Raw genomic sequence first — 72089 nt, forward strand, 5'->3', positions numbered from 1 at the left:
ACCACAGTATTGTCTTAAAAATCAAATATTATTTTAAAGATGTATTGCTGTTTTTTGTTTTTACATCATTTTCATTTCCAAATATATTTCTGGCCTGCCCCTCCCCAGAGAGATTTTCCTTTTAAGAAAGGATAAAAAGAAAGTGCAGAAAAGCAGTTAACCAAAAATAATTACACATTTCAGTCGGATATATTTAGTGTTTTACCTGAATAGTCCTCCATCTTGGCAAAGAAGAGACAGAGGTACATTTCCTCCTCCCTTCTTATGGGTTAAACTTGGTCATCATAATTATAAAGTTGTTGAGTTTTATTTTGTTTTGTTCTCATGGTGTATATTGCTTTTGGCATTAAAAATGTTTCTGTTCACTTCTTTTCTCATAAGTTCAAATGAAAGACACTTTTTGAAGGTCTTTTATTTTTTCCAAAATATATTTTGATGGGAATGTAAGTGTCCTTTTATAGACCATGAATTCATTTTGTTTTTGTGGGGCAATGAGGGTTGCCCAGGGTCACACAGCTAGTAAGTGTCAAGTGTCTGAGGTCAGATTTGAACTCAGGTCCTCCTGAATCCAGGGCTGGTGCTTTATCCACTTCACCACCTAGCTGCCCCCATTCATTTTTTAACAATAAAGTTTGAAAGTTAATTATTCAAGTGTTCATATAAATGTAAAGTAAGTTTTTTCTTTTAAACTACTATTGTTGTTTGTTGTTCTTCATTCTCAAAGAGGACCAATGACATCATCAAGGTGATGTCTTGACTCATGAGTGAATTGGATTTAAGTGAGGCATATATAAGAGTAATAAATCTGTAGACTGATTACATATTACATACATATTAGAATGTCAAGGGATTTTGTCTAAATTTTAAATGACAATTACAAGTCAAATTGTTAATTTGTTGTTTTATTTTTGTTTTTTGAATCAGGTTGTACTGGCATTGCCCTTTAATAGCTTTGCTGCAGTGAGTAATTTGGTAGAGTATGGAATGATTCTTCCGTTCCCCTTTAAAAAATTAATTTGTGAGAGTACTGGGATTTTCTCCCATGACAAGAAAAAAACAAAAACCAGCTAACCAACACAGCATGATGCCCTTCACAATCATGGGCACAGGAATACCCAGGGCATCCCTTCCAAGTGTCTCCTATTGGAGAAAGATAAGACTTTCCCAAGAGAGGAGGGAAAGTCTGGAGACTGAGAGTGTAGCCCACCTTGAGATTTCCTACTCACTCTGGAATAGTAATGTAAAGACCATGTATTCTTTTTTTTTTTTAGTGAGGCAATTGGGGTTAAGTGACTTGCCCAGGGTCACACAGCTATTAAGTGTGTGTTAAGTGTCTGAGGCTGGATTTGAACTCAGGTACTCCTGACTCCAGGGCCGGTGCTCTATCCACTGCACCACCTAGCTGCCCCTGAGACCATGTATTCTTTTTTTTTTTAATGAGATATTTTATTTTTTCCATTACATGTAAAGATAGTTCTCAACTTTTGTTTATACATGCTTTACAATTTCAGATTTTTCTCCCTCCCTCCCCTCCCTCCCCCCTCCCCTAGACAGCAGGTAATCTGGTATAGGTTATATCTATATATCTCTATACGTATACATATAGATATATATATATACACACACATATATATACACATAATAACATTAATCCTATTTCTGCATTAATCCTGTTACAAGAGAAAAAATCAGAGCAGTGATGCAAAACCTCAAAATAGAAAAAAAAAAACAACAGCACCCAAAACAAAAGAAATAATATGGTGCAATCAGCATCTATACTCCACAGTTCTTTCTTTCTTTTTTTTTTTTTCTTGGATTTGGAGATCCTCTTCTATCATGAGTTCCCTGGAACTCTTCTGTACCATTGCATTGGTGAGAAGAATATAGTCCATCACAGTAGGTCAACACTCAATGTTGATGATACTGTGTATAATGTTCTTCTGGTTCTGCTCATGAGACCATGTATTCTTAATGGTGGGGGTGGGGTGAGGTGGAGGTGGAAGGTGTCCATAAACTTGATTAAAAATAATTTGATAGCTATATTTCAACATAATTGGTTTATTTTAGAATCCCATGCATTTTATTTTATATTTTAAAACCTTATTCGGAGAAGGAATCCACAAACTTCACCAGACTGGCAAATATGTCCACGGTACAAAAAAAGGGAATAAAGAACCCCTGACTGAGGCTGTACTTGAAGTAAGAGTTGACTAAAAAGTGGAAGTAGCAGGAGCTTCTGTTGTGGGCATAAAGAAATAAAAGCAAAGATTAGAGAGCAGTTAAAATTAAGAAATGATCAAATGGCATAGAACTCTCTGGGGTTTTTTTACATGCCTTTATGTGCATTGATTTGCATTAGTATTTAATTTTGTAAGCTGGAGCAAGCAATATGGAATGAAGAGAAAAGGCCAGACTGGGAACTTGAAAAAACAAGTCCTGCCTTTGACTTCTGTCATGACTATGACATACAGGACTGTATAATTATGGATAAGTCATTTAATCTGACCCAGTCACCCAGGAAATTCTCTAAGACTATAAATTAAAGGCCATTGTCTAGGTCTCATTAGTGGAGTTTCCCTACCAGAACTTCCCCACACTGACCAAATTGCTCTTCCAGACAAAAACATCATAAACACCTGGAGCTAATGATAGTGTCAACTTCACAGGGTTGCTATGAGGACCAAATGAGATTAGCAGGTAAAGAGTTTATAAATTTAAAGCTCTAGATAAATGCTATTATTATTACAGATATTAATTCAACAAGAATTTATTAAATAAATGAAAGGCACTGTGTTAGGCATTGGAGGATTAAAGATTCATTCAGTCAGTCAATAAACATTTAGTAAGTACCTATTATATGCCATGCTCTGGGCTAATCCATGGAGTTGCAAAGAGAGGCAAAAGAGCCTCCTAATCTCAAGGAACTCTCAATCTAATGAGGGAAGACAACATGTAAACAACTATGTATAAACAAGATATGTACAGGATAAATTGTAGATAATCAACCCAGGGAAGGTGCTAGCATCAAAAGGGATTGGGAAAGACTTCTTGTAGAAGGTGAGATTTTAGCTGGGACTTGGCATCTCTGCCAAGCGAAAAAATCCAGGCATGGTAAACAATCAAGTGAACATGCCTGGAATTTGGAGATGGAGTGTCTTGTGGAAGGAACAGCAAAGGGGGACAGTGTCAGTAGATCAAAGAGTGCCTAGTTGCCGTTTGTCCTCCCTTTTCGCAGAGGATCGATGACATCAGAAGGTGATGTCTTGACTTGTTTGTGAATTAGATTTGTGAGACAAAGTTGCACAAAGTTATCAGTCTCCCTCTCTCTCCTAGAGTCATTGAAGTTCAATGGCAAGACAAAAGTCAGGATGATTGTTGATGGCCTAAGATACAGTGGATAACCTTGGCATCTTCCACATCTGATCAAGCTGTAAATGCTTCACACACAGTGCCTGCTTTGGCTATCTTTATGGCTATCAAATCGAATTTTTCTCATGTGCCCATCTTGCTAGGGGCAATCTTCACATGCTTGGGATAGACATCCCCTAATTTACCCACAGGTTTGAGTAATATGTCAGAAGACTGGAAAGGTAGAAGGGCTCAAGTTATGAAGGGCTTTGAATGCCAAAAAGAGGATCGAATATTTGATCCTGGAGGTCATAAGAAGTCTCTAGAATTTAACAAATGGCTGGGGATTACATGGACATAGCTGCACCTTAGGAAAACCAGTCTGACAGCTAAGAGTATAAACTGGAGTGAGAGAGATTTGAGGTTGAGCCTCAAACTAGCAGGTTATTTCAGGTTAGTCCCTATACTGTGGTGGTGGCAGCATCAGAGGAGAGGAGGCATATATGAGAGATGTTAGAAAGGAAGAAATGCTAGAACTTGGCAACAGATTAGGTATGGGAGGTGAGAGAGAGTGAAGAGTCCAGAATGATGCCTAGGTTTCAAACCTGAGTGACTGGGAGGATAAAAGTGCCCCCTTAACAGTATTGGAGTGGGGGCAACTAAGTGACGCAGTGGATAAAACACCAGCCCTGGATTCAGGAGGACCTGAGTTCAAATGTGACCTCAGACACTTGACACTTACTAGCTGTGTGACCCTGGGCAAGTCACTTAACCCCCACTGCCGAAGAAGAAGAAGAAGAAGAAGAAGAAGAAGAAGAAGTAGTAGTAGTAGTAGTAGTAGTAGTAGTAGTAGTAGTAGTAGTAGTAGTAGTAGTAGTAGTAGTAGTAGTAGTAGTAGTAGTAAATGAAACAATAGCAGAGGAATTAGGAAGATGGGAGGGAGGGTTTTGGGGAAAGATAATGAGTTAAGTTTGGGGCATGTTGAGTTTAGGATGTCTTTGGGACATCCAGTTCAGGATAGAGATATGAACCTAGAGGTCAGGAGACAGGCTTAGGCTAAGTAAGTAGATTTGGGAATTATTAGCATAAAGATGATAATTGAACCACAGGAGCTGATGAGATAATCAAGGGAAATAGCATAGAGGGAGAGAGGCCAGGACAGAGCTTTGGGGAATCCCCACAGTTAGTGAAGATCCAATAAAGGAAATCAAGGAGTGGTCACATAGGGAGTAGGAGAACCAGAACAGAGTACACTCATAGAAACTTAGAAAGGAGAGTGTCAAAGAGAAAGGGGATGATCCAGTGTCAAAAGACTTCAGAGAAGTCAACAAGGATGAAGATTGAAAAAAAAAGCCCTTAGATTCAGCAATTAAGAGATCATTGGGGGCAGCTAGGTGGCTCAGTGGATAGAGCACTGGCCCTGGATTCAGGAGTACCTGAGTTCAAATCCGGACTCAGGCACTTGACACTTACTAGCTGTGTGACCCTGGCAAGTCACTTAACCCCAATTGCCTCACCAAAAAAAAAAAAAAAAGGTGTATTTTTTTTTAAAAAGAGAGATCATTGGTAACTTTGGAGAGAGCAGTTTCAGATGAATGAAGATGTCAGGAGCTGCTTCTGTTGTGGATAGCCTTCTCAAGGAGCTTAACTACAGAGGGAAAGAGAAATATGGATTATTGGGGATGAATGTATTAAGTGAGGGTTCTTCTTTGTCCAGTGATTGTGCCACCCAAGTAAATCAGGTAAGAAATAACAGGTGTGGAGTTGGAGTGCTATGGGTAAAAGGTTATTTTATGTAGTCCACTTAATTTTCCCCATTTATTTACTGTTGCTTATCTTTCCATCCACTTTACCATATGGCTGTCTTTGGAGAAGACTTTGAACGTATGTGGTCTTGAAAAAGGTTTGGAAGAGGTGTCCAAAAACAAAGATTCTGGTTCTTTATAGGCCAGGAGTAAGAGTAAATATAAACAAACAAATAAACAAATAAATGGATGAATAAAAAATAAATAAATGGATAGATAAATAGATTGATTGATAGATAGGTAGATAGATAGATGATAGATAAATTCAAATTCCAGATCTTTGAAAGCCAGATTAATGTATCCCACTATAAAAGCTACTTTTAAATTAAATGACTGCCTGAGATTATTTAGGGAAATGTGCTTATTTTGGCTTGCACTAGAGTCATGATAATACAAGTGAAATTCTTCATAGTTAGGCATTGCTTTGGGCAACCAGGTGAACCCTGCTGCTGACACCCGGACCAGACTTGGATCTCCATAGTCTTGGGCACTTCTGATAAACAGCCCTACCTTCAACTGGAAGGAAGCCATTGTCCTCTTCTTCCTGGCCTCACAAGTCTGACTTTGACCTTCCATGTCTGCAGCCATCTCTTCTCAATTTTTCTTTTTCTTTTTTTGTGAGGCAATTGGGGTTAAGTGACTTGCCCAGGGTCACACAACCAGTAAGTATTAAGTGTCTGAGGCCGGATTTGAACTCAGGTCCTCCTGAATCCAGGGCTGGTGCTCTATCCACTGCGCCACCTAGCTGCCCCTCAATTTTTCTTAATACTCTAACTTTGAGTTCACCTCCAGCAGTTCCTGGAGCCTTAACTCTTTGTACAAGTAAGCTGGTGATTAATTGTTGCTGTTTTTTTTTTTAAGTTTTACAGCCCACTAGAAACAATGATAACCTTTCCTGAGCTCTACAGCTTCCTGTGTCTTGGAACAGTTCTAAAGAAAAGGGCAATAGGAAAAGCATTTAAATAAACATGCAATTTAGGCAACTCTTTCCTGCTCAAAAGAGAGCCAAACAGTGCTGAAAGCTGATTACTAAAAAGATATATTATTACAACTCATCCAGCAATAATTCAGAAATCAACACTAGCAATCAGGGAATCCCATCATCTTTATTTCCTATGAAGCTCCATAAATCACTTAAGAGATTTAGGAATTGGGACTATGATTTTATTGGTATTGGTAGCTCTGGTGGGCTAATTTCCAGTGCAGATCTGTATATCCTTTTAAACAGTCTTTCCCCCACTTTTCTTTTTGAATTAAAAAAATTTTAATAATATTTTATTTTTTCCAAGTACATGGGAAGACAATTTTTAACATTCATTTTATAATTTTTTTGAGTTCCAAAATTTTCTTCCTCCTTCCCTCACTACTCCATCTCTGAGACAGTAAATAACTTGATGTGTTATATATCTACAGAAAGTCTTATAGAGTTACCTAGAGCATTGTCAATGTAGGGAATGGGAACAACAGATTGGCGGAGAAGCGTAATATGGACCAACTAGGGTTTATTGAACTGGCCAGCAGGGGAATCTCACCTGATGAGGCAAAGACTCTGCAAATGAACAGCTCATAGCAGGTTTAAATGAACAGCTCATAGCAGGTTTTAGGGAGTAAGAAACCTGATGGGAAATAGGGTAAGAGTTGATTGGTCAAGGTCCCTGTTCCTAGGGCTGGAGGCTGATCTGGGACAATAACCCTTTTACTCTTCAAACCAGTTTCAGGGCAGTTGTTTTGCATAACAGGATAGGGAGGGGCTAAGGTTGCACAACAGGTTCCCATGGCACATTCTATTTTGTGGTGCTTGCATTGCAAGCGCAAATGGGAGAGTTCAGACATATACGTGTGAACAAAATGTACTAATTCTATAAATGGAGCAGCTCTGGGTCCACAGCACTGAGAGTTTGAGTGGCTCGCCCTGTGTCACACAGAAGATATTCATTCCAGGTATAGTCAGTCAGTATCAATGCGTGGGGATGATGAAAATGGCCCTCCAAAAAGCACACTACCAATATTACTTGTTGGCATACACCAGTAATTTTTCTTTCTTTCTTTCTTTCTTTCTTTCTTTCTTTCTTTCTTTCTTTCTTTCTTTCTTTCTTTCTTTCTTTCTTTCTTTCTTTCTTTCTTTCTTTCTTTCGCAGGGCAATGAGGGTTAAGTGACTTGCCCAAGGTCACACAGCTAATAAGTGTCAAGTGTCTGAGGCTGGATTTGAACTCAGGTCCTCCTGAATCCAGGGCTGGTGCTCTGTCCACTGTGCCACCTAGCTGCCCCCCCCCCCAGTACTTTCTTCTTACAGATGAGGAAGCTGACAAAGGAAAATTACGTTTTTATCTTAGTTTACATATTAATGAATAACTTATCCGAGCAAAGATGCCTTAGGTCCAGCCTCATTCTTGTCTTTAGACTTTCTCTTCCAGCATCCCTCCTGGGATAAATGAACTTTAAGCAATGTCACAGGAAGTTTCCTTCGATATTTCAGTACTTCAAGAGGTATAAGAGTTCATCATTGCAAATTCTTCCTTGAGCTATATTGCAACTCCTCCAAGAGCATCTTCATGAAAAGTCTTAGATAAAACAATTTATCACTTTGGACCAACATTTGGTAGATGAGCCACCAGTGACAGCATGGAGAAATAAATGCTTCTTCATGTATTGAAAGTCATTAAAATTAACTTGAACTGGAATGGAAAGACATTTAATAAGTGCTTACTATAGGGCAAACACAGTCCCGAGCACTGGACATATAAAAAGAAAAATCAGTCCCAGCTTTCAAAGAACTCACATAATTGTAGGGGAGAATACATATTGGAAAATTCAGCAACAGAGCAAATGGCAAGGCCCCATGGTACTTATATGAAGTAAAAAGGATGATGGCAAATTTCAAGGGTCTTTAGGATGCATTGTGGATGAGATATTCCCAATTTAGATATTTCCACTTTAGGATAGGGCACTTGTGGGAATAAAAGGGTTCCATGCTAATTTAATGGGCTTTGCCCTACAACAGTCCATGGGAGTATCTGGGTAGTTAAGCTTTGGCTGGAGTTTTGTCTACAAAACTGTAGCTGTGACTATTTTTGAAGCACCTGGTTTGTGACTCTAGCTTCTTTTTCTGGAGCCCACTTTACTCATGCTATTCTTGGGACCAAGTGCAACATAAGCTGCTCCTTTTTTAATTGGAGTTCTGGTCTTGGAAGAGCCTACTCTCCTCACTTTCAAAATCTGATGAGAAACTTATCTCAGTAGATATAGCTTCTTGGAGCTTTAGCCATAAAACCAGAATAAAAATCTCTCCCCTATTTGCCCTGCCTTTCTCCTAGAAATCTTATGATAATCAAATCAGATGATGAATGTGAAAGTGCTCTGTAAACTATGAAGTGTTTTATAGATGTGTGATGTGAGAACCTTGCTCGTATTTGTCAGGTGAGGTGTTAAAGGCTACTTTATTTATCCACTTAAGTTCATCATGGACTAGAATTTGGTGACTGCAATGAAGAGACTTAACAGATGAGGGAAGCTACCTCCCATAAGAGTTTCCTAGGACACTGAGAAGTTAAGTGACTCCATTACAACTATACAAGCTACTATGTCAGAGGCAGGTCTTAAAACTAGGTCTTCCAAACCCCATGGTGATGTATCTCTCTCAAGATATAGATAAAAACTTTGCCAGAACAACCAAGTGAAGATATTCTTAAAGAGCATCTTAGTGATCTGAAAAAAAAAAAACCACCTAAGGATGAGAAAGCACTGATTCTTTGAATTATTTAGAAATTAAAGTAGTTATTATAATAAAAGTTAGCATTTATATAGCACTTCAAGGTGTGCAATGTACTTCACAAATATTATTTTATCCTCATAGTGATCCTGGAAAGTAGATGCTATTGTATCTTATTTACGGACAAGGAAACTGAGACAAGTTAAATGAGTTGTCCAGGGTCACACAGCTAGTACGTGCTTGAAGCAGAATTTGAACTCTGGTCTTCCTGACTCTGGGCTGCTAGAGGATAGAGTGCTGGGCCTAGAGTCAGGAAGACTCCTCTGCCTAAGTTCAGATCTGGTCTCAGACACTAACTAGCTGTGTGACCCTGGACAAATCACTTAACCCTGCTTGCCTCCGTTCCTCATCTATAAAATGATCTGGAGAGGGAAATGGCAAACTGATCCAGTATCTCCACCAAGAAAACCGAAAATGGGGTCACAAAGAGTAGGACACAACTGAAAATGACTAAACAGCAACTTCCTGACTCCAGGTCCAGTGGACTCTATCCTCTGTGTTACACAGCTGTGCTTAAAAGTAAGCATTAATCTTATATTCTTTTGGGGGGGGCAGGGTAGGCAATTGGGGTTAAATGACTTGCCCAGGGTCACACAGATAAGAAGTGTCTGAGGGAAGATTTGAATTCAGGTCCTGTGCTCCAGCCACTGCACCACCTGCCTGCCCCATTTATCTTATATTCTAAGACACAAAAGAAATAGAAAAACAGACAAAAATGGAAAGTCCTTTAACTCTACTTCCTATCCATTTTTTACTGCTCTCATGGAAAACTGTCTATGAGGGAAATTTAAGAGTACCTTGTGGGCAAATACTTTTTTTGTTTGTTTTTAAGCCTTAGAGATATAGAGTAATGAGTGGTGACGGAGAAAGAGAAGTGAAGCTGATACGATGTGCTAAACTGAGGAAAGTTGCTTCCATGATGTAGGGAATTACAGTTATTAACCTGACTTGGCTCTGAAAGTCAAGAGGTAGTGAGTGACTCTATGAGGATCCAAATGACTACACTGATACCGCAGTTCAGATAATTGAATAGCAAATTCTATTTTGGGCACGGGGGTGGGGAGGAACTCTGGGGATTCCCCGAGACCAGTGAGATTCTTCTGCCCTTTCTAGAGTTGCTAAGGGAGCTTGTCGAAGCTCTTATCTGGTCCTTTAAAAGATGAAATGTCTCCTATTTCTCTCAGATGCTTTAAGAGTGACAGGTAGATTCCATGAAACTGCAGTTATTGATATTCTAGAATTCTGTGGATCTGCAGATGGACACATTCAATAAATATTTTTTTTTTTTTAGTGAGGCAATTGGGGTTAAGTGACTTGCCCAGGGTCACACAGCTAGTAAGTGTTAAGTATCTGAGGCCGGATTTGAACTCAGGTACTCCTGAATCCAGGGCTGGTGCTCTATCCACTGCGCCACCTAGCTGCCCCCTCAATAAATATTTTTAAGTGCCACCTAGGTTCAAGGTGGTGCTGGGGAGTCATAGACAAAATTCAGTCTCTGATCTTACAGAGGTTATTTGATCAAGCCATCAACAAACATTTATTAAACACCACTGTGTGCCAGGTGCTGTGCAAGGTGTTAAGGATGCAAATACAAAAGTGATAACTGTCCCTGCCCTCAATGAGCTTACATTCTGCTTTGCGCGTATGTGTGTATTATAGCATGTTCACAAGTAAATAAATTCAAGACACACACACACACAAATAAAAATAAAATGATTGTTGTGGAGAAGAAACCAACAAGGGATGGAATGGGGAAAGGCCACAAAGGGAAGATAATGCTTGAGTTGAGCTGAGCTGTGAGGGAGTTAAGGGTTTCAAGAGGCACAGGTGAAGAGGGGAAGTGTGCCAGACATGAAGAATAGTCTCATAAAAGCTCAGAGAGAGGAAATATAATGTCATGTATGGGTAAAAGGTTTGTTTGGTTGGTTTTTGGTGAGGCAATTGGGGTTAAGTGACTGCCCAGGGTGACATAGCTAGTAAGTGTCAAGTGTCTGAGGCTGGATTTGAATTCAGGTTCTTCTGACTCCAGGGTTGGTGCTCTATCCACTGCACCACCTAGCTGCCACTAAAGGTTTGTTGTTGGTTTTTTAAACTGAACCTTCTGGTCTCACCAGGATCACTGTTTCTATCACTGTAAGTATGATAGAAACTCCTGTGTTCAATCTCACTCCTGATTGACACAGGAACTTTGACCTGCTCCATTTCTGACCTGGGCTGGTTCCTCTCTCCTTAGGCAGCCTGGTGACCCCCACCCCCACCCCACACTCCTCTTGGCTGATCACATTTGTGCCAGACTTAGGACAGACACCTGGCTTAGCCAACTGCAGCTCAGAACTGGAAGGTTTGAGATACACCAGCCTCATGTGACACCACACTCAGACAATGTTTGGGGAAATAGATATTCCTAATCATTACTTTATAGGTAACCTACCCTTGAGTGACAACCCTTTAGGCACAACTGGACTTCTCTGGAAGACTATCATATTTAAGAAGCCACATTTCTACTGGGCTTGCAACTCTTTTTTCATTGCAGATATCTACTAAAATGTGCATTTTAATCAAATATAAAATATTAAAAGAGTTCACATGGCAGCCATATATTAATATTGAAAATAATTAAGTGATATTTTATCTGCATTCAATCTTATTACACTGAATATGGCTGTATACATTTTGGCTCTCTGCCCATTATGTCCTCTCTTTAGGGAAAATAAGATTAGTCAGTAACTGATCTTAGGGACCAAATAACATCCTGTTGTTAGTAGAAGCCTTACTCTTTGCCTGATAAGACCTAGAACTGGAAAACCTTAGAAACCATTAAGCCCAACTGCCACATTTTATGGGAAGGGGGTGGATGGGGGGAGGGACAATCATTTATTAAGTGCCTACTATGTGCCCAGCATTATGTTAAGAGCTTCAGGAAATTAACCTCATTCGATCCTCAAAACAACTCTTCAAGGAGTTGAAGAAACTGAGGCAGCCAGAGTTTAGATGACTTGTCCAGGGTCTCACAGCCAGCACGTATCTGAGATTATATTTGAACTCACATCTTCCAGACTCCACTTAACCTAGCTACTACAAAGATATTAAGTAACTTAACTGGTACAGCTAGAAATTCAACCCAGGTCTTTTGCTCCAAATCCAATGATCTTTCCACTACACTATGTGTTTCTTCATCATGTTAGAACACGGTTTCTCATAGGGTATGCCAGGAAAGCACAAGCTCTGGCAGGTTCTCAAAAGTTTGAGAGGTCCCAGTCAGTCATGGTCTTAAGGACTGGCTGCCTTCTGTCTAGGAACTAGCATAACTATGGAGGAAGTCATTGATAAAAAGTTTACCACCCATGGACACCCATGAACATAAAAAATGTTATATACATTTATGTAACAGTTCATCATTACAGAGTGTTTTACATGCATTATTTTGTTTTTCTCCTCATAACAATCCTCTATGGGGAGTAAAAGTATAATTGTCCCCATTTTACAGATGGGAAAAATGAGTCTCAGAGGGATATAAGCCCTCTGGTAAACATCTGGTAAATAGGAGAACTTAGAATCACATGTTTGATTGCAAATTTATTATGCTTTTTAAAAAATCTCAACTCATTTCTAAGAGTGGAGGTTTTCAGAAAACTCTGAATGAAAAAATATATTCATAAAATGGATTGTTAAAGAAATGTTATCCATACTTTATATACCTACATGTGTAATACAAACATGTCATTTAGTATTGAGATATGATATTACAGGTGTATATACCTGTGCTTCGAATTTTGGACTCTGTGCCTCAAACACATCATGATTCTCCTTTGGTTTGTAGTTATAGTGGTTATACGCCCACACAGTGGACTCCAAAGAGTCCAGACCAGAGCAAGTGAGGAGACAGTCTTTTCAGTACAGATCTTGGACTTACATGTAGATGATCCATTTGGGATGAAATATGACTCTTAGAGGAAGTTGAAGAAACCGTTATGTGTCATCTTTAGACATAAAATTAAATTTAAATCCCTCTTTCAATACTTCATTATTTCAAATTGGTTTCTGTATGTCCCAAGATTCTTATTTTAATTCCTTTTTTCTCAAGAAGTCACATTTGGTAGTCCTCAACAGTCGTGTCTTCACAGATGAGAAAGTTCAACCAAAGATCTAGATATTTTTACATCATCAACATTGAAGAATATTTATGAATCTCTTGCATTTGCTGCTGTGTGATACTCTTTTTTTGTTGTTGTTGCAAGGCAATGAAGGTTAAGTGACTTGCCCAGGGTCACACAGCTTGTGTCAAGTGTCTGAGGCAGAATTTGAACTCAGGTCCTCCTGAAACTAAGGTCGGTGCTTTATCCACTGCACCACCTAGCTGACCCTCTTCTGTGTGATACTCTTGATCCCTCCGTGTTTAACAATCTAAGACAAACCTGCCTCCTGCAAGACATATGCTGACAGCCAAGGAGTGTATTTAGCCAATGTTGGAATGATGATGAAATAGTAGTTTCCTTTAAGTATCAACTAAAATCCCTTCTTTTACTGGAAGCCTTTCCCAACCCTGTTAAGGTTAGTGCCTTCCCTTTGTTAATTACTTGCTATTTATCCCATACATAGCTTGTTTTGTGTATATTTGTTTGCATCTTGTCTTCTCCATTCGATTGTAAGCTCCATGAAGGAAGGGATTGTCTTTTGCCCTTTGTTATATCCCCAGCATTGCTAAAAATGGCTATTATTTGATACATGTTAAGGAAAAGGGGCATTTCAGAGATGGATAATAAAATAAAATATTATATTTATACAATCTTTATGCTAACAAAGTGCTCTCATGGAGGCTAATTTATTCCTCAAAATAACTGTGTGAGGGAAGTAGGGCAGGGATTATTAAACTCATTTTACAAAAGAAGAAACTGAAATTCAGATACTTTAAGTAATTTGTTCACAAGTACTAAGTAGTAGGGGTGGAACTCAAACTTGGTAGACCAGTCCCCTGAGTGTATATTCATGGCTTTGTTTAGAGAGAAAGTCCTGGGGAAATTTTGGTATAAGAGGGTGGAGAAAAATGCATATGGCAAGGCAACAAACCCTGAAGTGAACCAAAGAAAGAATTTGGAACATTATGGAATAATCGAATAGCCAGTCTCTATATTGAAGACACAGATATTAGACCTCAGTAGTTGTTTAGGATTTTTGGCATTGGAAAAGAACCAGACTAGGAGTAATTAGACCAATTAAAAAATTGTAGACACCCTCTAGCCATCCCATCTCGTAGCATATACTCCATAGAGGTCAAAGGCAGAAAGAAAGGTCATATATATATATACATATATGTATGAATATTCATAGAAATTTTTGTGGGAGCAAAGAACTGGATGCAAAGTATATGCCAATGGATTGGGGTATAACCATAATAGAATACTATGAATACTAGTTAATAATGTGTAAAAAATCATGGCTATGATGACTTAAAGAACAAAAATGGAAAGACCTGGATTTAGAATAAAGTTAGCAAGACCAGGAGAATAATACCCACAGTGAATGAAATAAAGTAGAAGAACACCATTGAATGGTAACCTAACTCTGATTAATTGAAATGACCATAACAGATGATGAAACACTTCCTTCTTTTTAATAAAGAGGTGGGGGACTACTGATTTTCGATGCTGCATACATACATTGCTAGACCAGTTTGTTGTGTTACTTTTCTCAACTGTTCTATGTTATGAGGGAGAGTTGGAGGAAGGGTGATCAGGAAATGACTGGTGTAAAAAAGACAGCAATTCGTCTTAAAAAATATCTAAGAGGGGTAACTAGGTGGCCCAGTGGATAAAGCACCGGCCCTGGATTCAGGAGGACCTGAGTTCAAATTTGGCCTCAGACACTTGACACTTACTAGCTGTGTGACCCTAGGCAAGACACTTAACCCTAATTGCGCCCCCCCCCCCATCTAAGAAAGTGAATTCTAGACACTACTCACCTGGTGCTTAATCTGGACTGAAATCAGACGCCTGAAGAAAAGGAAAATGATAAACCTCAAAACTCCAAGCCTCGCGTCATGAATTTTCAAGCGTAAAATCAATTTATAATGTTTCTCTTGCCTTCCAAGGATACGGACTTAACACCATACTTTTGGAGACATTGGGAAATATCATTCCTGGAAGAAGACAACCCTCTGATACTGGTCTGGCTCATCTAGCTTTACTGTATTAAATTTCTGAGACGGACCATTAGCTGCTGGGCGAGATCTCCGGAAGGAGCAGAGATAAGGGAGGAACCCCACCCCCCAATTCCAGTTCCGTGGCTATGGGGAAAAAACCCCAAACGTTAAGTTTAGGACCTGGATGGATTTCTGCACAGCCAGTCTGCATTGCATTGACAATTAAAGGGCGCGGGGATACCTGCTCTTTATTGTCTTACCCAAGACTCTAAAGCCTTAGTTAGACCAGTAGCCAGCGCCCTAGCGAGAATTTCTGGAGAGTTCCTCGGTCCTCTGGATTCTTTTACTCCGGCGTTAATAACATCAGGAAATTGGGTGCAGGGACGGGGTTCGAGATTTCCCTTATAGGATTTTGAATGAGGATGGGAACTGGCTTATATTCCTATTCTTTGAGCGCACGCCGGGGTTTAAGCGTTGTGTAAAGAACACGGGAGACTTAATACCGTGCGTAGGGGCAGATGCCTGTGTTTGACCAACCGCTCCTTTTTAATCAAGAAAGTAGCAAATAAGGGAACAATCGTTACATTTCTCCGCAACTCTCGAATCTTCACGAAGCTCATATTCTCGAAGAGGGGCAGGAGCTGGGAGGCAGAGTTTTATTTAGGTACCTTACTTTTCTTTTCTTTTCTTCTCTTTTTTCTCTTTTCTTCTCTTCTCTTTTCTTCTCTTCTCTTCTCTTCTCTTCTCTTCTCTTCTCTTCTCTTCTCTTCTCTTCTCTTCTCTTCTCTTCTCTTCTCTTCTCTTCTCTTCTCTTCTCTTCTCTTCTCTTCCCTTCCCTTCCCTTCCCTTCCCTTCCCTTCCCTTCCCTTCCCTTCCCTTCCCTTCCCTTCCCTTCCCTTCCCTTCCCTTCCCTTCCCTTCCCTTCCCTTCCCTTCCCTTCCCCTCTCCTCTCCTCTCCTCTCCTCTCCTCTCCTCTCCTCTCCTCTCCTCTCCTCTCCTCTCCTCTCCTCTCCTCTCCTCTCCTCTCCTCTCCTCTCCTCTCCTCTCCTCTCCTCTCCTCTCCTCTCCTCTCCTCTCCTCTCCTCTCCTCTCCTCTCTCCCTCCCTCCCTTTCTTTTGAATGACTAGATTTTTTTATTCTTTTCGTTTTTCGTTATTTAGAAGACCAAATGGAAGGCAATAGAGGTCCGGAGAGAACAGCCTGCCAGGGGCCGTACAGATCAAAAAAAACGTCAGGAATATAACCCGAGGGGAGCCCTGCTGGAAACAAGGCAACGGTTTGCAGGAGATCCTAGGACCTTGCGTATATGGAGAACTAGAAGCGATCTATCAGGATCTATCAACTGCAATTCCCTTATTTCCTGGATAAGGAAACTGAAGAATTCTAAGAGAAAGGGATCCCAGCTTGCCCAAACTGGTCTTCATTGAAAGATCCTTTGGGTCTGGGTCTTCTTGCTTGATTTTCTCCCGAAGCTGCACAGTCAGCCTTCAGAGAAAACCACCAACGCTCTTCCCTTACCCGACTGAGACTCCCGGCCGAAAGTGGCCTGCGGATTATCCTCGGACTGAGAAGAAAAAGAATTCTAACATTTCTATAGATTACTAGGTCAGGTTATTATGACTATTATTATTAGGGTTAATTACCACTTTATTTTAATACTGTGTTCTCTACATGACTGACTAGAGGTATCAATATAATAATGGGGGGAGGTAAAGAATACATGAAATTTGGCTATAATAATAAGTTGACCTCCAACTCATGTTTGAGTAAGTAGATTAGCTGTTAATACTCAAAAGAGGCATTGTATAATGGATCAATATATAAGGCTTCCCTGTTTAGATGTATGAAGAAATGGAACAATTAGTAGAATTTGAATGGAAGCCAGCAGGGTCTTGTACTCCACCTACTTTATTGGGAATTTAAAATATATTATCTTATTTGTGCCTCACAACAACTCTGTGAGGTAGGTAGTGGACGTTATCATTAGCCCCATTTAGCAGATGAAGCTGACCAGTACAGGATGCACAATTCGAAATTTATTTTGATTCCAAACTCAGATCTATTTCTATTCTTCCAGAAGACTCTCCGTGAATCCTTGCCTGCGGGCGGGCAAGTGGCACACAGAGGTAACAGGGACTTCCCTGTTTCCTTTCCTTTATGGTTTTGACTATTTTTCAAATCCTGAGATCAGGTTCCAAACTTGGAGAGCCCTCAGTTCTGATCAGCCAAGGGAGAAACTGCTCCCTCCAACTGAGTTTTCTGGCCTGGAGTTAACAGCCTTGGACTTTTAAGCGCAACCCCAGAGATTCTGGGCCACTCAGCACCACCCCCTTGTTTTCCCAAAGGTGAGTGCCAGTCCCCAGCCCAGGAACTTGGGCTCTCTCGACACCAGCCTCCTTCCTATGGTCCTAAGACACTCGCAGGAAGGATTCAGGACCATGATGTTTGGGGATGTAGCTATGGTTCAAATCCCGCCTCTGACACTAATTAAGCCTCTGGTAATTACCTAAACTATCTCTAAACTATCAAAAGCCAAGTTACTGTCTGCTTCCGGGAAGGGATTTACCAGGAAAGCGAAATCCCATTGCCCTTGACGCATTGACTGCGGTTATCAGAGTGGCTTTCTCCTGCCTCAGGTGGGAAAGCTGGATGGGTTTGGGTCAGACTATCAACAGTCGGAGCATATTGTTTCCCAGAACACTTCCTTTCCCCTAACATGCCTTTAACGTTCCTCGGGTTCCCCTCCTACCCCCCCCCCCCGCCCCCACCGCCCTCGTCCCAACCCTCCGGGACTTGAAAGCATCGAGGACGTCTAGCCTCGGGGTTCCACCGCGAAGATTAGAAGTTCCAACCCCCCCCCCCCCGGACTTTAGGACTTTATTGGGGTGACAATATTCAAGATTCCTTTTAGACGCTCTGGGGAAGAAAGTGGTACTGACCTAGTCAACGTGGACCCCTGCACCCCACGCCTTCCCACTGACTTGGTCATTCCTGCCCCCCCCCTCCCTGTACAGCTTCCATTCCCCTTCCGTGGGAAGTTCCTCTAGTCCGGTTCCCCCATCCAGTGGGGGAGTGAAGGAATTAGAACTCCATGGGACCGCTCTGGACCTAGAAGTCATGGCCGCCTTGTGACTCGCAAGGATTTTGCCTTTTTCTATTGTGTGGCAGAGGAAGGACGCTAAATCAGGGCAGGGGGGTGGTGGAAGATGGGGAAATATTCCTCTGAATCCTCACCTCCTCCCTCCCTTCTTTCTGGGGCAAAAGACTACTTAACGATCCCTTAGGTTACCGAAATTAACCGACGGAAGTTCGAGAGGAAGATTTAACCCGAGCGTCCAGGAACAGCTCCTTTGGGACAGTTAATTGCTTTGTAGACGCTGGCATCCCCCAACCACCTGCTGGGGTGCTGGCTGCGCCCACCGCAACTTGGTCCAGAACCACTTTAACGCTACGCGGCGAAACAACAGTACCAGTACACTGACCCGAGAGTCCAGGATTCCCCAAAGGAAGAGAAGGGGAGGGACTAGAGACTACCGTAGGGGACCACTGCAGGGCGAAAACATTGATAATTTAGAACTTCGGCCTCAAGACCTGCTTCAGACCGAAGGGTTGTGGTCCCAGCACCACAGAGTCGCGGGTTCTTCAAGATCCAAATAAAAGCACCGAATAACGCCAGAGGAAGGAGAGACCCAGGGCCCTGAGGCCAGTATCTCTGCTCTTACCTGCCCTAGATTGACTCACTCTCTTTTACGTGCTGCTCCCCTCAACCTTGTAGGAAGATAGCCAGGACCCGGGGGTGGGGGGATGTGTTCACTCCCAGGATATAGCCAACTCAGTCAGTTTATTAACTCCAGGTCTGCAGTCTCTCAACAGCCCAAAGGGGGATCCTGGGACGGCGCAAAGAGAATGGAAGGATCTGGGATTAAATTTCACCCAGGACGTTTACTGCCAACGTGACCTTTGGACCATTCACTTCACCTCAGTGGGCCTCAGTGTCTTCGAATGTAAAATTAGGGGGCTCGACTAAACGATCTCTGGGGGTCGTTTCCAGCTCTAGATCTATGAGCCCTGATTTTACTCTTCTGAAGACGAACGGAGAGGATAAAGATTAACAGCTCCTAGAAGTTCTCCAAGTGCTAGAGTCTAGTCCAAGTCTGTTGGCAACAAATCAGCTACCAGCCCCTAGACACAGATTGCCACTTGGAATATGGAGACTTTCAAAATATTCATTCTGGGGAGGAAAACCCTCAAAGAAGACCAGGGGACTTTCTTTTTTTATTGTTTAAAGATGCTCTTAGTAGGCTGGTCCATCTTGGATGCTAGCCTCCCGACTGCGAAGACAATTCTCTTCAAAGATGGGTTTCAAACAGATTGATCTTCCAGCTAGGCTTCATTGTGAAGTTATATACTTACGTCTTCATTACCCATCCATGGATTATCTATTTTGTGGGTTAGCCAATAGGCCATGTTAAATTCCATACCCACCATCCTCCCTCACTCCTGCATCTCCTCTGCTCTCCGGCTCAAACGCTTTCAGGTTCCTTTCCTTTTTCTTACTCTAGCTATGCAGTGTTCTAGGGGCATAAGGGACCAGTTTAGCCTAAGTAACCTGCAACTAATCCCCACCAAACCAAACCAAAATAAACCAAACCAGAACACTCAGAATATGTTACAAAAATCATATAAGGATTTCGACTTTATTTTATTTTTCTTCCTAATGAAATCAAACTGCTGTTTAGGGCTGCTTATAAGGATGAGAAGGGAGTTGAGTTTCATCTCTACATTTTAAAACAATGCTTTATTGAATGTTTTCCAGAAACATCACCTGACGTCAAAGCGATGTCTGGTATGTCTGACACCAGAGAACGCACTCCAAAGCACACAGAGCCTTTCATAAAGTGCCATTGAATCATTTCTTAAAATATTAAGAGGCAGAATGACATATATGATAGAGATCTGGACTAGGAGGCAGGAAGTGTGGAATTCAAATCTAGCCTCTGACTTCTATTGGCTGGATGTCTCTTGATTTACTTAACTTTTCTTTGCTGCTAAGATTCTAAGGGACGGAAGAGGAACTGATCTGTGTTGATTGAGGGAGTTTCATAATGGGGGTTCATTCCACCCTTATCCACAGTGATAAATCATCCTACCCAGGACTGAAACTCATTACTCAGTTCTCTCATTCTTAAAGATGCTGAAACCTTATATTGACATACATATCATGCACAGACATACATATACACATATATACCTATATATACGCATATGTGTATGTATATATGTACATGTATATGTCAGTGCAAATACTGGGTTTCCACCTCCAGTCACATCCACAGCCCTCCTTAATGACACAATTAAAATTCTTTATCAACCCCTCCCCCCAAATCCATGTTTATCCAGGGGTTCCTGCGACCCTCTGCTTTGGGTTATAAATACGGCTCATAAACAGAAAAATTAAACTTAATGTCATTCAGGGAGCGCTTGCTTCGGGGCCTCCTCCTGTCAGACTTTTCTCTCAATTGTCCACTCGTGTTTTTTCCTCTGCCTAAACGCTCTGTGTTTCAGAATTGGAGGCAGAATAGATACATAGAAACCTTCTGTCCACCTCCACTCCTTTTACAACACTTCCTCTTCCATATTCCACTATTTCTATATCTTCAGGGAAAGGGTGACAATTTTTGAGATTGATCGAATGAATTAGTTTTAAACGTTCTCTGCATCACTTTCTCTGTAACCTGATACATCAACTGCGTTAAAAACGATGACAGCCACAACTTTACGTTGGTGCTAAAACCAGAAACAGACGTCTAGGGAATGATTCGTTCTATATCTAAGCAGTCATACTTTCCACAGCAAAGGTTTTGAGATGAACAATAGTTATCTGGGAGAGTTGCCGATTCCCCGATTCCCTCCCCTCCCCTTCCTGCAGCCCTCTGAGTGGGCAGTAGCAAACATCGGCCCATAAAGGTGGCAGAGCCCAGTTTAATTTAATTTACTTTTATTTCAAAGAGGCTGCTCTTAGGGATAAGCTCCTAGCAGAGACTCTCTGGAGGTTGGCTCAGGGAAGCCGGTTAAGGAGTTTCAGAGGCGCCGGCCAGGCTTGTGACTCAAAGCAAAACCACCTTGCTCCCGTCACCCCTAGGCGACATCAGGAAAAGAATGTAAAAATTTAAAAACAAAACACAAAAACCGCAGTTTCTTTTTCTCCCGATGTTTGCGCGCAAAAGTTGGTGCGCGCAAGGCCATGCAGTCTCTCCTTTTGACTCAGACAGTGACTGCGTCCAGCAGTGGAGGGTGGGGGAGGCACTACTTCCCGACTCCTGCCCCCAGCAGAAGACACCTGGGGCTCCCTAGTCCTGGCCTCCTCCTTTCTAGAGGGCTGCGAGGGGTGCCCCAAATCTCACCGGGATTCCTGCGGCCGTGCGGCCTGGGCGCTGGGGCACTGGGGCTGGGGCTGGGGAGAGAGGCTAAGGCTGGGAGGCAGTCTCCCTTCCCTGGCAGAGGAGGCAACAGGGGCCGCGGCCGACACGGTCACCCCGGGAGGTTGCTGTAGCAGCTCTTCTTTGGGCCCCTCCCCGGAGGACACTACGCAGTCCTGCTCCGGCTCCTTGCCTCCGGCCCCTGCTCCTGCCCCGGTCACCCCACCTCGCTTCTTGTCCTCTTCCTTCTTCCACTTCATCCGGCGGTTCTGGAACCAGATCTTGATGTGCCGTTCGGTCAGGTTCAGCATGACCGCCAGTTCCACCCGGCGAGGCCGAGAGATGTATTTGTTAAAGAGGAACTCCTTCTCCAGCTCTAGCAGCTGCGCCCTCGTGTAGGCGGTCCTCGTGCGCTTGTTCTCCTCAGGCTCCACCACGTAGGAGCCGCCTGTCAGGGATCGGACGGACTCACGTTAGTGACATTGCTCATTTAGCCTTCTCATATGCGGTGGTATTCGTGATTAGATTTACCACTCCAACCACCACTAATGAAAATTACTACTAAGTTACTATGTATAACTTTTAAGTTTGTAAAGAACTTTCCATTACTATATCTCGTTCGAACTTCACAAAATCTCTGGGTGCTGCAGGCATTAATTGTCCCACTTTATATAGAAGGAAAGTGTCATTTTCATATTCATTTTTATACCTTTTGGTTTTTTTGACAATGCGATTTTATTGGCTTAAAGAATTCCCGGTGAGGGAATGCGGATCTGCAACTTTCAATTGATACTCCAGAAAAGTTGGTTGCCTGAAGGCACTGAGAGAACTTAAGTGATTTATTTCACCAGAGTCTCACTGATCGCTGGTGTGTCAGGCCGGAATTGGACCCCAGTCTTTCTCATTTGGACACCGGCTCCCTACCCATTAAAATGCCCACTCTAACTTTGGGGATTATTAATTCATCCATCCATCCATCCATCCATCCACTCAGTTTTAAACAACAGTCCAACTTAGTGATCGACTACTCTCGAAGTCCTAGGATCAAATTCATTTACACCCTATAGAATTGAGCAGCAATGGATGGCGTCCTATATAATAAGAACTTCCACTCCGAACCAAATTCAACTCCCTCGAGCCCGGAATGAGAAGCCGCAGTGGAGAAAGATTAGACGCCAAGAACGAGGCCTCATCTCTTTCCGGGTTCCTCGGGAGACCTCACGGAATGAGCTGAAGGTAAAGTGAAAGAGCTACTGTCTGACTTGTATCCTACATCAGCGCCCTAGAAGTGGTCGCCAGAGTAGGCCGAAAGCTCCATCTGTCTTGTAGTTTAGGGAAATGGTGTCTCTGAGTAGCTCAGGTGGTATTTTTTCTACTCTTGTCGAATTAAATTACAAACAATTCTTTTAGCATGAGTGAGAAATGCCCCATTAAAACGTTCGAGAGGGGGTACGTGGTTATTTGTCCCACTTCTACTCAAATTTCCTTTGAACTGAAGTAAGAGGCTCTGGAAAATGTTTGGTGTGATGGTATGAAAACGAGGGAGTCAGTTCGGTTTTATTAGTCAGAAAAAACCTTGGTTTAACTCAAAAGTAAAAGGGAGAAGAGGAAGAGTATTTTTTTAAAGGCTAGGGAAAACTGACCAACAATTTCTCTAGTTCTACATCCAGAAAGAGACCTTGGGAAGGACCCTTGCTTTTAGTGGGGTTCGGATCTCCAGGGGTCTTAGAAACTGGAAGCAGGCTCAGGTCCAGAGCAGAGGTAGAGCTATCCCTTTCCCCACCCCCACCCCCACCCCCACCCCCATCAAGCCTCTTTAGTGAGTGGAAGGCATAATTCAAATCAAATCTATATTCTCACTGTCACTAGAATCTGGAGATGCCATGATCTTTTCCAAGATTATTTACAGAGAAGATCTTTTAGTCTCGGTGTGAGCATCCCCTCCCCCACCCAAACCCTATATCCAATGCAGAAATACTTGGCTTGCTCTTATGAGTTACAGTGTTTCTGTACCCTATTTGGAGGTTTTATTCCATCATTCCAACCAGATTTTTTAAAGGCCTCCTCACCCCTCACCTCACTTCTTAACTAGTTGCCTCCAGCAGGGTTCTAAGCTTCACAGGCACAGAAAGGCAGTCAAAGGGTACTGTGGTTAATTTTATTTTAAAGGCTCCACGTAAGTGACCCCCATTCTCCAGCTCCCAGTTTGGCTGGATTATTAATATTCTCTGTCTACAAAAACTCAGAGGCAAGACTTCTGTTCCCCTACTTTGTTTCAGGGGACCCAGAGCCCAGGAGATGATGGAGAGAGGGATGCAAAGTAACATCGATGGGCAATGTAGTTTTCCCAGAGTGGGCTTAAATAATTAAAAAAAAATGTTTTTATTGTCAGTAATTTCTCCCCCTCATGGCTATTTTGGAGTGGCAAATGTGGCTGATCTTTATAATTTCCCAGCTGCTCAGTCTATGAAACTTTAATACTCAAGCATGATAGGGGTAGGTGGGAGTCCATTGCTGCCTAGAAGCCAGGAGACAAGTTGTTGTTGTTTTTTTTAACCACTATCCCCTGTTTACTTTCTACCTCTTTGATCATCCACTTATGTCACAGTCTAACCATTTCCTAAACTCAGATTTCTTGTTCTTCAGACATTTCAAGGGGATAAGGCCTAAGGACAACTCCCTGAATGTAACTTAGAGAGAGGAGGAGAGGGAGCTTCTACTTGGGTGGGTAGGTGGGTGGTTCTATTCTTCCTTCGATTCAGGCATGTCCCTGCCAGTGGAGATTTACTGATTTATTTTATCTTGAGTCAGATTCTGTGTTGAAGAGGCAAAATCAGTGACAGGAAATAAGGTCAGAGAGGGAGCTCAGACAGAAGGACCAAGATCCACCTCAGAGGGAAAGAGACTTGTCCTTTCTATCTCAATGGTTTTCCCCTGCTCCTTCAATCCTTCTCAGTGCCACCCGTCCCCCCCATGCTCCAGGAGAAAATTCTCCTGTAGTTTCTGCACCAGGTACTGGTTGTGTGGCCAGTCTGAGCTCAAGCTGCCCCAGCCAAAGGGACGGCTTTTTTAACCTTGCCCTTGCTCCTGACTCAGAACTTCACTTCCCAATTGCTTTTCCCCTGCTGTTGTCCTCTCTGGAAGGGATGTTTAGCCAGGGACAGTAACAAAGGAGGGCCCCATGATCCTAAGTTTCTGGAAGTCTTCAGCATCATCCCCTCAGGGTGACTCATTGAGGGGTCTGAGGGGAAGGTCCCTCTGAGGATTTAAATATCCACAACTGGAGAAGAGGGTTTGGAACTCACAGCATCCTATCATTCCCAAGAAAAACTTCCCATTTTCTAACCCGATGAGGTCTGAGGCCTGGAGTCTTTCTAGACATCTTACTAGGAGAAAATTACCATATAATCCTGAATTTTCATTTCATTTTAGGCTAACCCCAGCTGCATTTCTTGACTCTTTATCCAGGCCCTTACAGGAAAAATAAAAGAAAAAACCCTAAATATTTGGTGTCCTCCCACCATGGCCAGTATCTTGCCTCTACTGAAATCCTACTTTTCCCACTCAGCCTTCCCTGTCTCAGGCCAAGCCTGGGTGAAAGGACCCAGTGATTTCTCTTTGAGCTCAGTAGAGAGACTATTCCCCCCTCTCCCAACTGTCTATTTGAAAGTAAGGATTAATGAAATATTTGCAGTGCAGGTGTGACCAGAAGTGCACCAGTCCAGACGCGATAACATTGTGCGGCTACTGAGACAGAGACTGGCTGTGCGGCAGCTGAACTCTCAACCTGGGCTTCTCAGGGAACGGGGGAGGGGTGGAATGGGCAAGAGTGAGGGGAGGAATGACACAGTGCTCAGACAGTCCTGCCAAGGAGCCTGGACCCACTGGAGGACAGCTGGGCTACCTGCCATTCCACCACTGCTTCATTCTTCCTTTGCAATGAGGGAGATCCTGATCCTGGTACTAATGTCTTGGACCCTGGAACCCTGCAAAAGGGTGAGGAAGCACAGATTTCTTGAAACCCCCCTCCCCGCAGTGGTTGAACCTCAATTCTCTATCTTAATGAGCCTCTCAAACTGTCTACTGAGGAACAAGTATGGGAAGGCTTTGTTCACCTTGGGATCAGAGAAAAATCTCCCAGACCTAAATGATCTTTCAAGGTGCTTCCAACATTATCCTCTGACTTTCCTGGAATAAGCCAAAATTCAGGGAGAAGAACAGTGCTCCTAGTTTCTGCTTCTTTTCCCTGACTCCGGGAACACCTTTCCAGCTTCCTTCTTCGTCACTGAATACTGTTTTTCTTTCCCTGATCCCAACTCTGGAATAACCTTAGGTCCTGTATAAAATTCTCCCTTCCCTGGCAAAGCCATCTTAGCTAGAAGACTCTAAAGCAGGTATCATGGTGTAATGCCAGAGGTGCCATCTACAATCAATAGGTGAGTGTATTAGTAATTATTACTGTGCATCTCAGCATTATCCGAGTTATCACCTATCCATGTTATTGTCTGCTACTGCTGTTGTTTGATTAGGCTGTGTGGGCCACTACCGGGTAGGGCCCTGCATTCTTGGAGAGCACCTGGCCTTTGGCTTTGGGTCTCTCTTCTTCAGATGTGGGCTGGAGCAACAGGGAATCATGCTGACCCCCAAGTTTGTTTCTGACTTTGGCTTTTACAAGCTGCCATCTGGAGAAAAAAAATCTGGCAGCAAATGGGGAGATCAGATGATGAATGGGGGAGGGCTAGGCAAGTGTTTTGTTTTTGTTTAGGACTTACCCAGGAGGCTTTAAATTTTTTTTTTCTTAAACGAGAAATAAGCAAAGGAGTTTTCTTGGAAATGAGGCCGGTGGTTGAGGAAGACAGAGCTCCGTCATGCAGACGTCTTGCCATTGAGGGGATGTGCTGGAAGGAGGTGGGGGAGGTGTAGAATAAGGGGAAACTGACAGGGTTGTGAGGTTGTTGAACTAAATAAAGCCTGGTGGAAAGCCCACCACAAGTATGGTGGACAAGAAGAGGAACATGGAGCAAACAAACAAAAAGAACTAAGCTTACCGGTCCATTGCCCTTTCCATGCATGAGACTTGGTCGATTTCATCCACGGGAAAGGCAGCTGAATTCTGTTAGGTTCCTCCAGCGTCCCGGACTCAGTGCCATCTGCGAAGGGGACAGTTTGCTGATGCGGGTGAGGGAGCTGAGAGGGATGGTGGAGATGGAGATGGGAGACCCCTGGATCCTCTGTAATCGGGGGCACCTCATAAGGGGAAATGTCCGGAGGGCTTCCCTGCTCCAGGGCACTTAGGGCCCCTGGGTAAGGGGGTTGCGGCTGCTGCGGAGGCTGGCGCCCCATGTACAGACACGCCGGGGGGCTGGGGCTGTAATCCTGCACCTGGCACCTCTGAAACACGCACGACTCCTTGTAGAGCTGGGTGGCAGCGTAGTACTGCTCCTCGGCGTTCATGGCTGGCAAGGGAGCCAGGCGCCGCAAGGGAGTTCTGCGCCGAGTGTCCGGCCCGCGGCACTCCTACGTGCCTCAGCTGCCCCCGGGCCACAGCACTCCCGCACCTCGCTCTTGCCCAGCTCACTTTGACAGCTTCGTGCGGTTCTCACCAGAACCTGCAGGGGTGACCCGGTCTGAATGGCTCAGCGCCTCGGCTCCATAGGCTCAGCAGCAACCCACGTGGCCCCGCCCAGAGTCCCCATTGGGCCAGCCAACTCCCTTAAAGAGCCTACTCCAGGTAGCTGAAAGCCCTGGCTTCCTCGGGTTTGTTTCATTTTCCACCTTCCTCCCACTGACTGTTGCCCAAACTTCATTACAGGTGCCTTACCGCTATGCCCCCCAGGCTGCCTCTTTGTCACGGAGTTCTCTTGTCTGTGCAAAACGCAGACCAAATTAAAAAAAAAACCCATTGCTTGTACGCGCGCATACACTTACCCCTAGAAGCAGCTTGACGTTGTATGTTGTGGGGTGACGGAAAGAACACCAGTCTGAAAGTCAGGCGAGTTGGATTTCGGGACCAACTTCTAAACTTATTAACGAATCATTTCCTCGCTCTGAACCTCAGTTTCTTCATCTGTAAAATGGGATATCAATATTCACACTGCCTACCACAGAATGAGGAAAGCGTTTTGCAAACCTTAAAGTCCTACAACGATTTGAGCATTTATTAAACCCTATGTAAACAATATGAACACCTTTCAGTAAAAGTTTTCGTTCCCAATCACTGAAATAGGCAAACAATGACCCCAAATAAATAGTCTTAGTGAATGAGAACAGTCACCCCCCTTCCCGAACTCGAGGCTTGCTGAGATCTCTCCAGAGTGCAAAATATCCGTTTCAGACATGTTGTGTTTGTAGAAAACAATTCATTTTGCCTTTTGGGTAATTGAGCTGTCTTTTGATCAGCTCACATTGCGGTTTCCATCAAAGGACCACTAGTGAAAAACAAACCAACACAAAACACCGGCTAAAACTCAACTCCCTCGGATCCAAGTGGTGAGCAGGCAATGGATAAACTTTTATGTGTTGAATCAGTGGCATACTACCACTTTTGTTAGCGCTTCTTGGGCAATTTTGCATGCAAGTTCATGGAAATGTCTAAAGTGTGAAAACTGACCATAAAACCTGAAATGTCTACACATACTTTTTTTTTCTACTGAGGTAATTGGGGTTAAGTGACTTGTCCAGGGTCACACAGCTAGTGATTATTAAGTGTCTGAGGCCGGATTTGAACTCAGGTACTCCTGACTCCAGGGCCGGTGCTCTATCCACTGCGCCACCTGGCTGCCCCTCTACATACACTTTTTTAAAATGATCGTTCGGGGCAGCTAGGTGGCGCAGTGGATAGAGCACCGGCCCTGGAGTCAGGAGTACCTGAGTTCAAATCCGGCCTCAGACACTTAATACTCACTAGCTGTGTGACCCTGGACAAGTCACTTAACCCCAATTACCTCAGTAGAAAAAAAAAAAGATCGTTCGCCTAATCTGGGAGACGGTGCTTCCCCCCTCCCCCAAAGTACATAGTCCCAAAGTTAGCGCATAGAACCCTTTTCGAAGTGAGTATAGTCCAGATCAGTTTTGTGGAACAAATCTCGAAATGTACAACTACCTGATGGGGAGGAGCAATCTAAGGAGCCATCCCTAAGCAGTCGTTCCGCGATAGAAGGAAAAATGGGCTGCAGGTGGATGGGCCCTTCCAGTTTCCCAAATGCACTCACTGGAGGCTTGTCCATTGAGTGTACCATGGAAATCTCTAAGCCTTTGGAAGTCTCTTAAGTTTCTTTGTATCCCCAGGGCTTACTTCAGTGCCCGAAGCTTAGTAAGCGCTTAATGAATGTTTGTTGATTGACTAAGCATTAAAACAAAAAACAACTCTGAAATAGCAAACCAAAAGAGAGAGAAGGACGCTTTGCTGGGTGCTCCCGATTGGTACCCGTTCATTCTGTACAAAACAACTCATAGAGATATTTGTCTTAAGTAGGTTAGATGTTAAACAGACACTTTGTATTCTGAGACTGCCGGATTTCATTTTGTGCTTTAAACGTCTTTCAGAAAACTTAATCTTTTCAAAGTTCTTTTTAAGAATCCCTAGGATTGTCTATTATGGTTCATTTCAGGTGAGAGTAGGGCATAAGAAAAGTCCTTAAAGTGTTTGAAAATTGCAATCTCTATGTATAGCAAGCTCAAAGAATGCTAGTGCTGAAAAGGACTTTAGGAACCATCTAATCTAAGGGCTCTAAACTTGGAGTATGGGGATAGATTTCAGGGGATCGATGAACTTGATCAAATGGGAAAATCCTGTCTTTATTTCAGTGTAATTTGTTTCTTTGGAGTCTGATGCATTTTATTCTATGCATTTAAAAGTATTATTCTAAAATGGAGTCATAGGCTTCACCACACACACACAAAGTTTAAGAATACCGGCTCTAGTCCAGCCCCACCCCCATTTCTCCCCACTCCAGTGGTAAAATCTGTAAAGTGAAGAAATTGAGTCTCAGCCTTATTTCCCAGTCACCCATGTAGTCAGTAGCAGGAGGGTTAAGGTTCTGAATCGCTTTCCACCAGGCCAGATCCTGCAGAGGCATATAAATTAGGCAGACTTTAAGTGTGTACGTGTGTAACTTTCGATGTATTCCTCAGGGAAAAAAGCCATCTGTGGCAATCTCCTGGCAGAGATAGTGAAAGGAGGTAAAGATTTGCCCCCTCCCACACTTTTAATCTCTCTTTCCCAGGGAGTCAATAAGGCCATTGTTTGGTATTAGCTGTAGAAGACCACAATGCTATCAATAGAGTGACCGGGAGTGACCACATTGATTATTGAAGGGGTAGTTTGGGAGACTTCTCAGCAGCTTGGCTGAAATGTATTGACCCTTGGAGATAATCTGCTCCAAGTTGGTGCTGGTTGACTTGGTGACGAGGCTATGGGGAGGCGGAGAGCTACTGAAAAGGACAAAGATCGTTTTCCTACCTGTGCTCAGTCACTCACTCACTCAGCCTCCCGATTACAGGCTCTCCCTCCCTCCCTCCTTTCCTCCCTTCCTGCCTGCCTATCTCCCACCCTCCCTCCCTCAGCCTGTCTTCCTCTCCCTCTCTTTTCCTCTCACACACACTTCATATTTACTTTGCACTTCTCCTCTAATTACACATTTCTGTAAATTGGCCTCCATTTAAATGCTTCATTTACTCCCATTTAATATTTCTTGCTTGGTCCTCTGCATAAAGAAGGAACTCAGCAAAAACCAGTTCCAAGGCTGCTCTCTTTCCTAGTCAGAAACATGACACACAGAGGTTGTGCAAACACCAGGGGTTAAAAAGCTGAAGGCATTTAAATTAAGGGCATGTTCTTCCTTTCCCACTGTTAAGATATTATTATACTACCTGCTAGGGACAGGAGAGTTAGCCAAGGTGTATGAAGGGTGGGGGAGGGGGCTTGCTAAGAACGCATTTTTATGTTGGGGAGACATCAGACTCTCTTAGCCAAGCTTTTCTATGTTCCAGACATCCAAGAACCAATCTAGCAGACCTGCTGAGCAGAAAAAATATTTTTTACATTTCTTAAATATATGATTTCATGATATCATAAAAATCTCCTGGTCCATTATGGTTGAAATGGGTTTCCGCTAGGAGACGGGGGAGCACCTTCCCACCCCCTCCCCTGGCCTCTCTCCCTTCTTAGGAAGGACGCTGAGCATTTGACTCAATACTGAGCCATTAGGCAATTCTCTTCCCAAGCCATTTAACAGCAGCTCTTATGGATAAATAAACAAAAAGGGCTGTAAACCAATTACAGTGTGGATAGTGAAAAAGTATTTTATTAGCAGGAATTACTGATAGACTTCCCTGATTTTCAGCTCCTCACCTGTTCTCTCTCCCTTTCTTCCTTTGCCAAGAGATGAGATTTTAGAATAGGGGAATTTGGGTTCCATTGACACATTCTTGAGTGGAGCTGCACAAGGCCAAGATGTTAGTATTGCTTAGAGTGGCCCAGGAATGCTAAAGGCAGGATTTAATATGATTCACTACAAAAATTCAAAAAATTAAGCTTGTTTCAAAGGTAGAAGAGCTGCACCTGATTTTACTTAATAAATGTATTCATGGCCTTTAGAGATTCCTAATTTTTAAATAAGATTTAAAGGTGGAAGGGGTTTTAGAGATTCAATTTAGGTCAACAAACACAGATTAAGTCCTTTCCATGTGCTAAGATCTGTTAAGAACTGGGGATTCAAAGACAAAAATTAAAAGCAGTCCCTTCTCTGAAGGAATTCACATCCTATGATGGTGCTATGATATGTAGACACATAAGTAGATCCCAAGCAGAATTTTTTTTTTAAATGCAATTTTGGTCACTGACTTCAATCCCCTTATTTTATAGATGTGGAAACTGAGGAAAAGGAGGGTAGAGAAATTTTCCTAAGGTTGAAAAAAATAGGAATTGAGTAATTGGCTTTCAGAGCTGTTCCACTCCTCGGTAGTTACTAACATTATATCACTTCAAAAATGTAGGTTTATTCCTTCCTCATTTCAGTGGAGTTAGGACCTGTACCGTGAACACAAGTCTTCCTGGTACAGAGGTCAGCTCTCTGTCCACTATGCCATTTGAACTCTCATTTCTTGTTCCAAATATAGCCAAAACCAATTTGCTTTCCTTAGCAAAACCTCCTTTTTGGGAGACTTTGGCTCATTCTAGGCTCTGGTCTTCTTAACTTCATTTCTTGTAGGTTTATGATACTCCTTTGTCATTATTATTCTTTTCTATTGTTTCTGTATTCCTCCTATTTTGGGGGTGAGGTGGGACACAAGTCTTTGTTAAATGTCAGGTCTTCTAGACTTTATTATGAATACTTAAGTTTAGATTGGTTAAAGAAAAAGCGCCTTTTGACCAACCCTCTGGAAATTACTTCCAGCCTTAGCTATGTTGCTCTCCGAATGACAGATACACGGTTTATTATTGAGTTAAACCCCAGATCTTGTCAATTTGATAGGCGCTTTCAGACTCCACAGGTTATTGGCATAGCCAGAGGGTTACTTCCATATCATGAGGATGAATCAGAGTAAGAATTTAGAGTAGGTCCTTATGAATGGTTGTGTGTTAATGGCATTTATGATAGTTGTATTTCTTTTTTTTCCTTCTATTTTTTATTTTACTTTTTAAAAAATTAATTAAGTATTTTCCCCGTTATATGTAAAGATAGTTCTCAACTTTTGTTTATACAGGCTTTCCAATTTCAGATTTTTCTCTCTCCCTCCCCTCCCTCCCCCCTCCCCTAAACAGCAGGTAATCTGATATAGGTTATATATATATATATATATATATATATATATATATACGCAAATATATATACACATAATAACATTAAATATATTTCTGCATTAGTCATGTTATAAGAGAAAAATCAGAGCAATGACGACAAACTTCAAAATAGAAAAACATCAGCACCAAAAACAAAAGAAATAGTATGGTTCATTCAGCATCTATACTCCACAGTTCTTTTTTTTTTTTTTCCTGGGTTTGGAGATCCTCTTCTATCATGAGTTCCCTGGAACTCTTCTGTACCATTGCATTGGTGAGAAGAATATAGTCCATCACAGTAGATCAACACTCAATGTTGATGATACTGTGTACAATGTTCTTCTGGTTCTGCTCATCTCACTCATCATCAGCCCACACAAGACCCTCCAGGTTTCTCTGAACTCCTGCTCATTGTTTCTTACAGCACAATAGTATTCCATTGTATTCATATACCACAACTTGTCCAGCCATTCCCCAAGATAGCTGTATTTCTTAAGAGCTCATTTTTAAAGGCAAGGGAGATAAAAATATTTCATAAATTGGAATCCTTTTGTAATGAGAGAGATTCTTTCCTAATATATTCAGGATTTGAGTTTGGATTCTTGTGATTCGTCGTTTCTCAAAAGAAGAAAAATCAAACAAATTCATTTTGATTTCCAGTGTGCTTCCTTCTTCCTACTTTGTGCAGGAAAGTGCAGAGTCTGAGACTCAACTTTGAAAGGGACACAGCTCTCAGGCAGGAGGGAGGACCTTGGAATTCTAATCTCACATTTTCCACTGACTCATGGGGCTCGACAATGCTAGAAAATGAAATGAAGAGTGGTGTCAGTTTTCCAGATGATTCAAACAACTAACCTCTAGGTGCTTCATAAGATTTAGAGCCAGGAGTAACGTTCAAGATCAACTAGTTCATGTCCCTCATTTTACAGACAAGGACATTCTGGTTTCCCACATGGTGAATAGCTGAACCAAGGTTCCCATGAAAATTTCTCATCCCCAAATCAATTTGTCTGCCACTATATCATGCACACATTTGCCTCAATTTTCTGCATACATTAGTTTAACTTTTCTTCCTTCCTTCCTTCCTTCCTTCCTTCCTTCCTTCCTTCCTTCCTTCCTTCCTTCCTTCCTTCCTTCCTTCCTTCCTTCCTTCCTTCCTTCCTTCCTTCCTTCCGTCCTTCCTTCCTTCCTTCCTTTCTTCCTTCCTTCCTTCCTTCCTTTCTTTCTTTTCTTTCTTTCTTTCTTTCTTCCTTCCTTCCTTTTTCTTTCTTTCTTCCTTTCTCTCTCTCTTTCTTTCCTTCTTCCTTTCTTCCTTCATCTTCCTTCCTTCCTTTCTCTTCCTTCCTTTCTCTTTCTCTCTCTCTTTCTCTTTCTTTCTCTTCCTCTCCTCCTTTCTCTCTCTTTCTTTTTCTTTCTCTCTCTCTTCTTTCTTCATTCCTTTTTTGTTTTTTTGAGGCAAACAGATATTAAGTGACTTGCCCAGGGTCACACAGCTAGTAAGTGTCAAGTGTCTGAGGTCAGATTTGAACTGAGGTACTCCTGAATCCAGGGCCGGTGCTTGCTTTATCTATTGCACCACCTAGCTGCCCCCTCACCCCCATTCTTATTCTAACACTGGTCCAGTCTCTCAATGTATTCCTCATAGCAGACTCATTCTCAAGGATTTTTAAGTCATAGTGCATGGCATCTGGCACAGTTTGTGCCATTTCCCTTTTGACTTTAAGTCAAGCTAATTTGCTTTCCCCCCCCTTCCATTCAAATTCATCACTTTCCCTCCTCCCTCTTCCCAGATGACTTGTACCATTTCCTTTGTTCTCCTGCTCCATCTTTTCAACAAAGTATAGATCTTTCAGCAAGGGGCAAAAGCACATACCTACTTCATGGGAAATTGGGGGTGGGGAAGAGTTCTCCTGATCATACCCATTCTATGTGTTATCTAGTATTCAAGGAGATCCTTGGTTTGAAGAAAAGTACGTGGATAATTATAAGTAGCCCAAAGATTTGGAGGGAGGAGTCCCTGGTTTAATAGTTCTATTGTGTCTGTGTCTGAGGGTTTCAGTTCTAGAGATTGGTCATGTCTTATCTCCCCTATCTATAGAATGGGGATAATTGACCATAATCACTATGAGACAGCAGGAATATGCTTGTAAATCATTTTGAATTCATTTGAATCCAGTTCTATTCCACAAACATTTTTTGAGTGACTACTACATGCCAGATGCTGGGATAACTGCTAGCAATCCCCCCCCCCCATTCTCCTGGCCTCAAGGAACTTACATTCTACTGGAGTATATGATATGAACACAGATAAGAAAATGAAAAATACTTACAAAGTTATACGAAGCAATTTCAAAAAGGAGAGAGAACCAACAACTGCATGGATGGGTGAGGATCAGAAAGGTGTAGAATAGGAAATGTAACTTGTGTTGTTCTTTTAAGGAATATCAGAATTTTAGGAGGAAGATATGAGAAGGGAATACACTTCAGACATAGGGGGTGGGTGCAATCTTTTAAAGGTACAAAAGCATGAGAAGGAATATCACATATGATGAAGGCCAGTCTTCCAGGAATGGGGAGGGGGGAGAGACAGAGAGAGAAACAGAGGCAGACATGCACACACAGACAGAGACAGAGAGAAAGAAGAAAAAGAAGAAGGAGGAAGAGGAGGAGGAGGAGGAAGGAGGAGAAGAAGAGGAAGGTAGGGGAAAAGAAGGAGGGGGAGAGAGGGGAAAGAAGAAAGAGGGGTGAAGAAAAGAGGGAGGGGGAGGGAGGGGAGGGAGAGAGGGGAGGAGAGAAACACAGAGAGAGAGAGAGATTGAGTGAGATATTGAGTATGTAGGGAGACAGGGAAGTTATGTGATAATCACATTATGGAGGATTTAAATCTTTTATTTTATCCTTCAAGCAATTTGGAGCCAATGAAGATTTCTTTTTCTTTCTTTCTTTCCTTTTTTCTTTCTTTCTTTCCTTTCTTTCCTTCCTTCCTTCCTTCCTTCCTTTCTTTCTTTCTTTCCTTCCTTCATTCCTTTCTTTCTTTCTTCCTTCCTTCCTTCCTTGGCAATTGGGGTTTAGTGACTTGCCCAGGGTCACAGAGCTAGTAAGTGTCAAGTGTCTGAGACCAGATTTGAACTCAGGTCGTCCTGACTCCAGGGCCAGTCAGTGAAGATTTCTGAATAGAGGAGTGGTATGGTTAGATCTGTATTTTAGAAATGTCAATTTGGCAGCTGTGTGAAGAGTGATTGCCAGGGATGGAGACTAGAAGCAGGGAGCCCGGTAACAGCTTATAGCTGTAGTCTGTGCAAGAGGTGATAAGGTGTGAACTAGAATTCATATAAATGAAGAGAAAGGGAATGCATGGGAGGGCTGCTATGGAGGTAGAGTTGGCAAGACTTTGGAGCTTATTCTTGTCTTGCTTGAATTATTGCAATAGTCTTCTCATGGATATTCTTAAATCAAATCTTTCCTCACCTCCCCTCCTTCCTGTGAAAGTCAAATACATCTTCTGTACAGATGTCCAAGTGATATTCCTAATTACAGGCCTGACCATGTCACTTCCCTGTTTAACAAATTGCATTATAGGATCAAATAGATACCAGTCTGCTTGATATTTAAAGCCATTTATGACCTGACTTTGATCTACTCTTCCAGTCGTATGTCTTACCATAGACTCTCCAGTTCATCCAAACTGGTCTTCTTGCTGTTCCTCACAGATGCTACTTCATTTTCCATCTTGGATACTTTGCACAGGCTGTTCCCCATGCCTGGAATTCCTCTTCATCCCTGTCTCTTAGGATCTCTAGTTTCTTCCAAAGTTCATGTTAATTCTACCTTCTATGTGAAACTTTTTTCTGATTACTTCCAGTTGCTAGTGAGTGCCTCAGCTCTCAAATTGCCTCTTTGTATTTGTTTTGTATATACTGCCATATGTACAGACATACATGCAGTCACTTAATAAATGTTAACTGATTGATTGACTAAGTCTGCGGGCTGAAGGAGAGGGAAGCATTGAGGTTAACTCTATTGAAGAAGGCATCTTCAATAGAAATAGGACCGTTGGGAGGGGGGATGGGTTTTGGGGAAAACACGAGAGCTATCTTGGACATGATGAGTTTGGAAACAGATATTGGGGCTCATTGAGAGAAATATTTTCTGGTCTTAGACAGGAGATGGAGAGTTGCCATAATATTATTTAGTTAAAAGTGACTGTTACTCATAGTAAGGGATCAGTGGAAAGAGCTCTGGATTTTGGGTATGGAGACCTAGGTTTGAGTCCTGTTTTTGGCTCCTTACCAATCGCATATCTTTAATGGTATGAGTCTCATTCTTTGTTTTTTTTAATTATTAATTATTGTTTTTTTTGCAGGGAAATGTGACTCACCCAGGGTCGCACAGCTAGTAAGTGTCAAGTGTCTGAGGCTGAGTCTCATTCTCTATAGATGGAGCTGATCCTACTTGTTCTATGTTCCTTAACAAGGTGGTTGTGAAGAAAGCACCTTATAAACCAAAATGTGAACTGCAAATGCTATATTATCATAATTCACATGAAGCTTTGGGGGCATAGGAAATGTTTGCAAGCCAGTGACATTGGGTTACACGGAATAGAGGAAACACAATATTCGTATCTTTGTTTTGGGGGAATTCACGTTGTGATTTTTAGCAAGTCCCTTTTGAGCTGGTCCTGCAGGGATTACTTTCCTACTTTAATGAACTCATAGGGCACTTCTTAAATTTTTGGCACCACTTAATGCCAAGGCAATGCCAATCGAATAAAGCAAAAAAACATTTATTATACTCCAGGCTCAGTGCTAAGTGCTGTGAATACAAATAGAAGCAAAAAGCCAGTCCCTTCCCTCAAGAAGTTTCTATTCTGGGGCAGCTAGGGGGCGCAGTGGATAAAGCACTGGGCCTGGATTCAGGAGGACCTGAGTTCAAATTCAGTCTCAGACACCTGACACTTACTAGCTGAAGGGAGCCGGTGAAGGCATGCAGGAAGTCTTCAGAATCAGGAGCAGAGCTAGGTTGAAGGACAAAGGTGCCATTGTGGGATGAGCCTTGACACTTCCTCAAAATGAAGGTTCTGGGAGGGGACCCACCAATTAGAGAAAGGTGATGCAGAGGTTGAGGCATCTTCTGGAGTTTACACTTACCCAGGATTCTTCGGAAAGTGCTACCACACCTCATCCATATAGAGCAGGGAAAGCTGACCACACTCTGGGTCGGGTCAACCATAAACCCACTGCAGATGAGAATGGAAGTAGGTAGAGTGAGAAGGAGAAAGGGTGTCTCATCTTTTCATTGTCTAAAATCACTGTATGGGGGGAAGCTAGGTGGCGCAGTGGATAGAGCATTGGCCCCGGAGTCAGGAGGACCTGAGTTCAAATCTGACCTCAGACACTTGATACTTACTAGCTGTGTGACCCTGGGCAAGTCACTTAACCCCAATTGCCTCACCAAAAGAAAAAAGAAAAAAAAATCACTGTATGGTCCCTCCCCAAGTTTGAAAGAGGGAATGGTGTGAACCACTATTAACATCATAATAATAGAGTGATCACTATTAATTGGCACACAAACATCAGTGAAAATATGGCCCCAACCAAATTTTCCAGCCTTATTTCAGTAGTGATAATAATAACTAGCATTTATACAGTGCATTAAGGTTTGCAAAGTGCTTTATATATGTTATCTCATTTGATTTTCATAACAACCCTGTGAAATAGGTGTTATATATAGGAATATATATACATACATACATATATATGCACATTTAGACACACACATATTATATATATAAAATATGTGTGTATGTGTGTGTTCTCCCTGGGAGGCAGAAGCAAGAGAACCAGGCTCATTAACTAACACTAGTATTACCATGACTCATTTCCCCTGGTGGCCTAATTTTTCTTGAAACAGATATCTCAAGAGTGTTGTTGGGAATAGAATCAATCTGAATAAAAATGTACATTTCTCACTTTTAGTTCATTTTAAGACACTCATGTATACCTACACATTCCCCTCTACAGATATAGATCACACAAATATGTTGGTTTCATCATGAAAGTGTAATAAATATGTAGATGCCTATGGAACACACACAGAGTATGTGTACTCTGGAATTACCTAATAATACCACCTTGCGTTTATATTGTGCTTTATGACTTACATTGTATGGTAACAATAGCAAGCATTTATCTGGCATTTTAATTTTTTTTTTTGGTGAGGCAATTGGGGTTAAGTGATTTGCCCAGGGAAACATAGCTAGTGAGTGTTAGGTGTCTGAGGCCGAATTTGAACTCAGGTCCTCCTGACTCCAGGGCCAGTGCTCTATCCACTGTTCCACCTAGCTGCATTTTAAAGTTTGCAAAGTACTTTATACATTTTATCTCTTTTTTTTTTTTTTTTTTTTTAGTGAGGCAATTGGGGTTAAGTGACTTGCCCAGGGAAACATAGCTAGTGAGTGTTAGGTGTCTGAGGCCGAATTTGAACTCAGGTCCTCCTGACTCCAGGGCCAGTGCTCTATCCACTGCGCCACCTAGCTGCCCCCATTTTATCTCATTTTACAAAATGCTGACAAAGAGCTTTCATATACAGAATGGCGTTTGAGCTTCATTATGACATATTTGGTGGGGAGGAGGCAGTATTGCCCTTTTTCCCAGGGCAATGAGGGTTAAGTGACTTGCCCAGGGCCTCACAGCTAGTAAGTATGAAGTGTCTGAGGCCGGATTTGAACTCAGGTCCTCCTGAATCCAGGGCTGGTCTTTTATCCACTGTGTCACCTAGCTGCACCCCAGAGGAGGCAGTATTGTTCATTATTATGTGCCTTTTTCAAGTGAGGAAACTGAGGTTTACCAAAAGGAAATGACCTGTATAAGGCCACAGAACCTTAGTTATGATGTAACAGGAACTCACATCTTCTGGTTCTTGGCCCAATGTTCCAGAATGCTTCTTAAATACATATTGATAAGATAGAGTAAAAACTTAACAACCATCACCACAACAATAATTATCTCTGCTATTTATATAGTGCTTTTTAAAAAAATTATTTATTTTTTTATTTTACATATAAGGTATTTTATTTTTTCCGTTACATGTAAAGATAGTTCTCAACTTTCGTTTATACAAGCTTTACAATTTCAGATTTTTCTCCCTCCCTCCCCTCCCTCCCCCCTCCCTTAGACAGCAGGTAATCTGATATAGGTTATATCTATATAGTGCTTTTAATGTTGGCAAAATACTTTACACACACACACACACACACACACACACAAGGATAAAATCTCATTTGATCCTCACAACATTCATGTGAGGAAGGTGCTATTATTATCCCCTTTTTACAGATCAAGAAACTGAGGTTCAAAGAGATTATATTTGCCCAATATCTCATAGCTAGTTCTCATCAGAGGTAATATTTAAACCCAGGTTTTCCTGACTCTAAGCTGAGCATTCAAGCCTAGCATTCTACCCACTATTATGTGCTGCTTGGAATCCAAATATATGCCCATGCCACCTTAATACACCCTGAAACCATACCTTGCAGGTTACTTCTTTTCTCTCATGTATCCTTTCTTTATGTGAATAAGGACTTAGAAAGGGCCAACAGAAGATTATTTTATTGTTGTGCTTACAACGATTACCTTCTTTTGGAACAATGTGATTTTCCCGGGGATGTAATCTGTCTCCAATTTGGACTATGTAAAGCTGATCAGGACATTTACAACCACAGTAGCTACCACATAAAGGGAAACCGGGCAAATAACGATGGGCAATAAAACCAGGGCAAATTGATTCATCTCCAGGCAGTGCCATTCACTTGGGGCCTAATGCAGCACTCACTCAGCAGCTACATGACCAAACAGCTTCCTTGAAAGGTAAGTGAATTTTCTATAATTTTCAGCTAATTCCACTTAATTCTGCCCACATGAGCATGTGATAAGAGAATGTTAAACGAGTTAACAACAACAGGATAAATGGGGAGATTGGGAGGTGGCCAGTGTTTGATTTCCAGGCACAAGTGGTTCAGCACGGAGAAATCCAAATGATTCTTCCTAGGGGCAGTTCCTTGGTAATTTGCCTCCTGTGACCCCAGTTACAGAGTAAAGGGCAGCAGAAAACACTGGGCTCCCATCTGTCACAGGGACAACAGTAAGAACAACTAGTCTGGTAATGAAGAATCAGCTTCTCCTTCCTCGGCCTAGACACTTTAGGAAGGCACCTCAGCTGTCAAATTAGAGAGAATTAAAATAATAGAATCAATAATCTAGCCACTTAAATAGCTCCTGACTGTTGGAATAGTAAAAACAAGCTCTTCTTTTATCTTGGAAACAGAGAAATAGTCTGAATACTAAATTATTATTATTATTATTATTGTGAGGCAATTGGGGTTAAGTGACTTGCCCAGGGTCGCACAGCTATTAAGTGTCAAGTATCTGAGGCTGGATTTGAACTCAGGTCCTCCTGAATGCAGGGCCAGTGCTTTATCCACTGCACCACCTAGCTGCCCTAATCCTAGAGGGTGTGTGTGTGTGTGTGTGTGTGTGTGTGTGTGTGTGTGTGTGCATGTACATGTGCATGTGCATGTACTTGAGCCCATGCACGTGTCGAATACATGCTGATGTTTATATCTTTACTTTGAAATATTTTATTGATGTTCTCCTTTTTAAAACATCACTTTCTTTCTTGTAGCAAAAATGTATACTTACGCAAAAAAGAAAAAGAAAATGTATGCTTCATTCCACACCTTTCTGACAAGTGCATGTTGATATTTATTCATTGTGAGTTTTAGCATTTTGACGTGTATAAAAGAGTAAATGTGAGCTTCTAAAGTCGTTGTTCAGTCACTTTCAGTCCTGGCTCTGACCCCATTTGGGGTTGTCTTGGCAAAGAAAGTGGAGTGGTTTACCATTTACTGCTCTAGCTCATTTGACAGATCAGGAAACTGAGGCAAACAGGATTAAGTGACTTGTCCAGGGTCACACAGCTAATACCTGAGGCCAGATTTGATCTCATGAAGAGAGGTCTATCCTGATTCCAGGCCCAGACCCTTATCCACTGCTGAACCTACCTGCCCCTCTAAAGTGGCTATACAGAACCAAAAGAATGTGCACAGTGACAATAATATTGTTAGACCAAAAACTGTGAATGACTTAACTATTCTCAGCAATACAATGATCCAAGACAATCCCAAAGGACTATACTATCCACCTCCAAAGGAAGAACTGATATTGATCAAACACAGACTGAAGCATGCTAGTTTTAACTTTCTTTAATTTCTTCAAGTTTTCTTATACAAAATGACAAATATGGCAATGTTTTACATAATTGCACATGTGTAACTTATGTCTTATTGCTTACTGCCTGGGGTGGGGAGGGGAGGGAGGGAAGGAGGGATAAAATTTGTAACTGAAAACTTTAAATAAAGAAATATTTACTGAAAAAAATAAAGCAGCTATACAGTATAATTTCCTTTGAGAGAATTGCATATCTTTGTTTTAAATTGATTTTTGTAACAAACATTTGAAAATAGAAAGCTCTCTAAATGAACTGAATATAAAATATGTGAATATGTATGTGAGAGTTCCTCTTGTTCTGGTGATACCAGAAATCTCTGGTTATCTCTGTTGGGCACTGGAGTCAGCAAATGCTCTCTACAAGACAGTTCAATCTCCTTAACATCAAGAGAGTCCACTATATATGATTAGGAGCTAAGAGGCATATCAATCATTTTGTATCCATGAAAGTGTTTATGACCCACTCCAAAACCCTGGAAAAAAGTCTTGTTTATAAGTAAGTTCTATCTCCCTTAGTGGAGGTATACAAATAGGCATTTAACTGGGCAGTTAAGATGGCTTTCCCTTAAATTATCCAGATAATTGAGGGGAAATTGTACCTAGTGATCTATTTTGAGTAGCAGTATTGTTATCACATATATACTTATCTGTTTACTCTTCTTCTTCTTCTTCTTCTTCTCTTCTTCTTCTTCTTCTTCTTCTTCTCCTTCCTCCCCTTCTCCTTCTTCTTCTTCTTTTGGTGAGGCAATTGGGGTTAAGTGACTTGCCCAGGGTCACAGAGCTAGTAAGTGTTTGAACTCAGGTCCTCCTGAATCCAGGGCTGATGCTCTATCCACTGTGCCACCTAGCTGCCCCTCTGGTTACTCTTAATGCTTTCTAAAAGAACCTAAGTTGGGCAGCTAGGTGACACAGTGGATAGAGCACCAGCCCTGGATTCAGGAGGACCCGAGTTCAAATCTGGTCTCAGACACTTAACACTTACTAGCTGTGTGACCCTGGGCAAGTCACTTAACCCCAATTGCCTCACCAAAAAAAAAAAAAAAAAAAAGAACCTAAGTTCCTTTAGAGCAGTGTATATCTTTCTTTGTCTTTGCCTACTTGTATACAATGTCTAGTGTAATGCTTCGGGATATGCAGTGTTCAGGGAGGATTAGCACCTCTGGTGTGAGGGCTTGCTGAGTCTTTTTCAGGGCTGCTCATCCACTTTTAGTGTCCACCTGTCATGCAACTCTCAGTTGTGATGACTTTGCATAGTTTTGCCTCACTTAAATGCAATTCATGCACAAGTCAAGATATTACACTCATGATGTCATTCATTGGTCTTCTTCAGGAAGGATCAACAACAATCACCTCTGGCTCCAAGAAGTTGTAGTTGGGCAGTGGCCACATCCTGGTAAAATTAAACCAGGTTGAGGTTAATCAGTGGGACTCAAACTCTTTAGTGAATTAGGGGAATGTCTATCCCAAGCATGGGATGACTTTCCCCCAGTAGAATGGGTGGATGAGAACAATTTGTTCCAGTGGCCATGAAAGTGGCTGAGGTGGGCACCATGGAGCACTTAGGGCTTGGTTAGACATGGAAAACACTAGAATCATCCATTACATACCAGGCCATTAGCAGTTGACTTGATTTTTATCTTGCCACTGGATTTCAGTGAAGCTGATGACTTTGTGCAATTTTGATTCACTGAAATCCAATTCACATACAAGAAATCACCCCCATGATGTCATTGTTGCTTTTTTAAAATGAAGGATGAAGAACAACAGGCTCAATAAATGCCCATTGGCTTGAACTGGAAAGTGAAGATTTAGGATAGGAATTATTTGTCTTTGTGTTCTCATTCACTTTTTGCAGTAGAGACCTGAACTCAGGGGTTGGGTTGCTAGGCACTGTTGCAGGCTCCGTAGCCTTATTCAGTATTTCTCAGTCACATTGACCAACATATAAAGTTGCATCATTTTCATTGACTTTCTTGGGAAAGGATTATGTATGGGACTGTTTCAATTAAGTTGGGGGATCTTTTCTCTCGCACAAATACAGCATTGTAAAAGACAATCAATCAAAATGGGCTGCTTCATTTACAAAGCAATTTATTAAGCAGTGTTAACACAGTCACCTTTAAACCTTGACGTTTCTAAAAAGTTGGAATTAGAGATTGCCACAAAGCCAGATAAACAGCTCTGTTTTCCTAACTTCCCAGTAAAGTGTGACAGGTGATAACAAAGAAGCAAACAAATCTATAACCCTCAGTGTAACCTGTCTTCTGGTTTTTATTACACTGAATTTGGTTTTTTATCAAGATAGTGAGGCAGGACTGTATTGTACTTTTGTGAGCAGTCAGTATGCTGACATCCTAGTCAGATAGATATTCAGCAAAGCAGGTAATTCTTGGAACCCTGTTTGACAAGGTGCACTTCATGCACAGATCATAGAAACAATAAAAATCACATTTACATAATGCTTTATGCTTACTTACATGCATTGTTTCATTTTGAACCTAGCAAACAACTCATGAGCTAACAAGGTATAAATATATATGCCTATTTATTATACAGATATATGCTATATATACAAATATATATACACACAAAATATTCAAATATATACTCACATTATCTTCATTTTACAGATGAAGAAACTGAGGCACAACGTTTAAATGCTTTGCCTAGGGTCTTACAGAATTCAAACCCAGGTAAAAGTTTCATCTTCAGAAGTGGTATTCTTTTTATGCCATGAAGTATGGTTTTCTCCCATTTGGTATGGCTCAATCAAATAGGAGCGAACAAAGAATGAAAGAAGCTTTACTGAACACAGTATAAGACCAAGTCATTACCTCCAAAATCCACTTTCAAATTTCTTGTCAATAGGAATGAGAGGTCTGGCTTTTTTTTTAAAGCAAAGGGAATGTAACTTCTATAACATTTGAACATTAGGTCAGCATTCTACATTACTGGGAGCTCTTCATTTAATGAATGAATGAATGAATGAATGAATGAATGAATGAAAGAAAAATTATTAAGCACTTACTCTGTGCTAAGCAATAACAAGGGATAAAAGTAGAAAAAGCAAGACAATTCCTGTTTTCAAGGTACTCACAAAAATTCTAATAAGAGGGACAATACATCTAGGGTTTTAGCTTCGAATTGATGGAAAGGTCCAGGGATCCATTGACAAAGAAGATGGTATTACATCTTCTTTGATGTCATTTCCATTAATACAACTATAACAGTTTCTGACGATAAACAAATTATACTAAGGACTTTGACTGAGGGAGCTTTCTTTACTAGGACTTCAGTATCTGTGGCTACTGAGGAGGTGGGGTCTTCAGTACCCTATGAGGTAGTTGGCAAGGATGACTCTCCACAAGGGTTGTTCTCCTGTTGATAGCATTTGATTGGTAATTGGTTTTGGTGGTGCTGGCAGTGATGGGCTGCTTCTCCAAAGGGGGTTGCTTCCATGGATTATGGCTGTGGGGGCTAGGCTAGAAGCAGAGATAAATGCAAATTCTTCATTTGGGTGAGCTTGAACAGCTATTCAGGAAGATATGTGTTCAAATCCATCCCCAGACAATTACTCGTGCTGTGTAACCCTGGGCAGGTCACTTAATCTCTGTTTTCCTTAGTTTCCTTAAATCACTAAGTATGAACTATTATATCGATGCCTTTTCTTGAATTCTGCCTTATTTGTGAGCTGTGTAACTTCTAAAAACCAAGCTTCTCATAACTGAAAATCAAGTTGGGTAGTAGATAGAGTATTGGACTCAGATGGGGGTGTTCAGAGAGGACTAGAACCTCTGGTGAAGGCTTGCTGAGCCCTTTTCAGGTCTGCTCACCCCCTTTTGATGCCCACCTTTTCCCAACTCTTGCCCATGACTCCAAGAAACTGTTGCATGGGCAGTGGTCACACCCAAATAAAACATCTCAGCAGATGGGTTAAACCAGATTGAGGGTAATCAATAAGCCCCAAGCCCATCAGTGAGATTGGGGGATATCTATCCAAAGTATATGAAGCCTTCTTCCAGTGGAATGGATAGATGACAACAATTTATCCCAATGGCTATCCATTTGTTCCAGTGGCTATGAACGCAGCTGAAGAAAGCACTTCTATAGTGTTTAGAGCTTGACCAGACATAGATTATGCCAAGGTCATCCACTGCATCGTGGTCTACTGCCATTCATCCTGACTTTTGTCTAGACGTTGAACTTTGATGAATCTGGAAGAGAGTGAGGCTGACTACACTGTGCAACTCTGCCTCACTTAAATCCAATGCACATTACTCCATGATGGATGAACAACAGAAGGACTTGTAGTAAGGAAGACCTGAGTTCAAGTCCTTTTTCAGTAACTTATTAATTGTGAACAAATCATTTAACTCTTTCAGGTTCGGTTTCTTCCTTCATAAAACAGGGATAATAACAGCACCAGTGTGAAAAGCTCAGGTCGCTCAGGGTTGTTGTGAGGATCAAATGATTGTATGCAACCTATTAGACTCTGTCCTGGACACACTTATTTACTCCTGCTATACAATTTTGCTTGGTGATTTTTTTTAGCTCCCATGGATTGAACTATCATTTCTGTGCAGATAAGTTTCCAAACTATTTATCCAACCCTGACCTTTTTCCTGACCTTCTGTTCTGTATTTTCAACTACCTATTGGGCATCTCCAACCAGATAGATGTATTAAGCTCAAAATATCCCCAAATGAACTTTCACTTTAAAACCTCCTCTCTTTCTAATTTCCCTATCACTCACTGTTGAGGATACCATTCTCCCATTCACCTAAACTCAAGACCTGGGTGTCATTTGCTACTCCTCACTTTCTCTCACCCCTCCCCACCATATGTAACCAGCAGTGAAGTCCTGTTGATTTTATCTTCATAACATCTCTCCTAAGTATTCCCAATTCTCCTCTGCTACTGCTACCACCCTGGTAGAGGCCCTCATCACCTCACGCTTGTATTATTACAATAAACTGTTGGTTGGTCTCCCTGACTCAAGTCTCTCCACACTACAATCCATCCTCCATTTAAATGTCAGCTCAATCTTCCTAAACCACAGGTCTGATCATATTACCCCAATATGTGATGAATTGCAGTGGCTCCCTGTTACCCGCAGAATCAAATAGAAAATTGTTTGGCTTTTAAAGCTCTTCATAGCCTGGCTTCCATTCCATCTTCTCACGCTTTACCCCCTTTTATATACTCTGCCATGCAGTGTCACTGACCTCCTGGCTATTCCTCAAACAAGACACTCAATCACCCAACTGGCTGTGTTTCATGCCTATAACTCCTTCATCTTCATTTTCTGGCTTCCTTTGAGTCCCAGTTAAAGTCCCACCTTCTGCAATAAATCTTTCCCAGTCCTCCTTAATTTTGTGTCTTCCCCTGAGATTATCTTCAATTTATCATATATATGAATATAATGCATATAGGTTATATGTGTGCATATATACATAGTTTCTACACAGTTATTTGAATGTTGTCTTCCTTCACGCCCACCCCATTGACTGTGAAATCCTTGAGAGAAGGGACTTTTTTTGTCTTTCTTTGTATCCTCAGAATATAGCTTAGTGTCTGGTATATAGTAGGTGTTTAATAAATACTTGTTGACTTGATTTAAAATGAAATAATATGTAAAGCATTTTGCAATTCTTTAAGCACTGTATAAATACTAGCAAGTAGTAGTGTTCTAAAAAGTTTATTTTCAGTGTATTGGGCACAAGATTTCAAGAAGGAAAAACCATATAGTCCAATTCTGTCACTTTTGAGATGAATAAACTGGATCTAAGTGACTTGACCAAAGTCACACAGCTAGTAAGTATCAGAGCTGTGATTCAAACCCCATATCTCTTGACTTTCTAAATTCAGGGTTCATCCAGTTCCATGATACAGCCTTTCTGGTATGAGGCGTTGTAAGAACATACATGGGAATAAAAAAGACAATCTCTGTTGATCAAAGGGTTCATAATATAATGAAAAACTATTAAATCTTACTGTTGGAGGGGATCTGGGAAACCATCTCATTTTATTTCCTACTTTACCAGTCTTTCTCTTTATGCTTCCTTAAGAGAGAATATTTCTTGCTGGCTCAGACAATTCATCTCTCCAGTCCCTCTCTTGACACTTCTTTTCTCAGTCCCTGAAAAGGATGGACATTTCTCAGTGTAGAGGTGGGTATAACCAGCAATCAGGTCAAATATGCTTTCCAAGTAAGGCTTTTATAAATAAAACAATTGCAGTCAAGTGAAATTCTACTCAATTTCAAGGTAGACGGATAAGAAATGTCCTTTAGCATCTGCTAACCCCGTGGCCATAGCATCTTAACCAGTCTTTTTCACATGGAAAAACACACAGTGACTGAGCAGGATTTTTCCATGATGTCTTTCATTTGCCACTCGATCTTCCAAAAGCAATAGGAGCTCGACAAATGTTTGTTGAATTGGACCAAACAACAACAAAAGAGATCACCAGTTGACCAGATGTTGTTATTAAGACAGGTGTTCTGACTACCTACCTGGAGGGATATGTGCCTCAGGTGGGGCCATTTCAGCTGTCAATTTAAAGATTAAGTATTACCAATTATCAGAGTGAAAGCCCACATCTGGCCCTTCCATTAACAACTGGTCAACTACCAAAGTGGAGAGAGACATGAACTATCAGGCACAATCATGCTATTAGCTAGTTTTGCTGATGCTGTTTGGTGGTGGGAGGGCATTGTTTGGGTGCTTGGGAGGATTTAATTCTTGTGTCAAAAGCAAATGTACTATAAAGCACTGGCCCTGGATTCAGGAGGACCTGAGTTCAAATCTGGATTCAGATACTTGACACTTACTAGCTGTGTGACCCTGGGCAAGTCACTTAACCCTCATTGCCCTGAATTAAAAAATGTACCTTTTTTTTTGGTTTAAGTATTGGCATGAGGGAAATGGGATGTAATAGAAATATTCTATTCATGGGTGCTTGGTTATTTAGACAATCTTTAAGGTGTCTTCCAATTCTGAGATTCTGTAAAGGATGAGAAAGTACATACAGTTTCTGGTGATGGGTCAGCAACTAAGATGTATCTGTCCCTATAAGGGCTTGCTTTCCTTTAACTCTGTTGGGTGGGGGAAGAGAAGAGGGTGACAAATATTGTTTTCCTGTGATTATTTTAGTTCTCTATCAATGCAGATTGAGGCTTCCTATGCAATTTACAATCCCAGATCTGAGAGGCTAAGTGACCTGTCCAGCTCATAAGGTTACCCAGGCAATTATTTTTACTGAATCTTAGAGCTAATCAGGACATTTTACAGTTGAGGAAAACTGAAGCTCAGAGAGAGGATGGGGAGTGTATTCCTCAGGTTAGTTTGTTGCTTTTTTGGACTACATTTGCTAATTTTAAAAAAACGGACCTCTGATTGGTATGGGAAATTCTGGAGGAGGGAGCTCCCTATGACAATGGGGAGAGGCAACTTCTTTGCAATTGTCTTAGAGAGTTGACTAAGAGGTTATGTGATTTGCCCAGGGTCACACAGTTAGTATGTATGTGTCAGAGGTGGAACTTTTAAACTCAGGTCTTTTCTAACCATGAAACCAGCTCTCTATCCATTTCACCAGATAATTATGACTGGCATTTGTTTATATGGTGCCTTACAAACATTAGCTTATTTGAGTGGTAAGTACTACAGGTTTTATCATCACTATTTTACAGATTAGGAAACTGAGGCTCAAACATATTAAGTGACTTGCCCCAAAGTTGTACTGCTAATAAATTTCAAAGGTAAGATATAAAGGTCTTTAAAAAAAAAAAAAGCTCAAAGTCTAGGTGGGGCAGCTAGGTGGCGCAGTGGATAAAGCACTGGTCCTGGATTCAGGAGGACCTGAGTTCAAATTAAACCTCAGAACTTGACACTTACTAGCTCTGTGACCCTGGGCAAGTCACTTAACCCTCATTGCCCTGCAAAAAACCCCCAAAAGAACAAAATTCTCCCCCAAACTCAAAGTCTATCACTATGTACCATACCACATAATCTCTGGGAATATCATACTCCAAACTTTTTTTTTCCTCCTAAAAGTGATCTTTAAGTCTTGTACATGTTTTGGGTAAAGGTTGTTTTCATTTGTGTTTAGATCCTCACTTAGTTTAGTAACCTCATCTATTCTCTCTTGTTAAAAATGTGGAAAAGGCACATTTTCAGATTTCAGAACTGTACCTTTCATAGGCAACCTGTTTGTTAGCCTGGTTGGGTGATCAGCAGGCTTATTATACATCCATCTATGAGGGAAGGGACACTTCCATTGACTAGTGGATGAAGTAAAGAGGATATTTGTCCAGTTCTCCATGTCTTTTCCATCTGTCCAGCCACAATATTGTACTGCCTTTTGCAGGACACCACTTACTACAGGGGTGAGGCTGCAGGAGGGATGGAGGGGTCAGACTGAGGTTGGGCTTTTATTTTAACTTGTTCCTTTTAGATTTACCTCTTAGCTGTTCATCAGCCAGGAAAGTCATCAGTCAATATAAATGTATTAAATAAAATAATAAAACAACACTATACTAATTGACCTTAATATATAATTAACACAATGTATTATATTATAATAAAATTAATGTATTAAATAAAATCAATCAATATAAATGTAATAAACACCCATATGTGGCAGATATTATTGAGACTCATTGAGACTCTGGGATACAATTGGCTCTGTCAGGCTGATTAATACATGATATCTCATTTGATCCTCAAAACAAACCTGGAAGGGAGCTTATTATTCCCATTTTACAGATGAGGAAACTAATGTAGACAGAAGTGAAGTGACTTAGTCAGGGTCACACAAGTAGTAAATATTCAAGGTGGGGTTTGAACTCAGACCTTCCTGAATCCAAATCCCTTTCTTTTACCTAATGTGATACCTAGCTGTCTAGGTAGAGTATGAGCTCCTTGAAAAGAGATATTTTCTTGTTTTTTTCCTATTGGTATCCTCAATGTTTAGTGCATTTCTCTAAATAACTCTCCAGTTTATTAATGTTCTTCCTAAAATGTGGTATCTATAACTGAACAGATACTCCAGATTTTGTCTGACTAGAGTAGAATATAGTAGGAGTATCACTTCTCTAGATCTGAATACCTTATTGAATCCTAAAGGTAGAATTAGGTTTTTGGAGAGGGGCAGTCATGTTCCCTCATGACATTGAATTTATTGAATTTGCATTTCATTGAAAGCCCCAGATCTTTTTCCTTCTTTCTTTCTTTCTTTCTTTCTTTCTTTCTTTCTTTCTTTCTTTCTTTCTTTCTTTCTTTCTTTCTTTCTTTCTTTCTTTCTTTCTTTCTTTCTTTCTTTCTTTCTTTCTTTCTTTCTTTCTTTCTTTCTTTCTTTCTGTGAGGCAACTGGGGTTAAGTGACTTGCCCAGGGTCACACAGCTAGTAAATGTGAAGTGTCTGAGGCCAGATTTGAACTCAGGTCCTCCTGACTCCAGGGCTGGTGCTATATCAACTGTGCCACCTAGCTGCCCCCCCCCCCCCCGATCTTTTTCAAATAAAGTACTATCTAGCCACACCTTCCCAATCTCATACTTAATAAAGCTGATTTTTAAAAACTTGTGTAAGACTTCACATGTATCTGTATTGAGTTTCATGTTATTCAGTTTGGCTCAATGCTCCTGCCTGTGGAGATTTGGTGGGTTGTTGTTTGTGTTTTTTTTTTTTTGAGGCAATCAAGGATAAGTTACTTGCCCAAGGTCACACAGCTAGTGTCTGAAGCAGGATTTGAACACAAATTCCCCTTACTCCAGGCTGGTACTCTACCCACTGTACCACCTAAATGCCCATGGAGATTGCTTTGAATACTAACTTTGCCATCTAATATATTAGCCATTGTTCTCATCTTGGGGTCTGAAATTCTGGTAAACATACTATCTATATACCTTTATCCAAATCATTGATCAAAAATGTTAAACATCATAGTGTTTAGCAAAAATCCCAGTCAGTTAGACTAAGTCTCAGTTTTCTTCATTTGCTAGTTCCTTTTAAATGAGGATAATAATGCCCACCTTATGCAAAGTCCTAGGAGTAACAATGGGGGCCAAAGTTTCTAATATTGTCATTCATAAGCCCCCTACTGGTGTGCTTCCCATTGATTATCAGCCAGTATCCTCAATTAGGTTTAAGAAACAAGATATTTCCTGTGTGCTCTCACCTCTTTTTATACAGTGATCCAAGCACTTTATTCCTCTTAAATCTATTAAGGATTTGTTTGAACCCATGTCTGGTTCCATTAATTTGGGTGAGGATGGAAACTTCCACCACACATAGTTAAAATGATCCATAACTTTAAAGCAATACATACATTTTAGCTATTATTATTACTCCTCTATATTTTGGAAAAAATTTCTATTATTTTCTCCTAGTGTATAGAGTGCTAAACTCAGAATCAGAAAATCCTGGCACTTGGTAGGATTACCAAGTAAGTAGTTATGTGACCTAGGGCAAATCACTTAACTTGTCTGAGATCAAGCTACTTCAACTATAAAATGGGAACAATAATAATAGCTACCTCTCAGGACTGTTGTGAGAATCAAATGAGAGATATACAGCACTTCACAAGTTTTAAATCATTATGTAGAAATATTAATTATTATTGTTGTTGTTGTTATTATTACTATTACTGAGTTTAGCCAACTAAATATTTTGTTTCTGATATTCTGAGGGGTAGGGAGTGTATAATAGTAGAAAGAACATTGAATTTGGAGGCAGATAACTTGGATTTAAATTCTGAATCTTCCTCTTCTTATCTAGAGGACCTTGGTCAAGTGACTTCATTTTTATGGACATTATATGAAGTAGTTAAAAAATACTGGAGAGAGTTCGGCATTTGGAGCTAGAAAACCTGCATTTGAAGACTGGTTCTGTAACTTACTAGTGATCTGACCATGGGACAAATCACTTCCATACTCTGGTCTCAGTTGTTTAACATTAGAGAGTTTGATTGTTAGAGAATCTTTGATATTTCTTCCAGCTCTGTTTTTTGATATCCTTTCATTCTTTTTTTTTCCTTTTCTGTGACCCCCTTCCCCAGAGCACAGTTGGGTGTGCTTAATCTCACTTAAGTTTCCTCTCTTGGTTGCCATATTATAACCATTTTCTCAGCTTAACCTTCACCAAAGAATATATATACCAGTGGTCCATTTCTCCAGGAGCCTGTTCATTCTGTTAGGTGACAGTGGCTGTCAATGGGTTTATTCAAACAGGTTTCGACATTTCCCAGGGTGTGTTTGTCCTCTATTCTGTTACACACACACACACACACACACACACATATAGATATATAGATATGTATATATATATATATATATATACACACACACATACTCACATATGTAACATAATCATTTAATACAGCTAAAATGCAGATTTACACAAGACCCCTTAAAGAGATACAATAAAAATTGTGGTAGGATGGAAAATATTTGGTCAAAAGGACCTTTTTAAAGACCTGGAACAAATCATTTGTGCTCTCTAAGCCTTGAGTGTGTCACAAAGTAGATGAGGTTGACCAGCACTCACTTGTAGGTCACCCCTCAGCATGAAATTTTATTTATTTCCACATTTAATCTTATTATCCTAACCTCTAGAACAATGCAGGGAATGTTTGAGATATCCATCTTATGGTAATTAATTAATTAGTTAATAAAAATCACCCCACCTCAATTTATTGGAGAGGAGAAATCACTGTAAAGAAAGGGCCCACCTTCCTCACCAACAGCAGCAGCAACAACAGCTGCTCAACTACCACTACCAGGCAGATAAGCACAAAAGCCTGAGTGTGGCAGCACCTCACAGACCAATGGCATTGCTTCCAGTCCAGCCCTCACAGCCATCATCCAGGGAAATGACTCCTGTGGAGATGGGACCAGTTATTCCTACCAAGTGCTAACCAACCATCACGCACAGGGATGGTCTTGCAGCAAGACACCCTGTGTGAGAGATAGGAGGTGGCACATACCAGGCAAGTCAAACCCTCATTACTTTGACCACTATTTTCTTTCAAACTCTTGTGGAGATGCCTGGACCCCAACCCAAGAGCCTTTGGAATAGCAATGTCCTTCCCCCTGAAACTCCCAGACTTGCTTCCAGCCCAGTCCCTACAACCATCATCCTTGAAAGCAATGGCTGTGGAGCTACAGCCTGATTATTACTCCTATAGAGACACAGTTACTGAAGACCCAGAGAAGAAAATTTTTTGCCACCAAATACCGTGGGACTGTCAAATAGTCCAACATCAAGGACTGATATGATTTTATTAGTAGAAATGACTTTAAAGAAGAGGCATTATCATCTGTCTTGTTATTACACTCTAAAGACTAGACAGCATCTTTCCATCTGTATACAGTAGGAATTTAATAATGTTTGTTGAATTGAATTGTTAATGATGTGGGATCATAGGATTTAGAATTTAAAGGGATCTCAAAGATAATCTAATCTAACTAGATGATTTTACAGATGAGAAATCTGAGACCCAGGTGATTTATACAAGATGACAAAGGTAATAAATAGTAGAAACAGGATTTTTAACTCAGGTCTCTGATTCCAAATTCAGAGTCCTAGGAAAAGAACACTAAATAGAGGTAAAGAACAAGACATGTTTTTTATATATGTGTCTGTGTATAAATGCACATCTATCTATCATTATGTATTATATATGCATATATTTAATTATTTAGAACAGAAAATATTGGAGTCAGCCTACAAGTATGTAGGCAATTGTCTCTGTGGTTTTGCTTGAGAGAGAAAGAAAAGCCTCACACATTACTAACACCAAGCAATTACCAGCCTATAATCTCTTAGCTGATACCTGAAATTCTACTTTTCAAGACTAATTCCTTTGGGTTAAGGATTACTTTATCTATGTCTTCTCTGAAGGAGTTAATAAATCAAATTGGTATCTTTCAGTAGAACTTCAATGTGAATTCATTTATCAGACTGATTTCTTCATACTAAAACTCCCCAGAACCATAGAAACAGAGAATCTTAGGGTTGGGCATCACCTTGCTATTCTACTCCCTACTCAGATCATGAATCTGATCTATAATATCCCTTAGAAATTATCTGTCAGCCTCTGTTGTAGGAAATAAAGCTAGACAGATAGGGGAACCAGTTTGTGGAGAGCTTTGATGAATTTATTACCAGGCTGATGAATTTATAAAAACAAGATCAGCAACCAAGAAGCACCAAGGAAAGTGAGGTTGAAATAAAGAGACAATGGTGCAAGACTGACAAACTGCTGCTTTCAAACAGTCTACTTAATCCTCAGAAAATAAGTAAAGACCTTCAGAAGGACCTGGCAATTGGAGAGGATGATACTGGCTCCTCAACAAGGCAGCACAGGCTTCTTAAGGATGGAACAGCAGCAAGACCAGTAAAACAAACAAACAATCTGCTACTAACAATTGTCAGGAAGAAAAAATGCTTATAATAGGCAAGACAATACAAAGACTGGAACATTGAAGATTGGAAAGAAAGAAAGAAAGAAAATTTATAAGGATGAACCTGCCTTTTTCATTCAAGGATATACCAAAACTATTGTCAAAGAAGTCCATGTGAGCCTTTAAGATTGGAGCATCTTTATCAGAGTATAAAACAGGAACCTCCAAAATGCTTTAGGGGTTTAAAAAATTTCCCAGTGGGTCTTGAAGTTTTGTCCATATTGAGAGAATAATGAACTCTGATAAATCTATTGATATACTGAAAAGAGGAATTGTTACAGAATTATGGAGTATAGCCTTACCTTGGGCCATATGTAATGAAAGATTAAGAATTTATCCAAGAGAGCAATTTGGAATTATGCCCAAAGGGCGATAAAGCTGTGCATACCCTTTGACCCAGAAATACCACTTTTAGGTCTTTTTCCCAAAGAAATCATGGAAAGGGGAAAGGGACCCACATGTACAAAAATATTTATAGCTGCTCTTTATGTGGTGGCAAGGAATTGGAAGTTGAGGGGATGCCCATCAATTGGGGAATGGCTGGACAAGTTATGGTATATGAATACAATGGAATACTATTGTGCTGTAAGAAACGATGAGCAGGAGGAGTTCAGAGAAACCTGGAGGGTCTTGTGTGGGCTGATGATGAGTGAGATGAGCAGAACCAGAAGAACATTGTACACAGTATCATCAACATTGAGTGTTGATCTACTGTGATGGACTATATTCTTCTCACCAATGCAATGGTACAGAAGAGTTCCAGGGAACTCATGATAGAAGAGGATCTCCAAATCCAGGAAAAAAAAAAAAGAACTGTGGAGTAGATGCTGAATGAACCATACTATTTCTTTTGTTTTTGGTGCTGATGTTTTTCTATTTTGAGGTTTGTCATCATTGCTCTGATTTTTCTCTTATAACATGACTAATGCAGAAATATATTTAATGTTATTATGTATATATATATATATATATATATATATATATATATATATATATATATATATATATATATATATATAACCTATATCAGATTACCTGCTGTCTAGGGGAGGGGGGAGGGGGGGAGGGAGGGAGAAAAATCTGAAATTGGAAAGTTTGTATAAACAAAAGTTGAGAACTATCTTTACATGTAATGGGAAAAAATACTTTATTAATTAAAAAAAAGAATTTATCCAAGAGATGGCCTAGGAACTCACCTGTCTTACACCCTATTAAAAACCAATTCATTAAGTCATTCCCCAATTGAGAAATGGTCAAAGTATATGAACAGGCAGTTTTCAGATGAAGAAATCAAAGCTATCTATTGTCATATAAAAATGCTCTAAATCATTATTGATTAGAGAAATGCAAATTAAAACAACTCTGAGGTACCACCTCACACCTATCAGATTGGCTAATATGGCAAAAAAGGAAAATTATAAATGTTAGAGAAGCTGTGGAAAAATTGGAACACTAATGCATTGTTGGTGGAGTTGTGAACTGATTTAACCATTCTGGAGAGCAATTTGGAACTATGCCCAAAGGGCTATTGGGATTGTGCATACCCTTTGACCCAGTAATACCACTACTAGGTCTATATCCCAAAGAGATCATAGAAAAGGGAAAAGGACCCAGACGTACAAAAATACTTATGGCAGCTCTCTTTGTGGTGGCAAAGAATTGGAAATTGAGGGAATGTTCATCAATTGGGGAATGACTGAACAAGTAGTGGTATATGAATGTAATAGAATACTATTGTGCTATAAGAAATGATGAGCAGGAAGATTTCAGAAAAACCTGGAAAGACTTGAGTGGACTGATCCTGAGTGAAGTGAGCAGAACCAGGAGAACAATGGTACAGAGTAACAGCAACATTGTGTGATGATCAGTGGTGATAGACTTAGTTCTTCTCAGCAGTGCAATGATCCAAGACAGTTCCAAAGAACTCATGATGGAAAATGATTTCCCCATACAGAAAAAAGAACTGTGGATTCTGAATGAAGATTGAACAATACTGTTTCTACTTTTGTTTTTGTTTTTACTTTTTGAAGATTTTCTTTTTTGTTCTGATTCTTCTTTCACAACATGACTAATGCAGAAATATGTTTAATGTTATTGTACATATATAACCTATATCAGATTTCTTTCTGTCTTGGGGAGGGGGGATGGAAGGGATGGAGGGAGAAAAATTTGGAACTAAAAATCTTATGAAAACAAATGTTGAAAACTATCTTTACATGTAACTGGAAAATAATAAAATACTTTAATGATTAAAAAAACCCCAATGCATTACAATCAAGACTAGAATTAGAAAAATGGACCATTCATCAATGTTACATTAATATCTAATGTAATGTTTGGTTTAAGGATGAAGAATTTTAAAATGTTTCAGAATCTTGTAAGCTCAGTGCCATATGATATAAAATAGTGATTGTAACAAAAGATTGATATTTTACATTGAATGTATTTCAAAAGATGTCAAGATTATAAGGTTTATTATATGTCAATATATGTTTAATCCTTTTACTTTGTTCTAATTAATATACACACTGCTATAACATAGAGTAAGGGCTCAATGAGGGGCAGCCAGATGGTGCAGTGGTTAGAGCACTGCACCTGGAGTCAAGAAGACCTGAGTTCAACTCCAACATGACCCTGGGCAAGTCACTTAATCTTGTTTACCTCAGTTCCTTCTCTGTAAAATGCACTGGAGAAGGAAATGGCAAACCTCTCCAGTATCTTTGCCAAGAAAACCCCAAATGGGGTCACTAAAAGTCAGATATGACTGAAATGATGGAACAGCAACAACAAAAAAGGTTCAATAAATGTTGCAATTTTTATTATGTCCCTATCATAAGACATATCACAGTATAGTGGAATAGAGAATTGGACCGGAATGCTGAACAGATGTAGATTTAAAGTCCACTTCTGTAAAATTATTTAACTTCTCTCAGACTCAACTTCCTTATCTATACAATAGGCATAATAAGAAAACCTGTGATACCTGCCTTATGGAATTGTTGGAGGCCCACAGGGGAGAATGTATGCAAAATATTTTGGAAATCTCAGTGCTAAGTAAATGGCAGGTACATTTATCATTGCTTTGTATAGGACAGAGCACACTGGTCCTGCAAGGATAAAAAGCAATATACAGTTCCTGGTGAAGAGGAACTTATGAGTGATAATGAGCTCTCCTGATCATTCGACTGGTTTGCCAATGATTTACTATTTTTCCTCCTCCTCCTGTGTCTGAGACCAACCAAGAGCTCAGCTGAGTAGGTTGGGAAGAATCCTGAAAACATGAAAAACATGATGGTTTGGTGTTTGAAGGGTGAAGGGGGGTGGGGAGGCTGGGAGGGAAAGGAGGGTCAGGAAATGGAGCTTTTCCAAGGATTGATTTTTAAAATCCCAACATCAACATAGCTTTCACAGCACTGGTTAATAATCAATTTTCATGAGAAAGCAAAGCTACCTTTCTCTCCGTAGTGGAGGACGAGACTAAGAACTCAAGTGTAAACTAGATTCTGACCTTCCAGTTATACTTAACTGATTTACTCATTTAAATATGCTTAGAGTAGACGTTCTTTACTGGGATTACCAAACTGTAAGAAAAAGATTTTTATGACTGTATTTTGATAAAATTGGTTTTCTTTTTTGGAAGCCTGTGCATTTTATTTTCTTCATTTAGAAAACTCTTCTGAGAAGTGGTCCATAGTTCACCATACCACCAAAGGGGTCCAGGACACAAAAAAGGTTAAAAATCCCTGGTTGAGAGGTCGCAAATAACATTCTTATTTTCCTCTCCATGTTCTGGATGTCAAACAAAAAATATATATTTATTCATGTTTTGCAAAGTAGTCTTTGTCAAAACTCAACTTATTTCTATTCTTGGAGCCATATACCATACCAGTCATGTATTTGCCTTAATGCTATAATTCTACTTGTTTAAAAAAAAAGGAAAATCACTGCTACTGGTTGTACTACCAAAAATGGGGGGGAACAGGTGGTGCAGTGGATACAGTGCTGGCCCTGGAGTCAGGAGGACCCAAGTCCAAATTCAGCCTTAGACACTTACTAGCTGCGTGATCCTGGGCAAGTCATTTCACCTTATTTGGTTCAATTTCCTTATCTGTAAAATGAGCTAGAGAAGGAAATGGCAAAGTACTCCAGTATCTTTGCCAAGAAAACCCCAAAATGAGGTCACAGAGAGTCAAACACAACTAAAATGAACAACAAAACCAAAATGGACCATAGATTTAACCCAAACTTTAATGTTTATTATTCTTTCAATTTTTCACTCCTCACTCAAATTCTCTTACTTTGAAAAATATGGAAATTGAAAAAATAACAATATAAAGACAAAGGTACAACTTTTACATCAAAATTAAGAGAAGTTCTCCCTCATTCTTTCCCTGCTAAATATCCCCTTCATTCTTGGGTTATTGAGCTCTGATTTGTCAAGTGGAGAATTGTAAGTTGAATACGCTATGTGATTTGACATCTCTGTGTGTGACTGTCAAGCTCTCAGGTCCCATCAAACAGGGGAGAAGTAATTATTTTAAAAACAAAACAGGGGGTAGCTAGGTGGCATGGTGGATAAAGCACCAGCCCTGGAGTCAGGAGGACCTGAGTTCAAATCCAGCCTCAGACACTTGACACTTACTAGTTGTGTGACCCTGGGCAAGTCACTTAACCCTCATTGCCCTGTCTCCTAAAATATGTAGATAGATAGAGATAGATATACCCATAGAATTTTCCCCAATAACATGTTAAAACAATTTTTTAACATTTGGGGTTTTTTTAAAGTTTTGAGTTCAACATTCTAACTTTCCTTCCCTCTTTGAAATGATAAAAAATCAGATATAGGTTATAAATGTGCAATCATATAAAACGTTTCCACATTAGTCATTTTGCAAAAGAAGACTCAAATAAAGGAAGAATGATGAAAGAAAGAAAATGAAAAATAGCATGCTTCAATCTGTATTTAAACAATATCAGTTGTTCTCTGGAGGTAGATGGTATGCTTCATCATTAGTCCTTTGGGATTGTCTTGAATCATTGTACTGCTGAGAATTGCTAAATCTTTTATAATTCTTCATCATACAATGTTGCTGTTAATGTATACAATGTTTTCCTGGTTCTGCTCACTTTGTTTTGCATCATTTCATATAAGTATTTCTAGGTTTATCTAAGATCATCCTGCTTGTCAACATATACAGCATATACATTGTATACAGTAACAACAATATTGTTTTGAGAACAACTTTAAGTGAATAAGTTTTTTTGACTATTATAAATATCCAAATTAACTATAAAGGACATATGAAGAAAGATGTTATTTGCGTCCAGAGAAAGAACTGATAAATAGAAGTATGTATAGGATAATTTTACATGTCTATCTATCTATCTATCTATCTATCTATCTATCTATCTATCTATCTATCTATCTATCTATCTATCTATCTATCCATCCATCCATCCATCCATTAACCCATGCACTCATGCGCCTGTGCACCCATCCATGCATGCAAGCATCCCTCCATCCCTCCATCCATTCTGTAGGTCAGAAAAATGAGATAAAGTGATATTCCCAAATTTACCAAGTAGTAAGTAGCTGGTCTGGGATTTGAACCCTGTACTTTGATTCCAGATCTAGAGCTCTTTACATTACATTGAATTTTCACTTCTTAAGAGGCATTGCCACTTCCATATATAGCATATTTGGTACTAAGCAATGGTAATCCAAGTAAAATAGTTCCATTATCACTGATGATTAGACTAGATCACCATAGAAATAGTAGCAGATATGTTCTATTTCACATGTATTTAGTGACTTTCCAATTTCTTTTACATACACTCTAGGCATGATCTGGCTTAGGTGGGTCTCATGTTAACTAGAAACACCATTACTCTAAAACAGCTGGTTTAGCAATCCACACAGAAAAAACCAAATGGATAATTATTTCCCAGATTATGTGGTAGAAGGGAAATCATTGTTTTAGTCCATTAGAACATATATTTGGGACAGGCACTATAAATTACTAGAAATTACTTCCCAGAAGGAAGGAAAGAAGCTTGATCATATTTGTTAAACTGTGTAGTATTTTCAATTATCTGAATTTACAACCTTCCTCCCCAAACCAATTCATTTTAACAGTAATATTGTCCTGATGATACTATGTAGTAGTAGACAAGAGCCAACAAGAGAAGTTTTCCGGCAGATTGCACTCTCTATCATCCCCACCCTCTCACTTATCTTCAGTCTCTTTCTGACTCTTGTCTGTTTCTCTATTGCTTTCGAATATGCCCATGTCTCTCCCATCCTCAAAAATCCTCACTTGATCCATTCATCCCTGATAGCTATTTTCTTAGATCTCTTCCTCTGTTCATGACTGAAGTCCTTGAAAAGGGTGTCTACAATCAATGCCTCCCCTTCCTCTCCTCTCCTCCCACTCTTTTAACTCTCTCCAGTTTGAATTCTGACATCATCATTCAACCGAATCTACTCTCTCCAAAGTTACTGATGATGTTAGTTGTTAGTTGCAAAATTTAATGGTGTTTTCCTCAATCTTCATCTGTTTTGACTTCTTTCGATCATCTTTTTTGGTGGGGAGATACTTTCTTCTCTTAAGGTTTTTATGATATTGCGTTCTCCTGGTTCTCCTATTTATCTGACTGCTCCTTTGCCAACAGGGCTAAGTGACTTGCCCAGGGTCACACAGTAGTAAGTGTCTGAGACCAGATTTGAACTCTGGAAGATTTGTCTTCCTTACTCCAGGCCTGGTGCTCTATCCACTGCACTACTTAGCTGGGTCTGGCCATGTCACTGTCCTATTCAATAAACTCCAGTGCTTCTCAATTACCCTTAGGGATAGTTGTTCAGGCATGGGGAACAGTCAGGCAAAACACCCAGAATAGATAGATGGAATTGCCTGTTCAAGGAAGAGCAAGGAGGGTAGTGTCAGTGAATCATAGGGTAACTGGAGGGGAACAAACTAGAAGAAAACTGAAAAGGTAGGAAGAACATGAACTTGAGATCAGGGAATTTTTTGTTTGTTTTTGCTTTTGCCTTTCCTTGTATCCTTGCAATTTAGCACAGTGTCTGGCACATAGTAGGTGCTTAATAATGCTAGTCTAGTGACTGATCAAATCACAGCTACAGTTGAAAAAAAAAAGGCGGCAATTTGACTACAGTGGTGTACTTGCTTAATGAAATTCCACTTCTTGTGCCTTTGTTTCTGAATGGGCTATTCTCCAAGCCTGCAATGCTCCATTCTTACCTCCTCCTTTATGGAATCCCTACCTTCCTTCAATGCTCAGCTCAAGCATCACTTCCAGCTAGTTGTATCCAGATCCCCGCGCCCCTCAGCTGATAGTATTCTCCCTTCCAAAATTACTTTGTATACATTTGTTTACTTGTTACATATTGTTCTTTTTTTTTTAACTCATAGATTTAGTGGGGCATCTTCCTTGTTTCTAATTCTTTATCTTAAAAAGTAGTGCTATAAATATTTCTGTGTATATGATGCCTTTCTTCTTGTTAATGACCTGCTTGGGGTATAAACCTTGTAATGAATTGTCTGGGTGAGAGGGTATGGACATCCTAGTTATTTGCATAATTCCAAGTTGTTTTCCAAAATATCTGTACTGATTTACAACTCCACTAACAATACACTGGTGTGCCTAACTCATAACAACCCCATCAACACTGACGATTTCCATCTTTTGATGTGTTTTCCAATCTATAAGGTGTGAAATGAATCCTCACGATGATTTTGATTTACATTTCTCTTATTATTAGTGATTTTGAGCTTTCATATAGCTGTTAATAGTTTGCAATTCATCTTCTGGAGAACTGATTATTCATATCTTTTGACTATTTATCCATTGGGGAATGACTTTTGGTTGTATACATAAACATCTGTTAACTTTTTATATGTTTTAGATACCAAACCCTTGTCAGAGAAATTTGATACAAAGGTTTCTGGGTATTCAATTGATTCTCTTCTTATTCTAGATGCATTTATTTTATGTAGAAGCTTTTCACTTTCATATAACCAGGTATCTATTTTATCTTCTGTAATTGCCTCTGTTCTTTGCTTTGTAAGTAATACATCTCCTACTCATAGATATATATGATCTGCTTCTCTTCTAATTTTTTATAGTATTATCTTTAATATTAAGATCACATATCCAGGGCAGCTAGGTGGCCCAGTGGATAAAGCACTGGTCTTGGAGTCAGGAGGACCTAAGTTCGGATCTGGCCTCAGATACTTGACAGTACTAGCTGTGTGACCCTGGGAAAGTTACTTAACCCTCATTGTCCCACTAATAATAATAAATAAATAATGTATTGTAAAATATGACATAGGGCACTGATCTAAGCCTAATTTCTTCCAGGCTGATTTCTAGTTTTCCCAGCAGTTTTTATCAAACAAGGAGTTCTTTATTAAGTAGTTTCTGGTTTACCAAACACTGAGCTATTGAGTTCCATCCCATTACTGCTAATTATCATCCTATACCTCTTCTGCCCCTTGTTGCTAAACTCTTCCAAGAGGTCAACTATTATAATAGGTGCCTCCACTTACTCTCCTCTCACTTTCTCCCTCCTGCCTTTCTAATCTTCTTACTCCTTACTCCCTGACATCCAGAGACATTAACCTCCTGTTTGTTCCACAAATAAGACCCTCCATCATTTTCTCTGGTTGTCCTCTATCCCTGGAATATTCTCCCTCCTCTGCTCTACTTCCTGGTCTTCTCACCTTCCTTTAAATCCTGGCTAAAATCCCTTCTTTTCCTGGAAGTCTTTCCCAACCTGTCTTAATTCTGGTGCCTTCCCTCTGTTTATTACTTCCTGTTTGTCCTGTTTATAGCTCGTTTGTATATATTTGTTTGCGTGTTGTCCCCCTCATTAAATGGTAAGTTCCTTGAGGGCAGGGACTGTCTTTTGCCTCTTTATGGGTATCCCCAGTACTTAGCACAGTGACTAGCAGAGAGTAAGCACTTGATACATGTTTATTGATTGATTCTCACTTGTCTAGTCTGTTCCATTGACCTGTCTATTTTTTTAAAAAAACAATATCAGATGTTTTTGATGGCTGCTGCTTTATAATAAAATTTGAAGTCTGCAAGTTATAGAGTAGGTTCTCAATAAATGCTTAGTGAATGAAGAAATGAACCCCACTCTGGCATGAGTAATAGAAATATAAACTTGGGTTTTAGATATGGTAATATTTATGTAGCCGGATTATGAATTTCACTAGGAGAGTGAATAACCACATGAATCAATGGGATCATAGATCCATCTGAGTTTCTAAGTAGGTAATATTAATGTTAATATTTGCACTAAAACAATGAAGTCAGAAAATGTGTACTTGTGGTATGTGACCTCCTGTGGGGAGCAGAGTTGGCAACTCAGGATGGGAGATTAGAAACCCTGACTCTTAGGGGAGGGAACTAATTATGAACTATAGAAGCTTTGTAGAAAAACCATGGGTCGAAAAAGCATGAGGAAGCTCAAAAGCTTGAGGAGATGAAAGAAGTTTAGAACTCTCTCTTCTAAAATATTGGAATCAAGAACAGCTCAGAACTGACTGACCGAGGCATTATGGGACTAAGCAAAGAATACCCAATTATCATTCACCTGGCTTCAGGGAGGGATATTTTAATGCTGGGGCAAAGGAATAAATAGCTTGGGGCTCAGACTGAAAGAATCTCATCTCCCTCATGAACAAAGAAAAGAAGTAATTTGGATTGGATAATATAGCCAATTGGAAAAAAACCCACAACCTGATAATTTTGTTTAAATGGTGTCAAGGCAAAGTGAATCATAGTAATAAAAGCTACTACTTTGATATTACTTCTTCTTTTTGTTTGTTTGTTTGTTTTTTTGGTTTTGTTTTGTTTTTTTGCGGGGCAATGGGGGTTAAGTGACTTGCCCAGGGTCACACAGCTAGTAAGTGTCAAGTGTCTGAGGTCGAATTTGAACTCAGGTCCTCCTGACTCCAGGGCCAGTGCTTTATCCACTGTGCCACCTAGCCGCCCCCAAAGTTTATTTTATTTTATTTTATTTTTTTAGTGAGGCAATTGGGGTTAAGTGACTTGCCCAGGGTCACACAGCTAGTAAGTGTTAAGTGTCTGAGGCCGGATTTGAACTCTGGTACTCCTGACTCCAGGGCCAGTGCTTTATCCACTGTGCCACCTAGCCACCCCCATTGATATTACTTCAAGTTCATTCTCATGGCAACATATGAGGTAGGTACCACAGATATTATTATCTCTATTTCACAGATACATAGACTTAGGCATATAGAAATGAAAGACCAAGATGGTGTTCTGGGCCACTTTCCTTTTTACTCTATACTCTCACCCATGGTGATATCCTTAACTCCCAAGGATTCAGTTATCATCTTTATGCTGATTATTTCTAGATCTAGGTATCTAACCCTGGTCTCTACTGAGATACAACCATTTACCTCTCAACTGTCTCTTGGCCATCTAGAAATGTCCTTTGACCTATGGGCATCTCAAACTTAACATCCAAAACAAAACTCATGGGGGCAGCTAGGTGGTGCAGTGGATAGAGCATTGGCCCTAGAGTCAAGAGGACCTGAGTTCAAATCCAGCCTCAGACACTTGACACTTACTAGCTGTGTGACCCTGGGCAAGTCATTTAACCCCAATTGCCTCACCAAAAAAAAAAAAAGGAAAGAAAAAAAAGAAAAAACCCCAACAAAACTCATCCTCTTCTTCGCCCTACCCTCCATTGCTTTAAACTTGCTACTTCCCATCCCTGAAGTCACTTGACCTTGAGATGGATGTGCTGCTTCTCACATGTGATACTCCATTTCTCCCCTCTCATTGGCTGTCCCTCAGGCTTAGAATGCTTTCCCTCCTCACCTGGCTTCCTTCAAGACTCAGCTCAAATTCCACTGAATTGATAATTAATTTATGAGTTATGAAACAGAGGCAAGGCCTGGTTCTTTGGGTACTTGCTGGGAGAGACCATGATTGGTAGCAGGAAACAGGGTGGCAATCACACTTTAATAAATGCAGGGGGTCCAGAGACAAGTGGTGAAAAGGTTACAGAGGTAGACAGCTGGACAGGGGAATGGGCTGGTGAAGGGAGGTGGGCAGTGTAGGGAAGGGGATGAAGAGGGGGAGAGACAGAGAATATCACTCATGTAACCATGGATTAGATTGGGAAACGTTAGGCAGTATGGACCCAGTGGAGATGGGAGAGTCCTCAGGCAGCAGGAGTTTGAGGTGTGGGGAAACAGACCAACTCCTATCTGTGTCACCTTGGGGTTAGTTCGCATTGGACTGTTCGTGATCCCATTTGGAGTTTTCTTGGCAAAGATACTGGAGTGGTTTGCCATTTCCTTCTCCAGCTCATTTTACAAATGAGGAAGTGAGGCAAGCAGGGTGAAGTGACTTGCCCAAGGTCACACAATTAGTAAGTATCTGAGGCCGGATTTTAACTCAGGAAGATGAGACTTCCTGACTTTAGGCCTGGCACTCTATCCACTGTGCCACCTAACTGTGCATTTTATAGATGAGGAAAGTGAGGTAAATAAGGTTAAGCGATTTACCCAGAGTCACACAGCTACTAAAAGTGTCTGAGGTTGGAGTTGAACTCACATCTTCCTGACTCCAGGTCTGGTGCTCCAACCAGTGTACCACAAGCTGTCCTAATATATAATACAATTTGTAAATTATGCTTCTTTGATCTTTGGGATGGTTTGTATATCCCTTTCAGATTCCCCTTTGCAATCTTATTTACTACTATTGCTCCTTTATATTGGCTACTTATACATTTACTTTACTAACTAGGAGGAGGAGTGGTAGCTGGGGGACCAGAACAAGATACAATTTGAACACACCCACCTTCTTCTGCCAGGGCCTTTTCCAGTCCCACTTACCTCCTCCCCACAATCTCTGAAATTACTTCCCATATATACTGCTTATATTTTGTATTCACATGGTTGTTTGCAGTTATCTTTCCATTAGAATGTGATTTCTTTGAGTGAAGGGCCTTGTTTTTGCCTCCCTTCATATCCCCATGGCTTGGCACATTGCATGGCAAGTGATTAGTAAATGCTCGTTGATTGACTAACTCCACATCATCTTTGACTTCTCACTCACTCTCCCTACACTACCAATACTGTCCAAATCTTGTCACTTCTGTGTTCAAAACATTTTACATATATGTCCACTTCTCCCATTTAGACAGCCACAATCCTCATTCAGGCCTTCTTTTTTGTTTGTTTGTTTGTTTGTTTTTTGGTGAGGCAATTGAGGTCAAGTGACCCGCCCAGAGTCACACAGCTAGTAAATGTCAAGTGTCTGAGGCCAGATTTGAACTCAGGTCCTCCTGAATCCAGGGCCAGTGCTTTATCCACTGTGCCACCTAGCTGCCCCCCAGGCCTTCTTCATCTCTAGCCTGAACTAAAGCCATAGCCTGCTTTCTTTCTTTCTTTTAAAAATGTGTTTTATTTTTAAAAAATTAGCAATGATCCACCTTCTCCTCTCCCTGCTCTGCCCTCAACAATGAGAACAAAAGAAAAATAAAATCTTTGTTATAAATGTGTATAGTTGAGCAAAACAAATTTCCATATTGGATATGTATATATATCAGTATCATTTTACACTCTGAGTTCTTCACCTCTCTATTCAGATGTGGGTAGCATGTTTCATTATTAGTGCCCTAGAATTAAGATTGGTCATTACATTGATCAGAATTCCTAATTCTCTCAAAGTTGCTTTTCTTTACCATATTGTTGTCAGTGTATAAATTGTTTTCCTGGTTCTCTTCTCTTAATTCTGCATCAGTTCATACAAGTCTTCCTGGGTTTCTCCAAATCCATACCCTTTATCATTTTTTACAGCACAAGTTATATACCATAACTTGTTCAGACATTCCCCAATTCATGAGTAATCCTTCAGATTCCCAATCTTTGCTACCTCAAAAAGAATTCTAAATATTAGTTAGAAATTGTTTGGGTAGCTAGGTGGCACAGTGGATAGAATGCAGGGCCTGGAGTCAGGACGATTCATCTTCCTTGGTTCATATCTGGCCTCAGACACTAGCTGTATGACCCTGGGCAAGTCATTTAACCCTGTTTACCCCAGTTTCCTCAACTGTAAAATGAGCTGGAGAAGAAAATGGCAAACCACTCCAGTATCTTTGGCATCAAAATCCCCAATAAGGTCACAAATAATCAGACATGACTGAAAACCACTGAACAACAGTTTTTTGGTTTTTGGTTTTGTTTGTTTGCTTTGCTTAGGATTAATTTCTCCTTTAATCTACTCTCCTTTTAATTCCCCCTTCTCCCTTCTCCTCTTTACCATAGGGTGAAATATATTTCTGTATCCAAATATGTGTGTATATTCTTTCTGCCTTTGACCAGTTCAGATGAGAGGAAGGTTTTTAAGTCAGCTGCTTCCCCTACTCTCCCCCTTCTTTGTATCAATATCTACTGGCATACCCTGGTTATGTGAAAATGATTTCCCCATACCTTCCTTTCCTTTCCTTCCACTTCCAGTGTATTCTTCTTCCTCTCTTTGCATTCTCTTAAGATCACTAAAACATAACAGAACCACTCCTAGGTGCAGTCCAATTATACTCCATGACCCATGATGATGAGAGGGTTCAGAGGAGACTTATGAATCATCTCCACACATTCAAATAGAAGTAGTTTATCCTTGTTTAGTCCTTTATGATTGTTCATTCATGTTTACCTTTTTATGTTTCTCTGGAAGATCTGGATTTGGGGCTGTGTCATTCTTGGTAGTTTTCATATTGGGGTTTCTTTTAGGGGGTGATCAGTTCTTTCCCTTTCCTCCTTGCCCTCTGGTTCTAAGAGCTCTGGGCAGTTTTAAGATTTCTTGAAATGTAATGTCTTTTTATGATCACAGTGCTCAATTAGTTCAATGATTCTTAAATTCTCTCTTAGTCTGTTTTCTAGGTTATTTGTTTTTGCTGTGAGATGTTTCACATTTTCTTCTTTTTTCCTATCTTTAGACTATGTCTTAATATCTCTTGTCTCGTAGAGTCATTGGCTTCTAATTGGTCCACTCTAATTTTCAGGGAGTTTGTTGCATGGTCAAGGTTTTGTATCATTTGTGCCAATCTGTTAATCCTCTTCCTAATTCTTTCTTCCATAGCTCTCATTTCTCTTCCAATTTTTTCCTTTAGCACTTTCATTGATAAAAAGGTTTTTAATTCTTTTTAAAATTCTTGCTTCATCTTTATAGGAATTTTAGTTGAATCTGTGCTCAAGCTGTGTTTCCCTGTTCTCAAGCTGTGTTTTTCTTTGATTGTAGATGTATTAGAATGATTCTCTCCTTTGGAGTTTATGTCTTGAGTGTCCCTGTCACCCTAATAGCTTTTTATGGTGGGATTCTTTTTTGTTTTCTCATTCTTCCAGCCTATTTTCTGACTTTGGACTTGACATCAGGGTTAGAAGGTCTGGACTAATCTTGTTGCTTTCTTGTGGTTTTGAGTATTGTATTATTCCTGGATCTCAAGGACAGCTCAGACCAGGCACCTGAAAACTTACAGTGCTTTTAAAGTGATTTTATCCAAGACAAAGTCTGATTGCTCCTCTCTGGGTCTGAGTTCTACAATATCCTGACCTGGGTTTGGTCTAACAAGAGTAGATTGCTGCTGGGCTAAACCCCTAATAGCCAACTGGGAAGCTCTGCTGGTTCAGAGTAATGGAACTTTGAGCTTCTGTTTGATCTTTGTGTGTGTTTAAAAGACTTCTGAGCTATCTTCTAAGAAGGTTCTGTTCTTTTCCATTTCTCCAGCTGCAAGGTCATAATAGTCCTGTGAGATTTAAAATTGGATATTAGATCATAAATCTCCCCTACTTAACCTTTCCCTTAATTTATCTCCCAGACTAGTAAATGGAAGAAACTTTTGGTTTTCTAGATAGACCTTTTATTGTTATGGTAGTCACAAGGTGATGTTGATTAGAAGGATAGGAAAGTAGAAACACAATACAAATCGTCTTAAGTCTAAGCTTAGTCTATATTCCTTATAAAAAACTCACCAAAACCGAAGGCAACCTTTGGAGAGAGAGAGAGAGACCGTCTATGCAGCGCAGTCAGGAGACGGCAGAGCAGGAAAAAGCTCCACTTCCGTTCTCTCCTCTTTTAAGCTCGCACCCCGGAAGTCGAGTGCGTAGCAGGCAGTCTGACGTGCGCAGCAGGCGGACTGTTGGTCTCCTCCCCAAAAGGGTGGTCCTTCAAAAACTGGTGTCTTTCAGTTATCCTAACCGGCTGTTAAAAAAACTTTTATATTTTTTTACCACAGTCCTTAGCTGTTCTTGTTGATGATCTTCCCTACACCCAAGAGGATTCCTTAGAACAGAGGTTTCAAATGTGTGGCCACATTGCGGCTAGCAATATTCCTACTGGCAACCTGAACCAGAATAAAATGAAATTAGGAAATATTTAACAAAATACAATAAAACATTTTGTTGTTGTTATTTAGTCTTTTTTTCAGTTATGTCAGACTCTTTGTGACCCCTTTTAGGGTTTTCTTGGCAAAGATACTGGAGTGAATTGCTACTTCCTTCTCCAGCTCCTTTTACAAATGAGGAAACTGCAGTCAACAGGATTAAGTGACTTGCCCAGGGTCACACAGGTTTTGGGATTTGTTTGTTTGTTTGTTTTTGTTTTTTTGTGGGGCAATGAGAGTTAATTAACTTGCCCAGGGTCACACAGCTAGTAAGTGTCAAGTGTCTGAGGCTGAATTTGAACTCAGGTCCTCCTGAATCCAGGGCTGGTGCTTTATCCACTGTGCTATCTAGCTGCCCCACACAGCTAGTTTTTGAGGCTAGATTTGAACTCCTGATTCCAGGCCCAGTGCTCAATCCACTGTACCACCTAGTTGCCCATAATAAAACATAGATCATGTTAACATATAGTTTTCTAAGTCAATATGAGGCCTACAGTGATGCTTATGTACAATATAGTGGCCCCTTTTCTATTTGAGTTTGATGCCTCTGCCTTCAGGGATCCACTCGACATTCTAGAGAACTTCTACATTTTATAGGCTTCAGTGGAGCCCCAAGGTAGTCTAGTTTTCAGCCCTTGATCTTCCTATATGACCAGCCAACCTCCCTTTCCAACCATATATTTCTCTCTCTTTTTAAAAACAGGGCAATGAGGGTTAAGTGACTTGCCCAAGGTCACACAGCTAGTAAGTGTCAAGGTGTCAAGTATCTGAGGCAGAATTTGAACTCAGGTCCTCCTGAATCCAGGGTTGGTACTTATCCACTGTACCACCTACGTGCCCCCACACCACTTTTTAGACATAGGACATCACTGATGATATGATACTTCAATCCCCCATGCATTTCTCCTTGCTCTTGAAGCCCACCTGAAACCTTGATTCCTCAAAGCTTGTAGCATTCTGAGATTCTCAGTCCCACAGACTCATTGGGAGAACATTTGTGGGGTCTTTGTAATTGGGATTATTGCGAACATCATGCAGTTTCCCAAATCCCATGCCACCCATTCTCTTCCTACTATCCAAACTTGGGAGCAGTCCATTGTCTATTTGCAAAACCTACCCCAGACATAGGTACTAATGTATTAACTTAATGCGCTACTCAAGTCACACATTGCCATTTGACCACAAAATATTTCCTCCTGGTTGGCCCATAGGCGTATTAAATAGAGCATATCCAAAACATCTCATCTTTTCCCCTAAACCTTTCCTTCCTCCAAACTTCCCTAGTTTTTTTCTTTTCTTTTCTTTTCTTTTTTTTAGGCAATGGGGGTTAAGTGACTTGCCCAGGGTCACACAGCTAGTAAGTGTCAAGTGTCTGAGGCCAGATTTGAACTCAGGTCCTCCTGAATCCAGGGCCGGTGCTTTAACCACTGTGCCATCTAGCTGCCCCCTTCCCTAGTTTTTTGAAGGTATTACCACCCTCCCGGTCACCCAGGAGTGACTGGATATCATCTCTCTAACCCTAAAAATAGATGACCAGAGTCACAGAGATTATGCAACTTCTGTTAACTCTGAGAAATACCAAAGAGCTCACAGAGGTAATGCCCCAACTGTTAATTCTGAAAAACAAAATA

At 40.6% G+C, this 72089-nt stretch overlaps 1 protein-coding gene across 1 annotated transcript; it reads right to left on the reverse strand.

Moving 5' to 3' along the window:
* Positions 1-21134: 21134 nt before the first annotated feature.
* PDX1 (pancreatic and duodenal homeobox 1) lies at positions 21135-26935 on the reverse strand. The gene is made up of 2 exons (XM_043997941.1): positions 26530-26935; positions 21135-21929 (listed from the first exon to the last, which is right to left on the reverse strand). Exons 1-2 carry the CDS (start codon positions 26933-26935, stop codon positions 21463-21465), a joined length of 873 nt encoding a protein of 290 aa, XP_043853876.1. The 3' UTR covers positions 21135-21462.
* Positions 26936-72089: the final 45154 nt, after the last annotated feature.

Source organism: Dromiciops gliroides, chromosome 3 (genome assembly GCF_019393635.1).
Source record: "Dromiciops gliroides isolate mDroGli1 chromosome 3, mDroGli1.pri, whole genome shotgun sequence".
Lineage (NCBI taxonomy): Eukaryota > Metazoa > Chordata > Mammalia > Microbiotheria > Microbiotheriidae > Dromiciops > Dromiciops gliroides.

What these genes read in the sequence shown, in the direction of transcription:
- PDX1 (XM_043997941.1), bottom strand. Translation starts at nt 26,935, where the DNA reads ATGAACGCCGAGGAGCAGTACTACGCTGCCACCCAGCTCTACAAGGAG. An exon ending in ATGGAAAGGGCAATGGACCG is followed by an intron (nt 21,930 to 26,529) that starts GTAAGCTTAGTT and finishes GATCCCTGACAG; the next exon opens with GCGGCTCCTACGTGGTGGAG.